Source organism: Dermacentor silvarum, chromosome 5 (genome assembly GCF_013339745.2).
Source record: "Dermacentor silvarum isolate Dsil-2018 chromosome 5, BIME_Dsil_1.4, whole genome shotgun sequence".
Taxonomy (NCBI): Eukaryota; Metazoa; Arthropoda; class Arachnida; order Ixodida; family Ixodidae; genus Dermacentor; species Dermacentor silvarum.
Window position 1 is genome coordinate 78,156,435 of NC_051158.1, and position 69,238 is coordinate 78,225,672.

The 69,238-nt window shown below is 45.4% G+C and overlaps 1 protein-coding gene and 1 non-coding gene across 2 annotated transcripts; both read left to right on the forward strand.

Annotated features, from left to right (window-relative positions):
• The first annotated feature begins 7,112 nt into the window (after nt 1-7,112).
• On the forward strand, nt 7,113-49,551 carry LOC119453511 (putative phospholipase B-like 2). The gene is made up of 12 exons (XM_037715556.2): nt 7,113-7,364; nt 22,607-22,797; nt 25,853-26,099; nt 28,671-28,774; nt 29,552-29,769; nt 32,525-32,616; nt 36,301-36,458; nt 39,104-39,196; nt 42,489-42,560; nt 44,631-44,783; nt 46,482-46,641; nt 48,332-49,551. The coding sequence occupies exons 2-12, from the start codon at nt 22,607-22,609 to the stop codon at nt 48,518-48,520; spliced, it is 1,677 nt and encodes a 558-aa protein (XP_037571484.1). The 5' UTR covers nt 7,113-7,364; the 3' UTR covers nt 48,521-49,551.
• Nucleotides 49,552-50,531: 980 nt separating this feature from the next.
• Nucleotides 50,532-50,603, forward strand: Trnat-cgu (transfer RNA threonine (anticodon CGU)). Its single transcript has one exon. It is a non-coding gene; the product is annotated as a tRNA-Thr (tRNA).
• The last annotated feature ends 18,635 nt before the right edge of the window (nt 50,604-69,238 follow it).

Sequence of the window (69,238 nt, forward strand, 5' to 3'; positions counted from 1 at the left end):
CGATTAGCATTCGAGCATTGGAGCGAGACAGTCGTGTTGTTGAAGACGTCTTTGCGTCTTTATTTAGAATTTTCAGGGATCATACCGACATTTCTATTGCTTCGGCTATACCAGACATACACTATCTCTGTTATCGGACGACTTTGATGTGACACTCACTTGCCAGGATCAGCCATGAGGACGATGGTATAACGACGACAACGTGATGACGACGACATGAGGACGATGGGATGACGACTTTGTGAAGGACGACCATAGCGTGACGGTGACTGTATCACGACGATGGAGTGGTGACGGGGACGACTGAACGACCATGACAGCATCACAACCACGTGCACATACATAGTGACCCATGCTACTAGACAAGTTGAGTCACTGGGTCGGCGTAAGAGGCCAGATAGGTAGATACACTTAAAGTTCCTGAAGTGGGAAAAGAATACCAATCGCAATAAAACGTGTTACGTAAAACTGGAGCGACATATGAATGGACGCAGTGCCCTTGCGCTGGATGTAAACTTGATCCTTGTAAGAAACAAACGTCGAGCAAACATAAAATTCGAGCAAAGTCAAGAAGTTATCAAGATATATACCTACAGCTGTCTCAAAAGCTAGAGCACCAACTTGCTCAATGCATGCCTTAACAAATTGAAACAGTTCTGTATGTGTCAGAGAATAAAACAAATCTTCAACATCAATTAATTGAGAAGGCAGAAGTGCCGTGTTCAAGTTTTGCAAAAACTGGGTTGCATCTGTTGAGTTCTTATCAGCGAAAGGGTCATCCGCCTCCATTACATGAAGATGACTTCGTAAGAAAGGGCCAACGTTTTGCTGCTGGGAGTCAGACTAACGATGCACATGAAAGGCATGTCTGGCTTGCGCGTCTATACACGAAAAAACAATGACAATGAGGCATGCTTATAGACATTGACGGCTTTGAATGACCTGGCGAGTTGAAGTTCTTTACACAGTGAGATAGCCTTGGCCTTTACCTTACTGACCTGGGTCTCGGCTGGGACGACGTTCTTAGGTATTGCTTGCTCAGATTTTTCACTGAACGCCTGGGAGGGCAAAGGATAAAGTCACATTTCTTGCCCGCCAGCAGAAGGTTAGTTTGTTTGAACTATGTGATGGCGCCACGGGCTTCTTTCCTTTACTGTCAAAATTTTGGATGAGGGAATGTGGGGCGCAATCGAATCATTCACGCTGTTTTTGTCCTTGCTTTATGTATGGCGGTTCTTGAGCAATACCTTATTCTTTTGTTTTCTGCAGCGTGACAAAAGGACTTCAACAGCGGTCCGTGTTTCAGCTCGAAGCCCATGTACTACTACCGCAAAGACAGCAAGAAGTGCGAGATGCTCGTCTATACGGAGGATGCGGCGGCAACGACAACCGCTTCGACACGCAGAAGGCCTGCGAAGAGAAGTGCGCCCGCGGGTGAGGGACTGCGAGACTGTGCGCAAAAAAGATGGTGACGACAGAACTGTATAGTGAACGACGAAGGTCGTGTCCACTTTACACTGGTTTCGGTATTTCTTAACGGAGCTCCGGAAGATTTCCCTTACACCATTTTTGGGGCAGTCTCTACAAATTATTTAGATTACACACTCTGTGCACAGAATGTGGAATGTGTACTTTTTGTCGCAGTTCATCTATAAACTTCGTGCAACGAACCCAGTTGGGGCTCACTCGATCAATACAGTTAAACTTAAATAGGCTGGTAACGACTTTTGTCTGTGAAGAATCTCTTCTTATTTTCTAGAAATAAAGGTACGAGAGCGCAAATAAATCTGTGTGTATGCCGCAGATACTGTATCGTTGCGTCCAGGAAGCCAGACGTGCTGCGTCGAGGCAGTGGGGAAAACAACAACGGTTTAGTGAACACTCGTACATATATAGGATTTCAAAGGGGGCGTGGTCTTTCTGCCGATAACAGATAATTAATCCTATTACATGACGCTTGCGGTTTGACATGCGATGCGCTTGCGCGGTACACGTGTAGCGCTCGGCGCCCAACATACGATACAGATACATTTTATAGATTTTCAAAATTACCGTGTTGTATGTCGCTACTAAGCCTCAAGTCCACCAGCTCTGGTGAATTCCAGAGTGGGCCTGGTATATGTGCTATAAGCTAAAAACTTTGTGTACAATGGCGCTAACTACAATTTTAATTGGTAACTGAGACCCATTTGTAACAGTGATCAGCTTGTTCAGTCAGTAATGGTAATAAATGAACCGTCATCAACTGCAGTTATACGAAGGTAGTGAATTGTGTGACACTAGGCATCAACTACAACGACCTTCTTTTTAAGAGCGATGCTCCTGAAGACGGGTCAGCAGGCTCGCTAGAATGAGCGACTCTTGTCCAGGTACAATGGTCACTTCCGGATCAGGATGACAGGATCGGCTGGCCGACGTTCACTGCTGCTGGAGCAGCCAGGACAGCCAACCCACAGAAGGATGGGCATTGAATCTGTTTTGTGCTTCAATACATAAAACAACGTTTTATTAAGAAAGTAACAGGAACGCCAATGCATTTCTCCACAAAGTTCGGGAATTAATATCTTGAACCTGTCGTCATCCTGAGAATTCCTTCCAAGTGGATCCGCCTTGCGAACTCCAAGGCTAGAATTTGTAAATTGCAATATGGACCATAAGGTAAATAGTTAATAGCTTAATTAGTGATCTTTTGTTAATTAGTAGATTATGTATTTCAATTTTCTGTGCAAGTAATGTCCGCCTCTTCGAGTAGACCAGCCCATGAACTAGATTTGGGCTATCGGTCACAGGCAACATTTAAAAAAATTTCAGGGCGTTCGTTGAAATGCCGTGTATATACGATTCCTTCAACTTTTCAATATAAGCATGCGCCGTAAGGTTTCTGACGAAGAAGTTCAACAATGTAATTGGTTCATTTAGCGAAGGAATCACTTTAGTTTTTCTTGCAAATGTGGCGTCCTCCTCGGCAGGTAATTTTTTTTGCATGGTGACGTGATTGGAGTAAATTTCGTAGGCTTAAAAAATGTCGCAAGGGGATTCGGCGCTGTTGTGAACACACAGAATAGCTCAAAGCAATTTCCTGGGATCTACCTGCTTTTCCAGTAAAATAATGAAATAAAAAGTCCCGCTTATACGGTCACGCCGCACGGAGCTTCAGAAAGTGAAAATCACGTGAAGCTTTAGTAGTGTTTATTTTCACGTTTACACGATTACTCTTTAACTAAACATGCTGGCTGCACTGCGTAAACGCTCTCGGCAGTTATGAAATTGAAACAACGCCAGAGTTCCTCTTTGCGCTGCTGAGCACGAGATCGCGGGATCTAATCCCGGCCGCGGCGGCCGCATTTCGATGGAGGCGAAATGCAAAAACGCCCGTGTGCTTGCGTTGTAGTGCACGTTAAAGAGCCCCAGGTGGTCAAAATTAATCCGGAGCCCTCCACTACGGCGTGCCTCATAATCAGAACGGGTTTTGGCACGTAAAACCCCAGAAAGAAGAAAGAAGAAGTTCCTCTTTAATATGAACGGACTTCCTAAATAAACACCTTCATCCTAGCGAGGTTTTGCTGAACGGACGGGCAATTGCCTATGCGCCGAATTTGAGCAGTGCCGGCACAGAAAGTTGCAAAAGTTCAGTGGCTATGGCGTTTTGCTGCTGTGTTCGACGTCGTGAGTTGAATTGCCGGCCGTGGTAGCGGTATTTAAAAATGATTGTTTGATTGATTTAAAATGATTGATTTCAAAATGTGTAAAAAAGATGTTAATGATCTAGGCACACGTTAAAGCACCCCAGACATTTCAAATTAATCCTCAGCTCTGCAGCATGGTGTTCCTTATAGGCCACTGTGCATTTTCGCGACGTTAAAGCCCAAAGTTTAAGACTTGCAAAATTAAAGCAAAGCAAGTATGCTAAACTCGAGGAATTTTAACAGACACACTGACAGATGAATATATAAAACCACATATAGACATCAATGCGACGTTACAGCGCTAGCCAAGTAGTTGGAATGGAGGACGAAAAAGTCAAAGGCTGGTGTTGGGAAGCTAGAGATTCGGTTCCAGTGTACAGCGAAGAAGCTCTTGGTCCTTGCGCTGAGCATGTGCAGGGCAGAAGACCACTCGGCTCTCCTCCCAGCCTTCTCTCTTTCTTCCTCCTCCTCCTGAGGAAGCACACATGAGGTAAGCGGGACTCGACCACAACCCATATGCACAAGTTGCCGAGTCTACACGCTTAAAAACGTTTGCATCCTTTGGAGCTTATCCCTGTCCCACAACAATAAGCGTAATCTGCCTTGCTTGCGTTTCCTTTCTTGAAAACTCTGCGCTTGCTACTTTCCTGTCGAGAATGCAATGTCACGCTGATAACGCGCATGCCGTTCGATCGTGACCTGGAAGTACCGCGGGCGCTCAGGGGCGGAATCTTATAACGGTTCCGAATGCGAACCGGTTCGCTTCGCCGCTTACGTCACTAAATAGGCCACTCCCAAGCCGGAGGTGGAAGACGGGGAGGACGCGACCAATAAAGCAAGAGGGTGCCGCCTCTGAAGTGTACGTCATCATATGACGAGTTAATCGAGGAATTGCGGAATATTTCTTCTTGTTCAATAAGTATGAACTATCATTTAAATATTGTCCTGAAAGTTTTCAAGTATGGTCGCGTGTTGACATATTCCTTTATTGTACATTAGGCAATATAATATTACTATTTCTGGAGCTGTTCGTCGTCAGGTGGTAATCCACACGTTAAAGATTGTAACCACTCGAATCAAAGGAAATTGCCACATAACCAGCAGTTGTGGGGAAATTTCGAAAGTTGCTTCTTTATTCTATGATGTCGTCGCACAGCCATCGGATGGTTTCCTATGACAGACGATAATGACGCCGAAACTCCTCATCTGTCAGCTCTGAAAACGCGTCTAGCACTTCCAGTCGTTGACGGGTCCGGGAGAGCAACCCGAGGCAAAGAATGAGGGGCGCCGCCATGTTTTAATGTGTATGTAGTCGTACCTTAGCAATAACACGCGCGCGCGCACACCGCCAGCGAGTCTCCGAGGCGGCACGCCCGCGCGCGTCGGCCACGGACGCAAGCAAGCAGCCAAGTCACAGCAACGGAACCCAAACCGGACTGCCTCTTCGCCTGGTTCCACGCATGGCCGATGACGGGTTCGCTTTGAAAATGATTGACAGATGCGTGACGTTTTCAAAATTTGCGGTACCGCCCCGCTGTCTCTGACAGCCGCTGACGCAACCAGAATTCCGACCAATCACGTGAGGGCAAGCGAACCGGTTCGCTTTCGGATCCGTAATGAGATTCCGCCCCAGCTTCAAAGAAAGGAAATGTGGGCAAGGTAGATGATGATTATCGTTTTGGGACAAGATAAGCCCCAAAGGATTCATACTTTTCTTAGCCTGTAATGGTAGAGCACGGGTTAGGGTTTTTCGCCAATGTCTATAGCTGCAGTGGCTTTGAAGGATGACGATCTTGGGGTACGCTTTATGAAACGGGGAATTTCCCGAAGGAAAATAAATACGGCTTAGGTGGGAGCATTCTTTCATGGAAACCGCCTCGGTAGTTGAGGGGCTATGGCGTTGCAATGCTGAGCGCGAGGTCATGGGTTCATTTCCGGCCGCGGAATGCAAGAACGCTAGCATATCGGTGCAATTTAAAGGACCACAAGTGGCTAAAATCAGTCCGGGGTTCTCTACTTCGTCGTGCTTCATAATAAAACAGTTAATTTGGCACACAAGGCCCCAGAATCTAATTTAATAACTTCGTCGTGGACTAGTTGGATAACGAAGGAGAAATGCTACGCACGGGTCAAGGGATTCAACCGGAATCAACACAATAGACACATGGTGAAATATCTAAAATTGTGACAAGATAGGGTTGAGAAAGACACTTAGAGTGCGTGTAATTGGAGCAAGCTTTTAAACGATCCTTCCACCTGTAGAGAACGCTAACACATCTGGGCCTGCATTAACAACGTTTCTCAACTGTTTCCTCAATGGCCACCGTTCAGGCTTTCGCGACACAAAACAGCCACACAGTCGCCGCAGTGACGACTAATGGCGGACGGCAGTTACGTAAACGACGATGTGCAGTTCCGAGATGTCTTCTAAACATCACGCCCCATTCCACTGCTGTGAAAGTGGATTACCAGCGAAGCAGTTTAGCACCCGACATATAGGTGAAACAGAATTTAGATCAAAGGTATGAGCGAGTTTTATTTCTTTCGAGCGGCAATCCTGAAGAAAGACACACGCACACACTTTTATTTTTATCGGTGGTTTTGATCGGCGGCATAGATTCGTGTGCAAGACTATCGCCACCTCGGGGAGCCGGAGGAAACTAGACACGCGCGACGGGACCGCCACGCCGGGAGAGTGGAAGGAAACTAGGCACTCAAGCACTGGGAACGACGACAAAGAGAAGGCAGTGCGAGCGTACATATGGCCGACGCGGGTCGAACAGCGGCATATCTTTGAGAAATCTGTCTTATCTACCTGAGAGTCTATTGATCTTGAAAATGGTGGCTATTGATAAATAATGGGATGAAAATGCATATCCAAGTGATGAAACGTATAAGCTTTTGCAGAGAATGAAGCGATTTTGCATCAAATTCGGGAGCTTAGTTGTTGCACACGTAGATATGTTGGCGGACACGAAAAAATGCCTAGAACGATAGCCGCAGACAGCTTCGCTGTAAACAAGAATGCTATTAATGACATCTTGAAACAGCAGCTTTCGTATATTTGGATCGTTCGTTATATATTCCATCCGGCTTCTAAGACAGACCGACAGCGCTTGCGGAAAATAAAGAAATCCACACGCTCTAATTGGTCCAGACGTCCGTTCTATCCGCTCATTTCCGTACCCCGTTCATCTGTCCGAACGACTTAAGCTTCGCACGCTGCAAACACAGGAACAGCTGCTCGCCGCTTGGCGACAACCCTTATCCATCGGTCATCTTTAGAGAGCGCCGCCGGACTTGATAACTGCTTTCGGGTATACATAAGTAGAGGCTATAGACAATGAAAGAAAGCTTATCACGACAGAAGAGCCCTATCGGAGCTTCGCTTAGCGTCCGCGAATGGTTTGGGGAGCGCGCACCTGAGTCGACGGCGCGGAGGACAGGGGATTCCAGCGGCCCATTTCGTCGAATATATTCGTGTCGTGATAACACGGCGAGGAGCAGTCTTCGGTGTCACGTATCAGGGTTCGGATGGACGGCGGCTGCTGCGACTGCTGACTGAGGAGAACGCGAGCCCGTGAGTCGTCGTGGGGTCGACGGGCCTATCGGAACCACCGGAGCGTGGAGTTCGCGCCCGACTTCAACCAGAAACGGAGCTCCCATCTCGGCACGCAGGTATAGTCTCGTGCTTGACTGTTATTATTCCCTTAAGTTACGAATTATGATGGGCCGTCAATGAACGCGTGAAAGCTGCGTAAATGTATTGCCGAGGCGCTGCGGACTTAAAGAGAATTAGTTCGGTATGACGATGCTTTGCGTATTTTCTGAAGAGAGTCTCTAATTTCACAGTAATTAAACATGGGATTATTGAACATTAAGACATATTGCGTTTTATTTTACAAGAAGAATTCAATGCCTAGAAATCAAGCGCAGGAGCAAATTAACTATTGGTGGCGGGCATAACCAGAAAGGAGGAAAAAAAAAAGATTGTGCAGAACCAACAGGCGTTTCGGAATATATGTGAACCGGAGCTTTTGTGAAGCGGGTAAGCAATGCTACAGATTGGCTCATTTCATACCTGCGCCTTCGGCGTAATGGAAACTATCGTGTGCGCATGTGGTCGAGCGCACCCGCGCTACGCAATGTGGCACACATGGTGGTCATCTCAACCTAGTTGACGTTGACACATTAGGTGTATGCGTGCGATTGTATGGTTAGACCATCGGGCTGCTGAGCGGCGGGACCAAGGTTCAATTTTTCAAAGTGTGATCTATTCGGCAAGACTGCAGCACCCAGTAGCCAATACCAGAAAGGTCCGGGAGGGTCACATACACACGCACAATAGAAAATCACCTAAAACTTATAATTTCCCCAATAGTGATAAAGCAGGACACACCGAACATCCCGGCAATCGTGGTAACGCCTCGAGGTTGTAGCAAAGTGTTCGTGTGTATGGCACTACTAAGCGCATTGAAATGAAATGAGGCCACATTACGTACGCAAATAATGTTCTTCATACCATATACCATACATTAAGTACGCAGGGGATTCAATTTACTCGAAGCTCAATGTCCGTTTTTTTTTCTTCCGTGGCACTGTACTGCGTAACAACGGCAAAAACTAGTAGCGTATGCGAATGTTTGTACAGCATGATTAAAGTGGTTATTAGCACTTCGTCGGGGGCTTCAACTTAACGGTGCCTTCGCGCCCCTGGTGGTGAAGCTTTCGCTACCTCACCACGTCGTGCCTGCTCATGCTTAGTCGTGAATTTTCCGCCATTCGCTTACAAGATGCGTTGCCTAAAATGTAGAATCTCCTGTAGTATGTTCTAGAGAAAATCGCGGGCGGAACAGGCACTGAAAGAAAGCGACTACACGAGCGATTACTTATACAACAGGGGCGACGCTCGCTAAGCTGCGCTGTTCGTCGGCAATTTCTTAGCCAAAGGGTTCTTACACTAAGATAAGGTTGCAACCCAAGTGGCAGCGCATTTAACTTACGCCGTCACATGAGAGCGAGGACGAAGCAATGCTTGGTTTAAACGATACGAAATGAAAGAAGCGCGGTCAACTGACGGCGTGATCGCACGTTCTGTATATGTAGTTGAGGCTATATTCTTACTGCAGATCACTACGCACGCCTATTCGACAGCTTCCATTACCGGGCGTCTGATACAGCGCCGATAAGCGCAACCACGCTCGCTCGTTCATCACGCCACCGTTAAAAGAATGGCAGTAAAAGTGTCACGCATTCGCCAAATTTTTCCGCGAGAGACAGGCCTCCATATTTGGCGCAGAAACAGACGCTCAGTCGGAGCAATTGCCAGCCAGGTCTTCCAGGCTAACCCTGCCTGCATTACAAAGCGACAATGTTTTAATGCGACAGCATTATCTGACCCATTACGTGACAATGCGGCGTTGTAGTCGGTGGCGTGACCAAATGATGGTACCAAAGATGGCCGACAGTCGAAGAGTAAAAACACGTCAAAAAGTACTCGGATTGACATCAAATTTCTCAGCGAGGTTCCTGGAAACGAAGTAAATTAATGTCTTTCAAAAGAAAACTAGGTAAATTTTGGTCTCGGCGGGAATGGGTCCTGGACCACCCACCGCGGTGGCTCAGTTAGCTAAGGCGTTGCGCTGCTGAGCACGGGGTCGCGGGATCGAATCCCGGCCGCGGCGGCCGCATTTCGATCGAGGTGAAATGCAAGAACGCCCATGTGCTTGCGTTGTAGTGGACTTTAAACAACCCCAGGTGGTCAAAATTAATTCGGAGCCCTCTACTACGGCGTACCTCAGAATCGGAAGTGTTTCTGGCACGTAAAATCCCGGAAAGAACAGGTGCAAGTTTCGCTGCCTATCACACTTTGACGTCGTATCAGTGCTCATCGCTTCTTCTTGCCTTCTCCTCAGCTGAGAAAAGACGATGATGCCTCGTACAAAGTCAAGAGTTCATTTTGCAGGAGTAGTACGGTCGCATTTCGACAGAGGCGAAAGGCGGAAAGGCGCGTAGGCACCAATTTTGGCAACCGGTAAACCTGTGCTCTTTACTTGTCTTTTGTCACGCTGTTTCTCTATTTTTCTAATAAGTCATGGGTTGCGGACGTCATTCCCTGGAGTCCCTAACCACGCTGTATGTCATAACCCAAGTGGCACCTCCTAGAAGTCAAGGATAATCACTCAACATCACCACAATGATCAGAGCCAACGTTTCTATAAATTTACCAGCCTCATAAGAACACACGTTCAACTGCACGTCAGAATATTGTCCGGCACCGTACACGAAGCACATAATGGTTCAACATTCTAGCTGGTTTCGGATCAAATCGATTCAAGTCGTCGATGTTGTGACACTGATGCACTTTGTGCGGAGCAGTCCCTGGCACATATAGTACGAGGAGAAGGTGGGGGTGATGGTATCAGAGGCGCGATAGACACCATTCTAAGCATGCGAATGCAGCCTCACAGTATGAAGGGAACTGTGGCTCAAAAGCAAGAGTGCGTCAAAATTACAGACGAATTTGGGAATGTTATAAAATGTCATCAGCGTATATTTATATTCACTGCAGGACGAAAGCCTCTCCCAGCGACCTCTAATTATCACTGACCTGCGCTATAGCTGATTCCATGTTATGCCTGCAAATTTGCTAATTTCATTATCCCCGCCTAATTTTCTGCCATCCCCGACAGCGGTTCCTCACCCCTAGCGCCCACTCTGCATTTATACCGAACCACCGATTATCTGTCTTACGAATTACGCCGTCTGCCCAGCTCCAATTTTTCATCTTAATGTCAACTACCGCTATCCCCGTGCTCTCTTATCCACATCGTTCTCTTCCTGCCTCTTAATGTTACGCCTAACATTACTGTTCCGGCCATCACTTATTTGCGTGGCCTATAACTTGTTCTCAAGCTTCTTTGCTAACCTTCAAGCTGCTGCCCATATGTTAGTACTGGTAGAATGCGATGATTTCACCCTTTGCTATTCAACGACAGCAGTGAGCTGCCGGTCATGATTTGGTAATGACGACCGTGTGAGCTCCGGCCCATTTTCATTCTTCTGTACATTTTCTTCTCATGATCAGGATTCCATATGAGTAATTGACCTAGGTGAACTTACTCCTGCACAAACTCTAGACACTGACTACCGATCATGGATTCTTGTTCACTTGACCGGCTAGTCAACATTACCTTTGTCTTGTGCATAATAATCTTCAACCTACTCTTACACTTTCTCGGTTAAGGTCCTTTATGTGCACGGCTGTGGTCTACTGTCGCTTTTCTTTGTTCTGTGGTCTTCCCTCTTGCCTGTCATTGGCTTTGTGCATGCAAAACAAAGACGTAGTGGTACCTTTATGCGCGTTAAGCTGTGCGTTTTTTACTAAAAACGAATTCGCCAGCGATACGCGTCAGTGTGGCTATATATAGAATGTGTAGTGTTTGTGTACTGATGCAAATATTCTTCGGTCCGTTCATGAGGCGTACACATGGTTTACGTATCAATGGTGGTACGTAATTTTTATTCTGTATTTCTTTTTTTGCATGTAATCGTATTGACGTCCCGCTTGATATCGTAGACAGGATTGCCATCCGTCGTACGCATACGTTGGCTCATAGCGTAGGCCACAGGATGAGCGAAACCGTCGGTACAGACACTACGCCGGTTTGACTTGGTACTTAATTGAAACTAAGAGCAATTTACTAGAAGGTTGAGGCTAACAGGACGACAGGCGGCATCGAATTGTAAAATAACCACACATTTAGATAATTAGACACGCTTAGGCGATTTTTCGTTGTTTAATCTCGCATGGAGCATTATAGCCTCGAAAGCATCGCGGTAAATAATAATCCTGCACCCCTATGAGCGAGAGAAAGCTCGAACTAGAAAAACTGAAGTGCTCAATACACATGATTGACAAACTTGATGGTTGTCAGGGACGGACAGCGCGTTTTTTTATTGCGATAGTAAATATATGGACACTCCAAGCGGATTTCTGCCGTCGCCCGTATTAAGTCCAAGGGCGATAACATCGTCGCCGTGCGCTGCATGCTGTATGTGCGCGTGAAAGCACGCGAGGGACGCGCGCTTTCACGGAAAGCGAACGCACGGCGGAGTGCAAACGCGATATCTTCCCTTGCACGAAAGGCCATGGGGGGATGGGAGGAATGAGGGGGGGGGGGGGGCGACGTTGTGCTGCGGCACCAATTGCGCATCTTGCGACCGGGCGCAAACGGGAACTGGACTCTCGCAGGCGAAAGGAGGAAAGCGGGAAGGCAGCGCGGGAGGGAGGGGGTGCGGCTTCTGCTCTGCGAGCAACTGCGTACTTGTACGCTCGTGGCGGCGGGCGTTCGCGCGCACTGTATCTTGAAAGCGATCTCCACACGGCTCTTACCTTTGTATGCGCTGTGCTTTCGCTGCTCAGTTTCCGTTGAAGCGATAGACCGCACGAACCTTCGCTCGCTGCTGCTGCCGTGCATGCTCACGCCAGCGTTTTGACAGCGATTGTGTGCGGTCATCGAGTGTGATCTATTCATGTTTGCTTGCGCGCGAGGACACCATGCTTCTTAATTCAGTTAGTAAGCGAATGTGTGGAAGTTTATATACCCGATAAGACTACTATCCTTACTCCGTATAGCTCTCTACTAATTTGCTTTTGCAATCGATGCTTCGCGTTTCAGGCGAAACTGCGACTTTTTTTTTTTTTTTGCTATCAACCAATTGAGGGTCATGATGACTATGAAAAGTCAGGATATTGTGCGCATAAACAAACGCAACCTATCGGACATTAGGCAGAAGTCCGCAGCACAGCATTAATGTTACTGCCTTCCACAGCAGCGCACGCTCAATACAATTATGCACTGAAACAGCTCAATGCACTCTGAGATGACAAATCAGAGTGCGCCACAAAGATATAAGCACACGCCACCCTCGGCGATCAGTTGTGGCCACTGGCCAATCGGCTGCAACAACGCGTTACAACGCTTCCCCGCGTGAGCTCGAGCGGCGGAGATACAGTTATGTTTGTAAGACTGCTACATCCATATCGTAGAAATTCTTTTTACGTCGGCCGCTGCGACGGCTTTTTAGGTTTGTGAATCGAGTTACGCTTACTATTGGCGCCAGTACTGAAGTTAGAACCTATGCTATGCCATTACATGCATGCCTTTTTTTTTCGACTACAGGGATCGTCTTTGCAGCGTTGGCAATCTCAATGTGTGCCGATCTTACGAACAGTTTTAGCTTTCTGAGTAAGCTCCTTTCGTAAGATATTTCATACGCCAACATTTTTTTGCGTAATTTCGCTTAGTGAATTCCGCCTCGGGCGTTTTACTACCGGTGCCATCAGTGTAAAGAAGTGCTCGAAAACATTATGCACTTGTTTTCCCGGTCTCCTGGAAGAACTAAATCATGCACCAAGTAAAAATTTGGAGACAATAAAATAAATGTTAGAAGTAATGTGAGGGCAAAAGCTGAATTATGTGATTTAAATATGGGCTAAATGAAGCACTTCTACAGAAATACTTGTTTTCCACCTGTTTAGAGGCGTTATATGAAACGCGCAGAAAGTTTCCATAGTGTCGAGGCAGTACCAAACGCAGACATGCACAAAACAAATGGACAGCAGGCTGAACGTAGTAAAGGTGACTGCACTATAGCACATATCGAATTGTAAATCAACTTTATTACCCTCTTCCAATTCGATATGTGCTACTGTTCTCACCTTCAGTTTGGTGTGCCCTCTATGCGGTTGTGACATGGGTGCCATGCATGACTTCGTTATGTGTAAGTAACATGTTCTGGGTAATATAAGAGTTTGATTGGAAGTTATCCCTCGTGCTTGCGTTCTCTTTTGGGCCCGGTGCTCGTTCTCGCTGAAGAAGCTTGGTCACGTGCCACGGTAAGCCTAATGGTTATGGCGTGGCGCTGCAGAGCTTGAGGACCCGGGTTCGATGTCGACCTCGGTGACCGCCTTCCGATGTAGGAGGAATTTAAAAACGCTCGTGAACCGCGCATTGAGTGCACGTTAAAGAACACCAAGGGGTCACAATTGATCTGTCGCCACTCCTACTACATCGTGCCTAATAATAAAATTGGGATGCTGGCAACAGAAAAAGCTTTTTTTAACACGAAAGTGTTTTATGCCGGGGTCCACCAAGACTTCACTGACGTATTTCCGTCACGGATATGACGTTCTTACAATGTACACGAACATAATACAAAGAAAGAAACCAGAAGAAAAAGTTCCACAAACATGCAAAATTTGGAAATCGAACCCACGACCTCTCGGTCCGCGACGATAGATCGCCGAGCGTTTAACCCATTGCGCCACAAACGCATTTGCAGAGAGCTACACAGACGCGCCTTATATATCTAACACTCCTCCGTGTACCCGCGCTCTTGCTCGGAGCGGTGCCGCCGCCTACGAGCAGAAAAGAGAAGTACTGCATTATGACACTAACGCGCACCGACAGTGAACGCTTCGGTGGTCTCAGCACTACGACGCCTCGATGCCAGCATTCGAAGGGACGCTGGCATCAAGAAGCACTACCAACGCCACCTAGGTGGCGTTCACCGTACTCAGCACAGCGGAGCGTGGCCTCCGCAATTAGCTCTGAAAATGTTTCTGAAGTTGATCGCGGAGGCTGCAATTACGACGCGCTGTACGCGCTGATTTGACTCGGTGACGATTCAGTTACGTGCTTTGTCTTGCGCGTTGTATTAGTGTGTCAGTTACGTGCTTCGTCTTTCGCGTTGTGCTAGCGTGTGCAGCGTAGTGCAGCTTCCATATGCACGACGGTTGCTCATGGTCATCGACGTTGGTAGTCGTGATGGAGGAGACGTGCCACCAGGCGTCAGCGTGGGTGCATCAACGCCTAAGGGCGCTTTAACCACAAAACACCAATAGACATTATATATCAATGTGCAATAAACATTACACTACTTCTGTGAAGACACGTTTCACTTTCGTGTTCTATACCGATTCCTATATAAGAGGGATCAACCACATTTTTTTATTTAGATATTTGGTCATGAAATGCCAATTACCATGGTTAAAAATGAAGCTTAATAGCGGCTGTTACGAGCAATTATTAAAGTCCCTCTTATTGTAATAAGACCCGCTTTTACGTTTGAAATGGTTGCTATAAGAGAACTAGCAGTCCAAGAGGAAATGAAGTCGCGAAGAAATGTAGCGTGAGCGCAATGTAAAGCAAGCCGGAGACGAAGTAGGAAAAGACGGGGACTCGGAGAATAAATTGCAAAAGTCGCGGTAATTGGATCACGGCACGCGATTCACGGAGGCACTGAGCTTATCGCCGCATAATAATAAATATTTATTGAGTAATATAACTTTGCCGCAAGGTACCACTAACGGCTAGTTGCAGGGCAATTTCACGTGCATTCGCGGGCTTCTTTCATGCTCGGAAAAATACTTTTATATAGCACGTATTGAACAACAGAAAGCTGTTTCGGGAGTTTTTCATCTTGCTCTACAGTTTTGTCATTGACACTTTTCATCTAATCCGCCTTTTTCATTTTCCTGTGCTGCCCTCTGCCGCACGCCGCCGGAAACGTTTTGGAAGGGTGCCGGGGCTTTCGCCGGTTGATTTGTGAACCTGCGCCCTTGTTGAGTGCGCATCGGTAGCGCATTTCGTGGATCGCGAATAATAAATAATTCTGCGGGTCAACGTGTCGTTCATGGAAGCCATGTAGCACTCACCAACTATATATATATATATATATATATATATATATATATATATATATAGGGTGAGCAGGAGTGATAGCGCTGTTTTGTTTATAGTGTGGCCTATAAAGGCACTCAAACTTCTTATTTATGCAAAATATCTAATGAATGTGCAAAGAGAATTGAAAGAAAAGCGAGGTGCAAGTGCAGGAGTCAGCGACAACAAACTCCAAAGCAGCCGCGATGGCAGAAGGAACTCAGTGTGCCTTTATAGGCCACACTATAAACAAAACAGCGCTATCACTCCTGCTCACCCTATATATATATATATATATATATATATATATATAAACAAAACAGCGCTATCACTCCTGCTCACCCTATATATATATATATATATATATATATATATATATATATATATATATATATATATATATATCACCCGCAATGGCCCCCGCAACGACTACGTTAAAGCACATCAACTTAAGGTATCCCAGGACGGAGACTTCCACAGTCGTCATCGGTGATTCGCAGTCGAAGTATTTGTACCAGTGCTTCAATCCCAGTTCACAAGGAACACCGGCTTTCGTTTCGCAAGTAGGCGCCCGCATTGAAGATGTCACTTCACTGCTCAATTTTGTGCCGGACACGGCAAACACCCTCATGCTTCTGGTTGGTACCAATGACGTGGTATCATCTAACAGAGCAGCAGCATTCGAGAGGTACCGATCTCTGCTCCATCTGGTTATGAGGACCATGCCGAATATCTCTAGAATTTATGCTACGCTCATCCTTCCCCGCTGTACTAACCGTCGCAGTGGCAACCGCAACCTTTCCTTCGTCCGACGCTGCAACCGGGAGGCCACTTATTTCAATCGACTGCTACGCGGATTCTGCAGTCACTCAAGAAAAGTATTCTTCGTGGACCACGGCTTTCAATACCTGCCCCCAAGCCGTATACTGGCTGCCGACGGCCTTCATCCGAGTTTCGAAGGTGTAGCGCTCATGGCTAGCCATATTCGTGAACTTTGCTGCAAGCACCCCGACAACGACATGTCACTGTGGCGCGAATTCGCGTCGTGCAACCCCTCGCATGGTGCCACCCAGACTTCTCCTAGAACGTCCTACTCTCAACCTCCGCCAGACGCCTCGCATGGCTCTCCTGTCTCATACCATCACAACCTTCGTGAAGAAAGTACACAGACAACTCCGTCTGTGGGCCGCCGCTACCCTTCCCGCAAGAACTCGGCTCGAGACAACGCCGCAAACTGACTGTCAGTCCCCGGTAACTCTGTTCTACATATCCCTTCTCGAACGTTCTTAAAAGTTAGAAAAATTGCTGAGAAAGGCATCCGTTCTGAGTTGCATATCACCACATTGTCGTCGTACTTGAACGCTTCTGTAGTCCCAAGGGGCTTACAGCTAAGACTGAAACCGGCCACCTCCGAACTTTCCTCTTTAAACAAAGCAAAGTGGCAATTGATATTAAAAAACGCCTCGCTAGAGTTATTGCGTGTAGTTGTTGATCACTACAAATCATGTATGGTACGTCTTCAGAGCGAAGAAAGGCGCCTCACTACGCAGCTGGAGGCGCATGAATCGGAATATTTAGCAGCCTACAAACATAGCAAGAAGAACAATTTATGCGCGCTCAAACGCAATAAGTTTATCCGCGATGGTGTAGCCCCTTCTGAATGTATTGCTAATACAAATAATGTTCCCGTTGAATCATCTCTTATAAACAAGCCCACTGAACCGTGCAACAATGTTGTAAACCTTTCCGCGGTTACTCTTTCTGGTGCTCATATGACTGCCTTATCGAAGGGTCTTACTTTTTGCCCAACCTCAGGCGGATTCAGTGAATTTCAGCTTTTAAAGGACCTAGACCACTTTGCTCGAAACATGCGCCTTAAGGAGTACTTTCATAACCGTGAAAGTCCTAACGAGACTAGACCACCTATGCCCACATACAAGCACTGGACACCACCGCCGCAACGCGATAAGTGTCTAGATATGTACATCAGTGCTGTGCAACGTGATATCCTCGAGGCGTACAAGACCCGTGTTCCCTACCGACCGAATCTGACGAAGGAAGAAAAATCAGCGCTAGAACAATTAGGCAATAACCATGACATTGTTATTAAACCTGCAGACAAGGGAGGAGCAATCGTTCTCCTTAATAAGGAGGATTATGTCGAAGAAGCTAACAGACAACTCTCGAATGCCAGTTTCTACAAAGCACTTCCGAACGACCCAACCGATAATTTTAAGGCCATTTTGAAAGATACACTTATGGCACTACTGAAAGAGAATAAGCTAGATGAAAAAACCGTTCGGCTTCTGGTACCGCTCAGTCCTGTGGCGGGTAGATTTTACTTGCTCCCAAAGATTCACAAACAAGGTAACCCAGGCCGCCCGATTATTTCCGGCACAAACACTACAACTGAGAACTTGTCACGTTACATAGACTCTCTTATCAACGAGATTCCCGGATCATTTCCCTCATTTGTAAAGGATACGAACTATTTTCTTCAAGGTATATTAAATCTTGTCATTCCGCAAAATGCATTCCTTGTAACGCTCGACGTCGCCTCTCTTTATACCAACATACCGCATGCCGATGGAATTGCAGCAGTCCTTAAGACTTATGAAGATTCTCGTTTCGAGAAACCTGTTGATAAAGAAACCCTGGGATCGTTGTTAAAGCTAGTTCTTGAGCTCAATAACTTTGAATTTAATAGTTGTCATTATGTTCAGATCAGTGGTACGTCAATGGGAACTCGAATAGGCCCAAATTATGCTAATATCTTCATGGGTGTTCTGGAAAATGATTTCTTGTCCAAAACTAACCTACATCCTTTCTTTTATAAGCGTTTTATTGACGATATCTTCTTTATTTGGACACATGGGGAAGCTGGCTTGTTAAAGTTCATAGAAGAGTTTAACCACTTTCACCCTTCAATCAAATTTTCGCACAATTACTCCTCATCTTCGGTCAATTTTCTTGACGTCACAGTCACGCTATCGCAAGGTAAACTTCTGACAAAACTTTACCGCAAACCTACTGATAGAAACCAGCTTCTACACTTCCAGAGCAGCCATGTACGACATTGCAAAACCGGTATCCCCTACAGTCAGGCTCACCGCTTCAAGCGATTGTGTTCTGATCGCAAAGATTTTATTTCTAATTGCGAACAACTTAAAAGTGCTCTCGTTAAACGGCAGTATCCATCAAACTTAATTGACGACGCCATATGCCGAGCAGACCAATTAAGTAGAGCCGATGTTCTTAGCGGTAATCGATTACCCGAAAGACGTACCAATACCAATCTTGTGCTAACATTCTCGGCATCAGCGCCAAAAGTTTCTTCTATATTGAAACGCCACCACAATATCCTTGCCCAAAGTGAACATCTTTCCGATATATTTCCCGAACCGCCTCGCGTCGTGTACCGACGGGGTAAAAACCTCCGCGATATGTTAACCTCCTCAAAATTAAATGAGCAGAATAAAACATCTGGCTGCGCCCCATGCAACAAAGCACGTTGCAAGGTGTGTAGGCATATGCAAACCACCCAGAAAGCGATTAGCACATTTTCAGACTTTACCCTAAAAATTCGCGGATCCTTTAATTGCGACACCTCCAATGTAATATATATTCTTGAGTGCACTGTTTGCAGAAAACAGTATATTGGCCAAACAGAAACCTCGTTCCGAATACGCTTTAATAACCACAGATCGCATGCTAACACGCTTCCTAACCTACCATTATCAAAACATGTTCGCCTACCAGGGCATTCTTTCGAAAACCTCAGGGTTACTATACTTGAATCAGGCTTTCATTCCCATCACGATCGCGAAGTCCGCGAGTCTTACCTGATCTATAAATTTAACACCGTGTCATCTGGCATTAACGAAAGTACAGGCACACTAACTAGTGTTCCTACTAAGCATCCTTGACTTTAGCCGTGACTCCCGATGTCTGCCATTAAACGTAGCTTTCTTTAAAAACTACATTTTTTTCTCCTTATCATCATCATTTCATCATCATCATTCAGCCTGCTCAACTATGGCGGTTACTGAGCAGTGCGTATCACCTGCATTGTACTGCCGCATGGCGCTTTAGTACCCCCACAGGTTGTTGGTTAGTAAACTAACGATTAGTTCCTTTACTGTATGCCACGTGTGAGCCACATTTCCATGTTTGTTATTGATATCGAGTGGCTTGCGTTGCAATGATCCCTGTGTTGTGTGCCACGTGGGCTGTATGCCACCTCTGCTGAGATTACATGATTAGTTACGGCCGGAACATGTCTGCATATAGTGTAATTGCGAATTGTATCTCTATCTTTCGTTACGTGCGATTTGACTATGCTGTGGCGAGTACTAAGAGAATGCCAAATCACTTACCGTATGATCAGCTTCGCCGCTGTTATCGCGAATTTTACGTTGCATTGTCATTATCATTATTGTGCACAACACAATCTTATGTATAGCGTGTATATAAGGAAACGCGATCGCATGTACTTGTTGCTTTGACGAAGGCTGGTCCACCAGCCGAAACGTTGCAAAATACACTGTGCTAATACAACGTACGTCGTCTTCTCTTTTCTTCAATATATATATATATATATATATATATATATATATATATATATATATATATATATATATATATATATATATATATATATATATAGGGTGAGCAGGAGTGATAGCGCTGTTTTGTTTATAGTGTGGCCTATAAAGGCACACTGAGTTCCTTCTGCCATCGCGGCTGCTTTGGAGTTTGTCGCGGACTCCTGCACTTGCACCTCGCTTTTCTTTCAATTCTCTATGCACATTCATTAGATATTTTGCATAAATAAGAAGTTTTCGAGCGCGCAGCCTTCCGCGTCGGATTTAGCAAAGCGCTGCGCTTGTTTACATCGACATCTACAGCCACAGATCGTTGTTAGCGTGAAAAAATTGGGGAAAAGGTGCATCGCTGATATGAAAAACAAATGTCAAAACGTCGAATCAAACACACATATCTGCGCATATGAGCCGCGTTATTCCACCGTGAGACTAGTCAGTATGAGCGCCTGAGCTAACCAACAGCGGCTGTGATCCAGTTACAAATATCGGGCTGTTAATTTATTACTGATTCTCACTTTTATTTAACTTCATCATACTTAGTTGTCGCGTGTCATAAAGCATTATTAGAGAAAATTGTGCTCACATAAGCGCTCATTTAAAGGCCGTGTTGTTCTCCCGCAAAAACGCGGATGCCATCGCTGACACCGTTGGTATATAACTGAGCGAAGCGGCTGTTTATGCTGCTGTACCGAATGTACCGTCTCTTGTTTCGCGTTTGACGCAGAGATGAACAGTACATCTCAGGAATTAAGAAATGCGTGAGCATACCAACACGTACAGACCGACCCATCTACGTTGCGAATACAAGCGGCAGCCTACGGGAACGGTGACGTACAGATGTTGGCACAGCCGTTGGGCACAGCGGTGTGTCATCGCTTGCAGCTTATTGTGTACGCGCCGTGCGAAGCGAAGAGTAGCTTATTTCAAATCGCTAAGGCCAGAACTGAACTATAAAAGCAGTTTCCTTCGTCCTAACTTGCTCACTTTTCAGTACAGGTCCGCCGGTAGCGGGTGCACGAACTCGACGGAGCCAGGCCTAAGCTTCGCTGAAATCAACATTGGCTCAAACTTCATGTGCCCGGCTTGAGAGGGTCGAAGCCTTGCGCATTTCAACCTTTCAACTTCGTTAGGCATGTTTTGACTCACTTTGAGCGCGATTATTTATATATACCAACGAAGTCGTTGCGGCTATCGCGTTATCGGTTCGACGGCCTATCGCGCGGGTTTCGGTCGAACGATGGTATAGGCACAGTGATTTTATCGGTGCCGTCGACAAGAAAGCCCGTCGCAGTACCAAAGCCAGTCTTACGCTACGCACGCTTTCAGTACCGCACTGACGTCGAGCTACCAGTGGAGTTTCAACGCGGTACACGGCACGAGTTGGCAATAGCGCGCGTCCGAGCGATTTTTTTTTTTCGGGGGACGTACGTTTCCCCGAGATGGGGCCGCACGGCCGCGCACGCGACCCTTCCAAAACGTTTCGCGACTAATCCGCCAGGGCAGGGCACATGCGCCGTCGGGCCGTGAAAAAGGCGGATTATGATATTTGAGTTGATTAATTAATTAGGACTAATTATGTAATTAGGCGGAATGCAAAAATTACTCTAAATATCTCCAAGCGACGGCAAACATTATCTTGGTTCTGTAGAGCTACGTCGCCATTTGCATATTTTTAAAGTTTGGCCCAAGCTAAGTGAAATACCCTGTATGGCGTTGTGTTCGTTGATAGAGAAGCGCGCTAATACGGCACCGCGCATTCTTTTAAAGAGATGAACACATGGCGAGACTAGTTGAAGAATCACTTACTTCGCCTTAAGCGACACAACGAACTTGCATATATGAGTTATAGAAGGGAGATATTCTTGTAGGATGACTGGGAATTATAAACCAGAAACTGTCCGCCCCGCGCGTTCGCTCAGAAACTGGTGCCTCGGCACAACAACCATTGCTCTCCCGCACCAAAATCATTCACAACGGCCCTCGCATCCATCTTCTCTCTGCCTCGAGACTCCAATAAGCGCGTTTATTCTTTATATTCGTACATAAACAAATATTCCACCAATTAGAATAGTGAATTCTGGAATCGAATTCGAGTAAAAAAGTACAGACTATTCGAAATGCGTATTCGAGATATTGAATATTCCCGCAGTCCCGCACGACCCAATTAAGGGTCAAAACAGCTGTTCTTTATTGTAAAAGGGATATTCGACATTCGATTCGATGTATTTCTGGAACAATTCGATTAGTGTTCGATTCAGTCTCCAAAATTACTACTCGCGCAGGCCTTGTTTTGAGGAATGGACATCAAGCACGCCTTAGCCGCTTCGGGCGGCTAAGTCGCAAAGCGAATGGCGATAGCTGCGATGGACACCGGCGTCGGCGGGCAACATCGCCAACCGAAACGGCTATTGGAATCGGCTCGTAACAGCTTACGTTGTAAAAGGAAAAAAGACAGCGGACTTGGGCGACCATGCGGAATCACAACCTAATTTCCAGTGAAGCTGTTCCTATCAAGCAGTTGTAATATGCTTAACTGGTAATAGTTCAGACGGAGTTGCATTCAATGAGGCCTGGCGCGCATCTTTTGCAGATGGAGCCGAGTAAGAGGATGCAGCTGACACTAGCAGCGCTCGCGCTCCTAGCCCCGGCGGCCTGGGGTCTGGATGCCTGGGTCAAGTTCAACCCGTTTCCAAAAAGCTTCGAGGTGAAGCTGGGACGCCCCAACTCTAACGACTTTGTTGCAGCTTGGGGTTCGTTCCACAACGCCATCAACGAAACCGGGTATGAAGTGCGGGGTTTACGAATGAACCATACGTGATTGTGCTGCTTACGTGAGCGACCGCTTCAGTCAATCGCTCCCTCCGTCATTGTATAAATGCTGTAATAAATTTAAACGTATCGTGCATGTTTACGTTTAATGACGTATCGTATGCTCAAGTCCACAGACAATGAATGATGAGGTCGTATTTTGTTGTAAAATATCAACACACGTTTATGGCCTCATTCGAAACGAAGTTGTTTGAAGCAAACGGATTCTTGAAACCACTGTTATTCATCTTGAAAAAAAAAAAAGCCCTTACAGATCAAGATGCGTATGAACGCAGAACAAAGTATGCGCTAGCTATGTGGCCTTCACTGCAGACAGCACATAACCTATGAAATACCCGTAGGCATGTGTTATCACACATATTAGCTTACCCCGAAATCTCAGTTCTTGCTTTTTCATCAGACATACCACGTGAAATGCTGAAGTGCAGTGCTGATCAAACAATGATACGATTTCAGCGATTTCTGTACCTAGATATTTCGTCCATATTACTTTTGCTTTCGGGATAATGCCCGATAATATTTAAGTAATTGGAAGAGGCAGTAAAGAAATGGTGTTCAGAAGTGAACACTATTATTTAATAGGAAATAAGATTCACGATGATCAAACTACCATGCAACTCTAATTAAAACTTGTCTATTTTGCTGCGTTAGTACAAGAAACATGCATTTGTGTAATGAGAACAGCTTTGGCTGTTTGCCAGGTGTTGCAATAGAAGCCTATTGAGGGTTTGAAAAGCCTGAGTCATGTATAATCTCCAATAGGTGCTGAATATTATTATTATTGAAACACTACTGTGATAATTCACCTTAACCATTTTGCTAGAACACTGCAAAGCAGTTTTAATGTTTTCATAGGCAGACCGCAACATTTTAATTTATAATGGCTCATGCTTGACTAGTTTTTATTTTCACCGTCTGCTACGCTGGCTTGAAGTTCTATGCACGAATGTTCTGGAGCTAGCAGATATGTTTTTGCTAGAGCTGTCGGCTCGCAGAGCTACAATAGAGTTGAACCGTGGCAGACTGTGTAGAATAGTTCATGAATTTAAAGCACCGTGGATAAGAATTAAACAAGTTAGAAAGATTTGATTATGTGTATGCACCCATGCTTCAAAAACAGAAGTTGCACCTGAGGACTCTTCGGCGCAGGTTGAATACTAAGAAACTTTCTATAACCATAAGTTCACTGAAAAAATACCTAAAAAATTAACCATTGCCTTTACAGCTATGACACTCAGTAGAAATTGCACACGAAGAACTCAAACTACACGTGTGGTTTACTTCAGTTGTTCAAGCTTGTAAAATTGCTGTATGGCTAACACCGGAATTGCGTCCGCGGCGGGTGCTCAGACCCACTAAAGAGACGCCAGACTCAAATCTGATTGATTTGATAATAAAGTTTACATTCGTCTTCTATATCATCTGTGAAATTCAATTAATTGAACTTCTGCATATGCTTTTGTTGTCTCTGTCTGTCTGTCTGTCTGTCTGTCTGTCTGTCTGTCTGTCTGTCTGTCTGTCTGTCTGTCTGTCTGTCTGTCTGTCTGTCTGTCTGTCTGTCTGTCTGTCGTCTGTCTGTCTGTCTGTCTGTCTGTCTGTCTGTCTGTCTGTCTGTCTGTCTGTCTGTCTGTCTGTCTGTCTGTCTGTCTGTGTCTGTCTGTCTGTCTGTCTGTCTGTCTGTCTGTCTGTCTGTCTGTCTGTCTGTCTGTCTGTCTGTCTGTCTGTCTGTCTGTCTGTCTGTCTGTCTGTCTGTCTGTCTGTCTGTCTGTCTGTCTGTCGTCTGTCTGTCTGTCTGTCTGTCTGTCTGTCTGTCTGTCTGTCTGTCTGTCTGGTCTGTCTGTCTGTCTGTCTGTCTGTCTGTCTGTCTGTCTGTTTCTGTCTGTCTGTCTGTCTGGTCTGTCTGTCTGTCTGTCTGTCTGTCTGTCTGTCTGTCGTCTGTCTGTCTGTCTGTCTGTCTGTCTGTCTGTCTGTCTGTCTGTCTGTCTGTCTGTCTGTCTGTCTGTCTGTCTGTCTGTCTGTCTGTCTGTCTGTCTGTCTGTCTGTCTGTCTGTCTGTCTGTCTGTCTGTCTGTCTGTCTGTCTGTCGTCTGTCTGTCTGTCTGTCTGTCGTCTGTCTGTCTGTCTGTCTGTCTGTCTGTCTGTCTGTCATGTCTGTCTGTCTGTCTGTCTGTCTGTCTGTCTGTCTGTCTGTCTGTCTGTCTGTCTGTCTGTCTGTCGGTCTGTCTGTCTGTCTGTCTGTCTGTCTGTCTGTCTGTCTGTCTGTCTGTCTGTCTGTCTGTCTGTCTGTCTGTCTGTCTGTCTGTCTGTCTGTCTGTCTGTCTGTCTGTCTGTCTGTCTGTCTGTCTGTCTGTCTGTCTGTCTGTCTGTCTGTCTGTCTGTCTGTATGTCTGTCTGTCTGTCTGTCTGTCTGTCTGTCTGTCTGTCTGTCTGTGTCTGTCTGTCTGTCTGTCTGTCTGTCTGTCTGTCTGTCTGTCTGTCTGTCTGTCTGTCTGTCTGTCTGTCTGTCTGTCTGTCTGTCTGTCTGTCTGTCTGTCTGTCTGTCTGTCTGTCTGTCTGTCTGTCTGTCTGTCTGTCTGTCTGTCTGTCGTCTGTCTGTCTGTCTGTCTGTCTGTCTGTCTGTCTGTCTGTCTGTCTGTCTGTCTGTCTGTCTGTCTGTCTGTCTGTCTGTCTGTCTGTCTGTCTGTCTGTCTGTCTGTCTGTCTGTCTGTCTGTCTGTCTGTCTGTCTGTCTGTCTGTCTGTCTGTCTGTCTGTCTGTCTGTCTGTCTGTCTGTCTGTCTGTCTGTCTGTCTGTCGTCTGTCTGTCTGTCTGTCTGTCTGCCTGTCTGTCTGTCTGTCTGTCTGTCTGTCTGTCTGTCTGTCTGTCTGTCTGTCTGTCTGTCTGTCTGTTGCACATTGGAAGTTACCGATCGGGTGGCGGCCATACAGGATGAAAGTTGGCCCTCTCCCGAACTACCTTTGTCGTGCCTTGTTCTATTTCTCAAGAGCCTTTCTCGTTGTGACCCCACAGGTTCAGTTTTCTGGACATCTATACCAACATGGAGCTGCCGGATGAGTACCAGGCGTATGCAGCTGGATTCTTGGAGGGTTACCTCACGCGAGACCTCATTCGCATGCACTTCAACAACATGTGGGCCGACTACTGCGACAACGAGAAGCCCTACTGCAAGAGGCTATATAGCTTCCTCCACGATAACTTGGAGTGGATGTATAAAAACGTGGCTAAGTACAGCATGGACAGCGCGTACTGGCATCAGGTGAGTGTCTGCATCTATTGTGTTTTTCGCGTTTCCTTTAGACTTCGAGACAATCACCCCTTTGACGGAGGGTACAATCCTCGGACACTAATTCAGACCGAGCTCAACGCGGAAGGCTTTAAACGCGCTGCTCCTTCGCTTGCGGATATGTGGACTGCATTACTCACTATAATCCTCGTATTCTCTTGCAATCCTTGACTCGAAGCTGTTCCTCCACCCCATTGAGTTCAGCACAGCACGAACCCCTCGCCTGAAGAAGACACTACGCTTCTCGAGAATCGCCGAAAACTGTCATCGAAGCACTTCTGCCGAGGGGTGGCGCTGCCATCCGCTTTCGAATGCTGTGCTGTGCAGGGTGATATGGGCTGTACAAAATTTTGAAGTAAGGGGGCCTCAGAGTAAAATAGATTTTGAAGAACGACTGAGGAAAATGGAAGAAAGTAGATGGCGTGCAAGAGGGGGGTGTTCAGGTATTTGTACAGGCAAAACATTGACTCGCAGTGGAGGAAAAGAACTAGGAAGCTTACCAGTAAATATGCGACCGGTATGGCCAGCAACACGGCATCAAAGAACGTCAAACACAAAGTGAGGGAGGCTGAGACAAGGTTATGGGTGGCGGCAATGGAAAAGAAGCCTGCTTTGACTAACTACCTCAAAAGAAAAAAGGAAATTAGGAAAGAAAGAATTTATGAAAACTCAAAGGGAAGCTCCTTACTTTTCGAAGCGAGATCAGGATGCCTTGGAACGCACAGTTATAAAGCGAAGTACACCAAGGACGAAGCCGCATGTGCTTGCTGTGGTAAAGCTAGTGAAACGGTGGAACTTGTTTTATTGGAAAGTGAAGAAATTTACCCAGCTGCAAGTTTAGGCTCCTCTGACCTCTTTGAAGTCCTTGGGTTCAGGGATAGCACGTGCAAAGTAAACATGTCCACTGTAGAGATTAGTAAGAGGCGGTTGGAGGTTTGGTGGTAGAAAAGTAGGCAGACCACAAACAACGGAGACGTACAGAAACTGAGTTCCCAGTAATGGTTCAAAAAGGTGATGCCTGGAATTCTTTGTATTTGTGTGTTTCTCAAAAATAAAGGTAGGACATTAGGCAAAATAATAAGAGCTTGGTGGCGCAACCCACCACCCCGTTTCAAAGGGGAGGCTCATAGCACACATCCATCCATCGAATGCAGTTGAGATGAGCAGGAGACGTTTAGAGCATTGGTTGAAAAAAACATCGGGGAAGAGATTGATACGACCGGATCTGTTAGTCATAGGTCGTGGTACAAGGTAGTATTGAAGGAAAAAAATTAGATATATACAAACATGCTAGATAAAGACATGTGTAACATACCTGATTCAATCAAGCAGGCTAGGTGATTATTTTTCACGGCCCCGTTTCTAAGGGGATGTCATTAAATCATCATGGAATTGCATGAGCTAATTTGTTTTTGTTCATGCAGTATGCGTAGTCCCAATACCTTTGCTTTTTCAAACGTACTATTTTTTTCGATGACTCCATAAGCTGCTCAAGAACTTATACGAGGTGAGAAATCGACCAGCTGACGAGTACAAGGCATTGCTTTGAAAAACACAAGAACTTGTAAATAAAGAATGAAAAAAAAAGCCACCGTAATCTTTTGACAGATGGAGAGTGCTCTTGAGCCGCAGGAGAAAACCACACAGAGAGATGCAAGAGATAAGAACTGCTCACCGCATGTTTACAGCTGATCCGATCGCCCTTTATTATGAAACATCTGTTTACCCCCATATTTTCCGATTTTACCAACACGAACACCCTTGCAGTGCTTCTATCTTCAACATGTGTGAGCTCTCGTTAAGACCAAAATGAAAACTTTTCCCGTAGTGTTGCGCCATTCAAGGGCGATCATTGCGCACCTGCGGTAGAGAACAGCAAACAGAAACAATGATCCGCGCATCTGTTTTGGCGTCCCCTCGCAACATGGTTGCGCTAGAAAGACGACTCAAAGATGAAGGCAGGCGCTAACCGAGTGCACTGGGAAATATTTGTAGCATGCATGCGCACTAACGAAGGGAAGGAGCTACAAGTTAGACTGTGAAATCGATCGGCACTTTGTAAACGGTGAATGCATAGTGAATTCTTTGTTTATTCACTGATAATGTTCTTGTGGGTAAAAACGCCAAACGCCGGTAGCGATCGGGCATAACGCGCCTGCTGCATTTTGGACGCTGTCGTACCTCTTGGCGACGACTTGTTTAGATTAACGGGAACCAATCTCGACGGCCCTGCGTTCGCATACTGCAGGCGTGGGAAGCGATCGCAGGCATCGGAACCACATCTTGGCCGCGGTGGTTTGAAGAACTCTTATTGCAATCGGCTTGAAAAGACAGCAGTAGACAAAAACGCAACACACGTAGGAGTGGAGCATTTATGTCGTGCAGTATCGTTCCTTGAGTTGTGTTCTTGTGCACTGCCTCCCTTTAGAATATGACCATATACCAGCTAGCGCAATTGTCATCTTTACGGCACCATCTATCGAAACACTGCATAACTTCAAGGGCCAAGTCGAAGCGTTTTGTTCAGTCTTCTCCTCTTTTCAGGTACATCTGGTACTTCGGCAGATGCAAGGCATAGAGGACGCTCAAACAGAGGAACTCAAGCAATATTTTTCCAGCGAGCCTGACTTGAACGTCACCAAGACGCTGTGAGTCTCGAAGCACTCGGCGTGTTTCAGGGCGCTCGAATAGCACGTTGAGCGGCCGCATACGCCTGTAGTTGAACTTCGCAAGGTGACGGGTAATTTCAAGAGGGCAAAACACTCACTCACTCACTCACTCACTCACTCACTCACTCACTCACTTCACTCACTCACTCACTCACTCACTCCTTTACTTACTCACTCACTCACTCACTTTTACTTACTCACTCACTCACTCACTCACTTTTACTTACTTACTCACTCACTCACTTTTACTTACTCACTCACTCACTCACTTTTACTTACTCACTCACTCACTCACTTTTACTTACTCTGCCATGTATTTTCCTAATGTGCACGTGACGAAAGAAACATGTTTTTTAATATCTCGCTACTAACTCAGCAGGTCGTTATTCAGGTGGTGATTGAGGACATAGTAAAATTTACAAATTGTGGGCATTACTTAAACACGCGGCATGAGGAGCTACTGATTGCCTTCTGTAGTCTTTATGTGATATTTACAAATAATAAATGCTCTGTTAAAGTATGCATTGATACTCAAAGCTATAGTTTATCCACACAGCTTTCCTTGCTGCTTATTTTAGCGTTCAGCCAGCAATAACAATTTACCGTATTCGGGCTTCTATTCTTCACTTTGGTATCGCAAAAACTTTATCGGCAAAATGCGTGGTAATAACGATATGTACAAAGTCCTGCCCTATGTTAAAATACACCAGTTTGTCCCTGCCCTCATCTAACCCACGGCTCCGACTCCTCCAACAGGTTGCTGAACATTCACGGTGACGTGCAAGATCTGGAGCGGGTCTTGAAGCGGCGCGAGATCGGCAGGGTCACAGGTGAGGGGTCGTGCTCTGCGCTAATTAAGCTTCTGCCGGGACGCAAGGACCTGTACATCGCGCACAACACGTGGACCAAGTACTCCAGCATGCTAAGGATCCTCAAGAAGTACAGGTTGCCCTACCGCCAGAAACCTGATTCAGGTGAGTATAGGGGACCACAGTCATAATTGTAATTCATAATTATTAACGAACCATTAGGACCCATGCACAGGCGTTACAATGCGAGGTGCAACACAAATAGAGATAACGCTTGCCTTATGTTAATCCTGGAATGCTTGTATTGTCGGAGCTGTGGACGTCGTGCTTTCTATATACGGTGCTATATGGAACTATGTACAGCACTATGTATTCACTACTACGCAATGAATGACGCTCAACTACACATTTTACAGTGCGAAGTGTTGGAAGTGGAAGCAGGCAGCTTTTATTCTCTTGTGCTGCCTCTCCCATGCTCCCTACACTCGCCAAGTCGGTGAGCAGCGTAGGCAACTAACGCCTGTCACACGCAAAAGTCATATCGTCACCCTCTACTGCATCTGTCAAGGGCACTGCTCTGCAGTGCATGAACCAATGTCATTGTCCATGAGGAGGAGGAGGATAAAAAAAGAAGAAAGGAAAGGCAGGGAGGTTAACCAGACGCACGTACGGTTTGCTACCCTACACGGGGGAAGGGTTTAAAGGGATGAAAAGAAAGGAGAGAGAGAGGGAAGAAAGTACTCTCAGTATGAACATGAGTGGTTGTCCAACACTTCACAACTAGTCACTGAAGCCAGTCGACTTGATGAACTGTAACAATGCCCGCGTTGCTTTGTAAGCTTGCGACGCGTGGGGCCATGTTCCAAGAATCTGTCTTTGAAAACGGTCTGCGGTTTAATCGGTTTAACACACTCCGAAGAATGTCACGTTCGATGTCATAAAGTTGACAAAAACACAACACGTGTTCAATCGCCTCCTCACAGTTGCACGAGTCGGACACGCCCATGTATTCTTTATGTACTCATGTGAATGAGTACATAAGGAATGCAATTTTCACTGCTCAATTGTGGTGCTTGGTAATGTTCTGTGTTGCTGTTGTTCTGCATAGTTTGATTTCGAAGTTGCCCGCCCTTTGTTTAGTTTCGTTAACACTATCTCGGCTTGGGTATTTACCGGTCTTAGCGACCGCAGTTTACAGAAGTGAATAACATTTTGTGTAACGTTTGCGCTGTTGCGCACGGTGTCACCCAAGGCAGTGTACTCGATCCAGTGGACTTTTTGTTAAAAACAATTTAACAAATAATACATCACCCTGAGTTGAATTTGTTGCCGAATGCCTTATTGACCACACTATAACTACACTTACTGGCCGCTCTACTCCCCAAAATGACTTTGGACTGATCTACAGCTGGCGGAAAACTTGGCAGATGTCCCTTAACCCTTCGAAGAGCAAGGTAATTTATTCTACCCGTAAGTGCCCTAATTCTAAGTTTTCCGATTCGAATAGGAAGACTGTAGTTTCTAATGCTTCACCATACAAATACCTTGGTGTCCACCTTACGTCTGATCTTTCCTGGACTACGTATGTGGTAGCCATTTCTTTTAAAGCATCTGAGTCTCTCGGATAATTACCTAGAAACTTGCGTAACTCGCCTTCTAATGTAACAAAACTAACCTACCTAAACTTTGTTTGTCCGCAACTAGAATTCGCTTTATCCACATGGTCCCCATATCCAGATTACCTTATCCGCATTTTGGAAGCTGTCCAGAATAGAGCAGCCAGATTGACCTCGCCTAAGTGCTACCGTCTTTCCAGCACTGCCCATATAAAACAAGTCCTCATTTCGGTCATTAGAATCTTGCCGCGCGATCGCTCTTCTGTCTTTTTTTCCCGGTCCGTTTACATCAATCGGTGTAACCCTCTGCCGCCTTATCCACCAGAACACACATCACGACGTGTTCTCAATACTCCCAGTTTCATGCGCATACGTGGTAAAAATGAAGCATTTGCACAATGGAGCTAACCTCCGGGCCTCATTGCATCCTTATCGAAACACGAAACATTTCGCAAATACCTGAGTTCGCTCCAAATATAATATAATGATGTCTCGCTGTAGTACAACTGTCTCTAGCCTTTGTATCTTCTGCATTTGTTACCTCTGTATTTTATAACTTTTTTTCCTACTCTGTATAATAATCCGCCCACCTCCATTACTCAATGCCGTTCGAGGTGCCTGTACATTCGGAAGACAGGGATGCCGAGTCAATTACTTCCCGAAAGCAAAAAATTGCAAAAAAGAAGTAGCGACGAAAACAGCCTTAGCGACGTCTACAAACACAATACAAATTTGGACCATTATTATTGCGACCAGTGTTCTAAAGGAAAAATAAAATGGACTGTGTTCTTAAACCTCGTACCACAAGGTATCTCACGTGATCTAAATGTGGTACGCCTTTTGAAACGCTGACCCTTAAGGGACTCCCTAGTTCGTGTCAAACTCGCACGTACACCGGAATTCAGACCCCCCCCCCCCCCCCACCCAATAGTTTCTGCAAGATCAAACTTCATTCAAATGATTTTACATTTGAACGGCATTTATGATCCAAGTGTTTGCCCACTAAACTGCTATTTTCTACTGAAAAATGTGTGTTTACGTGCCTCCATTAGGCTAAAGTATACGAATAGGTCTACCGCACCAGCGCCAACTAGATCTCTTCCGACAACTGGCACGTGTGCCACGTCACATGAGACAGTGTTAAAGTAAAATGGAATGAAACTCGTATTTCTCTCGTTCGCGGTCGCCACGTCGCGCAGCCAGAAGTCGCTCATAAAAACAAAAATGTGCCAGTGTCTCCCATTGGTCAGTTGGCCGAAATATTGTGTAAGTCTGGCACAACAGCATTTTTTTTTAAATTGCAGGAAATATGGTACCGGGCCACACGGCGACGTTCTCATCATATCCCGGCAGGATCTTCTCTGGTGACGATTTCTACCTCCTTTCGTCGGGTCTGGTGAGGCTTCGTCATATTAGTAATATTATGGTTATTACGATCGTGGTGGCTGGAGGCAGGGTTTTGGTAACGGGAGGTTTCTCCAAAAGCACAATACATTTGTACCTCGGAGGGATGCAATCTGCAGGCATGCGTATTTCTATGCACGTATCGTAATGTTCACCCAAGAGCGCGGGGATGACAGGCTTGTCGAGCAAACTGAATTTATAAGGCACGTGGGAATTGATTGAACACGTGTACCTTTAAGTTAGCAATGTCAACTTTGGATTGTAGCTTTTCATTTCAAGATATACATGCGAGGACAGAGAATAAATTTGGTTTTGTCTTGCAATTCCTTCCCCGTATACATTTTTTCATGGGCGTACGAGGAAGAAATTGGTGTGGTTTAGCTTTGGTTAACCCTGGTTGATGGCGAAAGCTTCACTGCCCTGGCTAGGCCCATTGTCGAGCTGTGGCCAAGGTGTGGTTTCGCAATGATATACAGACATGTTTGCAACGAATACAGCATTTATTCATCATCCTTGAAGACACTGCGGTGATTTGTAAAGTAGTGAGACTTGGTTGCAACTCGTAGCCGGGCCCAACTCTACTCGGGCAACGGCGGCAATGTCTCCTTTCGGGGCCCCGTAAAGGCCTAAATATAGTCCGACGTAGCGTGAACGCGCGCACACGTTATGTCACAATGGCGAGAACAACAGCGGCTATAGTTCGAGAAATGGTTCGACGTACTGGCGCCGCCAACGTAACCGGACGCACGGCCAATGCGTTCCGACGCGCCCGGCGTCTACGTAACCGGATGCGCGGCTAATGCGCTCCGACGCGCCCGGCGTCTGATGACGATCGCCCGCGTGCCGATGGACTATAAATGCTCTCGTCTGGTTTGACCTCTATCTCTCAAGGTGAAAACTGTTGAGTCGCCGACGGGTGCCCGAGGTAGCGTAATGAAGTTTTCGCTTCAAAATGAATACCTGGTATAGAAGCGCCTATCCGGATCTCCAAGTCGAATTATTTGTGGCTTTTTGTCAGCGCTTCTGCTATGATGCTATCAGTCCCAATAAATAAACTTTATTGCTTACTCGGAGCATTTCAGGAAACACCGGCATGGAAACTCGCGCGGGTAAAACGCCTTCTCTGTAGACTGTCGAGCAGTTTCTCTATTTTCTTGTCGAACTGCGAAAATATTCACATGAAGTATCCCACGTCACCTATCTCCCCGCAAAGGCACAAAGTGGAGGCGCGGGGGAGCGTTCCGTCCTAAATAACGAGGCTCTTAAGCGCAGCCAGTCCGAAACCAACATAACACAGGTTCAGGTTCCCAAGCGCCTAGGTGGTGTATATATAAAGTGTTTATGACGTTGCGCTGTTACGCCCCGAGTGCACGGGATTAAATCCCGCCCACAGCGACCGTATTTCGATCGAGGCGAAATGCAAAAACAACCATGTAGCGTGTATTGGGTGAAAGTTATAGAACCCCAGGTAGGTTAGGTAGTAAAATTTATTGATGTCCGGAAGAATCTTCACCCCGTTCTTATAGAGGCAAGACTGCGGGCCGCTCCCAAGTTGGGACCTGAAGGCCAAGCCTCTGTCTGTGTGTGTGTGTGTGTTGCAACTGCACATGAGTGGTCAATCTGCTTGAATTTAGGTACACGGATAGAGTTCCTCAATGAGAGGTTGAACCTGAGCTGAAATGTACGAATGCACACAATTTGAAGCTTCATACATAAAGTATACATGAACCTGAAACAAAAAACTACGATCTCTATTTATGATGTCCGCCGTAGGGGGGGACTCGGGATTAATTTTCACCACAGAACCCCAGGCGGCGAAAATTAACGAATGAATGCTGCATTTACTGCGTCAGAAAACTCTAGACCCTAACTTACGACTTCGCCTGCCACCTGGACTCTCCCGTCGCAAAACAACATAATTGTGTCTCATGTGGTTGGGCGTCGCATTTACAAATGCCTATTAATTTCTAATAGGTATGGCCAGCAGCGCGGCAGGCAATTTGTGCGGGTGCGATGAGACTCTAGAGCAGCTTCTGAGCGTCTATGACGTACTCTACAAGCTAAACTCAGCCTTTAGATAATAGTGCTCTCGGAGGAAAAGATCCTGGGATTATGGTATTTTGCATGCGAAAGGCCACAAAAGCCCTTCTGCACTTCGTGAAGGATACTGGACTGTACGAACGCTTGTGACAGCCGAGATTCCTCTGCGGCTGACTCTGCGAATGACTGACTATTATTTTTCTTCACTCTCCCTCTTATCTATTCTTCCCTTCTCCCTTTCCCCAAGTGTAGGGTAGCTAACCGTACACGCCCTCGGTTAACCTCCCCAACATTACCTATTCGTTTCTCTCTCTTTCTAAGCGCACATGTTAGCTATGTGTTGCGTGAATTGAATTCTTGTTCTTTGGTGTGTCCCTCAAAGTCTTCATTGATTATACATTTTCGATGCAATAACGTACGTCGGCCACCGTATCATGACTCCAATACTTCCATCAATTTGCAGTGCACATCTCATGCAAAACAGTGGAGATGCTCAATGAGGCATAGTGCCAAATAAGAAAAATATTGGCAAGTGTACTTATTTATCCTTTTATCGGGCACTGCATTTCACTCCATAACAAGCTAAAGTTATCGCTCAGCCCGAGCCGCGCCTGCATGATCTGTAACTTAATCGAATGTTATCGTTGATCTTATATGTTGCGTATGTTCTCGCCGAACATTGTGTAATCGGATTGTATGTGTGACACGAATTGTGTAGTACTTTCCGGGAGGTGCGCGGGCACCAATGATTACACTAGAACTTTCGAAGAGTCATGTATAAAAGCTGACGCGCTTGACCCACAGATCAGATTTTCGACGATTGCCGACTGGGCTTGCCGCTGTCCTTGTGCTTCACTGTTGCTTGTATATATTTTCTGGGCACAGGTTCGCAAAAAATTCCAGAAAATGTTCTCTATCTCTACTTTCCTGTCACTTTACCTCCCTCTCCCCTCTCTCCCCATAGCAAACAGGACCTTCCCCTCTGGTTAACCTCCCTGCCTTTCCCCTTTCTTCTCTATCTCTCTCTACGGACCAGCTTTGTTTTTGTTCTTCAGGAGGCGTACGTTTCGTCACATAATGACGAAAGATCACCACGTGAGAGCAAGACATCACAATGCTTTGGCATTCGCTTCGGCTTGCTCGGTCGTCAAGCTATGCGGCTACTCAATGCCTTGGCCGATGTGACAAACCAATTTCCTGTTCACACCTAACCCTCTTCCGTGTCATAAAATCACGACACATACGCCTCCTGAGAAACAAAAACAAGGTTGGTCTGCAGAAACGCTATCACGTTACATTACTAAGGGTGCGTTTAGGATTGCCAGTATTTTTTCAGTGCTTTAGATATCAAGTAAGTTACGAATATGTTCACAGCGCACACATCCATAAGAACCGGAACAGGCAGTGAAACCGCGCTCTTTCACTCCGTCTGTCCCTTTTTCTAAGGATGTGCACACTGTGAAAATGTTCAAGATGCAATGTTACCAACTCGTCCAATCTTCAAAACTTGCATCCAGGACATTCACATCACTCAAAAACTGAGGGGTCAGAAACGGCATGTCAATTCTCCTTCAGACGTCATCTTGCCGCAAATGCTTGATGACGATACGGGCGAATCTAAAATGTTACTGCGCAGGCCACCATGGAGACTACTATTGGCAACGAAAATGACGTTCTTTATTGGTACGTCACGCCGGAATCTAACCTGGAGTTCATCAGGAATGTAGTGTCCAACCGACTGGCACTCACTGGCTATGAGTGGGCCAAGATATTCTCCAAGTACAACAGTGGCACGTGAGTGGCTGCAATGGCTTCGTCTCTTCTATAGTTTTGAAGTGGGTCATTGTTGGTTGTTAATCAGCTGTTGATGAACGGGAAGGCAGGCTACCTCAGAGGGAGCTACCCCTGAAAAATTTAAGAAATTGAAGCTACCTCATGTATGACAGGCACACATATTCCATAGACATAGCTACTTACTTAACTGACAGCAAAAAAGCCTAAGCGTCAAACAGACAGAAATACTAGTATATAACCACAAGAAGCATCCGATATGCACTCAAGTCAACACAATCTCATGTCCAGCGATAAAGCACTGAGTCGGTTTCATTGAATCTCATGTTGCCTCTGAAGCAGCTCTGGAAAACGATTAAACGCAGATGCCATTGGCAATGACAACCAAATATGTTTATTGAACGTCTTGAGGTGATTGCTGGAACAGTTACTTGGTACAGACAGTTTGAAAGTTTTTGAAGTGGGTGATAGAAGGAAATAAAGTTCGATGCATAGCACACACACATCATTAAGTAAATTAAAAGCCCAATCAGAAATCTGGCACAAGGTGGCTGTGCGCAGAGACGATTGCTCAAGCATAAAAGTTTGATTAAAGGGAAAATTGTCATCCACACCATAGTGGCATGCATCTACAAAGGAAACTAATTCGGCTATTTTAGAAAGTTTTGCAGCTGAAGAAAAAGTCATCCTGGTCTGGAGGATCGAATCAGGGACAAACGCCTTAATGGGCCGGTGTTTTACCATATCAGCTAACCAGGAGTCTAGCGGGTCTCCGAACAAGGCCGAAACACTCGACAACGTTAAACGCAGGAAATTTCCGTAGCAAGTGCCAGCTATATATTCGGGTGGATGATAATTTTTTCCCCTTATGGTTCTTGCTGCACTTAATGGAATTCCACAGAACCGATTGCCGCCAAATTTGATGGCGTAGGTTTTAATTTCCTTCGTCACTGGCGGAATATTACCATTTATTGAGCAGCATGCTTCTTGAGGCCCACAACACCACATTCTGAAAGCCAGATATTTCTCAGTTTCTGGTTTTTCTTTTGTAGCTAACTCTGCCTGACGCTGGTTTTTCACGTCGTTCCTGAATTCGCCGAGAAATTGGGTACTGGTCTAAGCACCAAATCTCTCGTCGGAATTTAGTACTTTAGATGCACTAAGTTTCTTCGAGGTTACCAAATCATAACGGGCAAGGTGTAGAAAGACGCTACCTGTTGGCATGACATTCACGTTAGGGTCGCCGTTTAGCTCTTTCCTGACCGAGCGAAAGAAAAAGCTGCTTTGTCCTGCTTTTGGTTAATTTATTTTATTGCGATAGCAATTATATGGACACTCAAAGCGGATTTCTGCTGTCGCCGTCGCTGTCGCCGTGAGGTTCTGTATAAATTCCAACGGCGATGAAATCGCCGCCGCGCGCCGTATGCTGCATGTGCGAGTGAAAGCGCGCGAGGGACGCGTGCTTTCGGATGGGTGGGACGGGAGGGACGGGAGGGACGGGGAGGCGAGGTTTAGCTGTGGCACCAAATGCGCATTTATATAAAAACGTTGCGAGGCGAGAAAGTGGTACAGACTTCCGACGCTGCCTCTTCCTCTTCACAACCACAATCTCTTTCTCTCTTCGACGAGTGTCCCGTTCTGATCTCGTCGAAAACCTCCGAGCCGCTCCCATAGGCACCGGCAATAGCCACCAACGCCGTTCGTGTTCGGTGCGACCGCGGGCAAAACGCCGATGGCTTCGACAGTTCTGCACGTTGCTGGTGCTGCTGCATGTCCAAGTTTATACAGCTGATAAAACTACTATCCTTGCGCCGTATAGCTCTCTACTAATTTGCTATGGCAATTGATGCTTCGCCTTTCGGGTGAAACTGCGACATTTTTGGGATAAATATGTTTCCAGTATAATGACATACTTAGAAACAAAGGCAAACTACAAGACTTCTTCAGGTTTTGTGGCTTTCGAAACAATATTTCGGTTAGCGAAGTAAAATAATTTCATCAGATTCAAAATTTTCGCAAGCATTGGTGCAGACCAGATAAAAAATTATCTAAATTTCATGCACAGAACAACTAAAAAGGAACCACAACACGCGAAAGGTTTCTTCATTCTGTCAAAGCGAAAGTCCAGGAAAACTAAACTAAAGTTCAGATGCTCAAGCAAATTTCGAGCTATCGAAAATAAACTCAGCCCTTATTGTTTATGTACAATCGCGCAGGGCGGTTTCGTGATGAGGTGAAACATGAGCATATTGGAGTTTCTGGAGAAAACACTTGTTTTGTGTTACGCGCTTTGTCTTCGTAGCACTTTTTACAGCTTCCGGCGATTGTGCATTCTTGCTGATCATGTCTGCTAGAAAAGACGACATGCGGTCGGCTTCGGAAGTGGCTCAAAACCATCACAGCGAAATCAAAACTGTGTTTTGCGAACTGCCTGCGAGATAACTAATTAAGCCGGGAAACATCCGCGAGGAGCTTTAAAATGTTCTCCTGCACCCACCAGTCATGGATAATCGATCCTCTACAATAGACGCGGTTAGGCGTAGATGTCTGTTTTTACCAAGGATTTTTTCAAAACCTCCTTGGTTTTTACCAACCACTATGCTGTTGTGTGACACCAATGCATGAATCTTCTAAACTGCGTTACGCAGATACAACAATCAGTGGATGGTGGTGGACTACAAACAGTTCATTCCTGGGTCGGAGCTGAAAGATGGTCTTCTTTACGTGCTGGAACAACTGCCGTAAGTTTGAATGACGAGTGTGACACAACGTTTCACAACAATTTATTACTGGTGGATGAATCTGATGACCCAATGCATTAACGAATACACGTGTCAATATTTCGTTTGGTAGTGCCGATAACCCAGTTCTTTCAATAGGAAGCTTTAGCTCCGGCCCAACTTCAATGCCGCCTATTCGAATACAGATAAAGCGCCGGATGGTTTTCCAAAAGAACTCCTTATCCAATTTTAATGTAACTTGCAGCATTGGAGAAAGTTTTATTCTAGTGATTGTTGAAAGTAAGATTTGGATTTAGGGCGCATATAATTGTTTTATAAAAATGCACAAAATTGGTAGCTTAGAAATACATTGCAGCGCAATCTTAGAAATGTTTAACTCTGCGCCGAGAATAGAAATTGCAATTATGTGCGTGACTGCAACAATTAAAATAACCAACTGGACCGATGTGGTATATTTTACAGCTTACGTGGATGTGGTACAATATTTACAGGGACTTCACGGTACAGAACCCCAGTGGTCCAAATTTCCGGAGTCCCCCACTACGGCGTGCCTCATAATCAGATCGTGGTTTTGGCACGTAAAACCCCATAATTTAATTTTGTGTTTGCGAAGTCCTACTCACACTTGAGTGGTATAACAGTTACGAACGATAGGTGGGCCTATCTTTAGATGTGCCTATCTTTGTCAAAGGCGGCCTTGTAATTTTCGGCAGGTTAGTTTTAACGGGTTACTATGGCGACGTCACATGAGATCATTGTCGGCCGCGGCTGACTGTAAAGGGAGAGAACGCAAAGAAATGGGCGTTTTCATCTCGCATAGGCGTACTTCACGGGGGGGGGGGGGGGCATGGGAGGCACTTGCCCCCCCCCCCCCCCCCCCTTTGAAAGAGGGCACTTTCGGCTACACAGCTGGAAAGTACAACAAAACTACAGCTGACGCTCAAATAATGCTTCTCTTCACTATGTACACTCTGCTTCGACAGCGAGGATTGCCTTTTGTGCCTCCTCAGGACACGATGTAGCGGTCGACGTGCGGGATTCGCCTATACACGCTCGCATTGTGGAGAAGGTGTGATGCTGGGCAGTTCCCGCCCTAGCAAATGTCAGCTTGCACTACTTGCATCATACCCAGCTCATCATGCTTATATTTCGTGGAAGGGAGAGGGGGGTCCCTGTAAGTGCAATGTGCGACATTTTTTACGTTCCTTGTCCTGTTAAAAGTGTTGCAGGTAATGACTGAGCAGTCGTTTTCTCCCCCCTATTTTCATGCGTCATAGGAGGTACCTACTTGGTTTCAGCGTTGTCACCGGTGAACTAAACAAGACACTTTGCTTATATTTGGTGAAAACAAAGGGCGTGTTATGTGTAATATGTAGGTAAACTTCAAAGACACAGGACTGAATAAGAAATTTGCAGTAAATTACTAATGCTTGCGATCCGGAGCTTTGTGAATGTGTTTTACGAACAAAGGAGTATATATTTCGCTGCCCTGGGAGAACTGTGAACTCCACCGATATCAAATTAAGGAAGATTGAGTCGGGGAGGGGGGGGGAGAGGGAAGTGAGGGAGGAATGACACCATGGTAAACGCTATGGCGAAGTAACATGCATGTTGATGAATGTCTGTCTTTTTAAAAATTCCTAAACTAAACGTGCTCTAAAGCATGACATGCTCACAAGATTTCCAACAGGCCAGTCATATACGGGCAACTTGTGATGCGAAACCATCACATGGCCCATTGAGCGCAAAAACCGGCGTCATCTGTAGCAGCGAAACGGCACCTAATTTCCCATTGGCTGCGACGCCACGTCACGATTTACCTCGACAGAGCAGAGCGGGCGAATCGAACACCTGCTGCCATTAGCGCGCCAGGTGTTGCGTGAGCGGAGAGGGCATTGGCGAGACACCACGTCACCAGCGCACCTCGATGGAGCAGGTACGGTGACGCGACGCAAGACGTCTTCGATATGCATCGAAGTGTGGCTCCGAGCGCGAGCGTCGATTGGCTTCAAAACGCCATGCGTAGCGGCGCCGAGGGGCGGTGATGGGCCCCGAGGAAAGTAGTGAATGTTTAGCACAGAAACGCGAAGTGCAGATGCGTCGATCCGATGCAGTGAGACATCAGCGGATCTGCAAATCTTGAGAACATTACTCCCAGCGCAAAACTCGAAGGACGGTGCCGCTGCGTTCAATTGGATATTAATGCATTCGCATTCCCAATCCCTAAGAAGTACGTAGGTGCCCTGGGATTCTTTAAGGTATGCGACATAATTGCAGGAAACAGAAACCTTTATTGCAACAGTTCGAAAGAAGCAGCGTCACTAGAAATTGGGTTGTAATTCTCCAAGGTCGCATACATCTGCTCCTCTTGTGAATATTACAACTGATTTATGTTGATTGTACTTATTTGTGTATAACCTCGACAATACTATTGCCTAAACCACCGATACATTCATGTTGTGGACTTAAACTAGTACAATTCTTTGGTTAAGTATTAAATTTGTTTGTAGCAAGTGAGCATTTTTACTCGGCGGGGTCAAGGACCACTGTCAGGCACTCATTGTCCTTTGTCCCTGCATGATCTTGAGATGTCCGGGTTAACATACCTGCCTTATTCTGCAATAAATGCAAATTCAAAGTGTTGTTCGGGCCCCCATGGTTCACCACGTGATTAATGAATAGGTCTCTGTCGATGAAATATAAAATTGACTGACAGACGCATCTCGAGGTTCTTTCAAGTATTGTAATAGTAATTCGCAATATATATGAGAGAGAATCAGGTCGTTTGCGGTTTGCCCCCCCCCCCCCCCCCCTCCCACTCAGGAATTAGTTGGTATGCCACTGATCATTCGGTGTTTCTATGCATTGTGTCTAAGACAAGGTAAAGAGCAGGGAAAAGAGAGAGATGATAGGAAGCCTTAAGAGAACTGAACATAAACCATAGGTGCAGAACAAACAACAAAAATCGAAACAAAACAGACACATTTCTGTAAACAGAAATCGGAACTTCAGAGAAATGAACGACACCTACAGTTTCTATTCAGTTCTCTGAAAGAAATTCACCTGCCTTTATTTATAGCCATACTGGTAAGGACATTTAGCATCAAACAGTTCATGGCTGAACGTTCTTCCGAAAGGGTCAGCGCAATGCTCGCAACTAGTTATAAATAATGGCGATTGGGGCATTGCTGAATGTTTGTCAGGCAAACATTCTACGAAGTTTGTTTTCCAATGCACAAGCGTTTGTCCCTCATCGCCTTCTTTTCCTCCTGTTTCTTTTACCGCATGCCAGTAAGTACATCAACATGACGGACGCTACCCAATCGCTGCGTGACCAGACCTACTGGGCGAGCTACAACGTGCCGTGAGTTTACACGTATATTTACATGCGCCAGTTAAGCAGTACAATAAGACTGAAACCTGGTGTAATACGTGTGATGCTTTATGGCAATCATTCTGAACGGTCTTGCATATGTGACGGACAATGGCAAAAAAGACCCCTAGAACTTGTGAGGGATGTGACAACTACCTTATAATGCATTACGTCAGACGTAGCGCCAAACGGCCGAGGCACGCAAGACGACGGCGCCGTAGCAGTGTGTGACCGATGGTTTTGCAGGAATGTAATGCATGTTGTTATCTTTGTTGTTAAATTTTATTGCTTCGTGTTGCACGATGAAATTTCTATTGACCTAGTGCAATAAACCATCAGTTCTAGTAGCGCGGTGTCTTCGTCTTCTCTGTCGTCTTGCGTTTCCCGTTTGCGTAATACATCACGGAATGCAATGCCAGCTGTAGCCGATCAATGTGTTTTTTAAAAACTTGTTACTGCTTCGTTGTCTTTCATGCATGAATTGTTCGGATTGGCATATATCTGTGGAGGTTTTTCTGCAGCCGAACATCACGGCGCGTCGCATGCGTCTCCGGAGCTCTCATAACCAGATTTTCACACAAAACCTGCTAGAGAAAACTCTGGAGATAAAGTCTGCGGGAGCTACAAAGAGGTTGGTTAAGTCAGAACGGAGAATGGTGGTTAATACATGGATTTGCCTAAACTGCGTCCTTCTGGTTTCGAGTGGCTTCGTGACTTTCCAAATAAATGACTTCGCCACAAATTATTGCGTTATAAGTACAAGAATTCGCAGTAATTGGGCATATGCGTGTAGACTAATTGTCTTGATCTGTTTAGAAAACTACATGAATGCTTCGAAATTAAAAAAAAAAGATGGAGACAAATAAAGCCACAGGAACGTGTGAAGCGATAAACACGAATATCAGACAAATTCAAGTGCTGACCACGCTCATGTGCGAGCAGAACAAGTTTCCGTATAGTTTCCGTGAAGACGTCTAAAGTTTACATATAGTTTCCTCGAACGGGCTTTAAGTTTCCGTATAGATGCCGCGACTCCACAGTTTGCGTGAATGCGCCTCAAGTTTCCGTATAGTTGCAATCACAATGAATAAACACGTACAATATAGGTACACAAGACATTGCACAAACGCCAGCGCTTTCGTTCTCGTCTTGCTTGTGTCTGTGTTCTTCTCGTGTGTCTTAAACGTGATGAATTGTTACCAGCTTGCTCAAGCTTCTGTCATCTTAGGTTTTTATCGAGAGATTGCCACTGTGGGTCATCATGACCAGACGCGCTCCTTCGTCGCTTAATGTGTTAGTCACGAGTTGACACCAAAAAGACGCGTCTAGACATAACTTTTCACCAACTAGCCCCTGTCGGAAAACTGCAGCACTCTTACCATTGAATGGGTATTTTAGGAGGAAGACATAGCCAACATGTTACTGGGCTGCCCCTATATGCGCGGCAAAGGCAACAGCTACGCTACATACTTAGGGCTCCGGGCAGTCACCCATTGTCGCTTTGACAAAACTTAGACCATGGATAGTTGGTGGCATAGAAAGAACAGCTTTCACTGCGGCGAAATGCTTTATTTTTATTTGAACGGACGTGTGGTCGCCCTTTTTAAACTTTTAGTGTTTGCGTTGGTTAACCTGTCCTTTCTTAGTATTTTATTTTTTTCAATTCATTTTAAAGCAAATTTATATCTTCAATTTAAGTGAAATGGAGTAGGCGGAGACGCACTGCTTCCAACGCCTCTTGTTTGGCCTCATCCTATGTATTTAACCCTGACTACCTACGACTGCAAACAGTCATTTCGAGCAGATTTACACGCTTCCACACAAGTGCTTATTTCTTACCTAAGCGTAAAACGCATAAAGCGCAAGGTTCGCGCTGGAATCTGTAGTCCACTTCGTTCGCATTAACTCCGCCAATCTTCCTCTAAGAGTCTGCGTCGATGCGATATGGTCGTTTACCTTCATGTCCACCCACTTCAGCAGGCCTCTCGAGCAAAGTTCAGTTTGCCTGTATCTGTGCTTTATCCGCGATTGCACGTACCGAAACTATCCCATTCCACGCAGCGCCTTCGATTTCATCTACAACGAAAGTGGATGGTGGAAACTGGTGGATAAGTACGGCGACTGGTTCACCTACGACAAAACACCGCGGGCACTCATGTTCTTGCGTGATCACAACAGGGTGCAAGACATGGACTCCATGATCAAACTGATGAGGTAAGCGGTCTTTCTACAGTGATACGCAGACGGGCGGCATAGCATTATATTCTTGGTGGGTTAAACTGCTTTGCGCATCCGCTTTTAGGGGGTAATGGAACACATGATCTTATAACGCATGTTGGCACAAAAAAGTTCAAACGAGAGTCAATAATTGTTCAGCAGTGGTGAATCGGGTGCGCAGAATCCTGGATCTAATGTTCCGTCACATCACAAATAGTGAGGACAAGATTGAAAGTGAAGTTCATGAAGCTTTTTATATCAGGGCGTAGGTTATAGACGAGCGTCAGCGTCTCTTTTTCTGCTAGATTAAAGAATCTCTTTTTAGGAGGTCATGTACATCACCTTTTCTTGCACGTTTGCCGAAGTTCTGGTTGTTCATGGTCGGTTAACTGCAGTTTCTTTCTGGTGTTGGTGCACTGTTTGATCTCCCGTGAGGAATGTGGTTTCAAGCGATTCTCTTTCTAGGAATAAAATTAGTTGATAGTGGCACTCATCCTTCAAATGGTTGTTTCTTTTCCTGCTTTTGTGTGTGCCATACTTCTTGTTCAAAGTTACCTTCGTCAGCTCATGACCTTGAAGCGACTTGGCTTCTCGACTGCGTTCGCGAATAGTCCACACGAAGAAGAGGCACGAGGGGGAGCCGTTGGCGCATGTAGAAAATGCAATTTATCAATTCAACCTTTCAAACAACATGAACGGCACGGCTTTGCAAGTAAAACCCATGAAAGTATCTTTACAAGCTTAACGAGAGTGACGATCAGCCCCTGCAGTGGACGATTAACCTTCGCTCCGGTGGATCGCATAGCACATGTACGTGCCACGACTGACCCGAGGGAGACTCCCCGTGACCGGAATTGCCGTCGTCTTATCAAAGCCCTGGATGCGCATGCTCAAAAGTGCGCAGAGGACCACGTGACAAATTTGCCCCAGTCACAGCTGTAGCGTCAGGCAGCTGTGGCAGCGTATCGATAATTCTGGTAATCAATCGACGGGATCTCGGCAATCACCACAACCTTCAGATACAAGTCCCTGTGTCGAAACGTTGGTGCCAGGCTGACGCTTCCCTTCCCTTATTATTGCTAAGTTCATCACTTCTCAATTATTTTGGTGGCACCTTTGCCTTGTTCTGACAAAAGCAATTCAGGAATTCAAGATAACTGATCTCCTAAATAAAATACGACAGTGCAGTAACAAGAAGCTCATTGATTCTAGCAAGCAATTTCGAGGTGCATTTTAGAACCAGAAATAGTCTGTTGGCGATGACTTTACTACCTTACTGTAGGCCTTGAAACGCACCATTGGTGCGACGGCGGTTGTGGAAAAAAGCATTATGAAAGCAGGTCTGCAGCCGTTGTATCGCAGTGCAAGCGTGCTTTACACACCTTATGTAAATTTGCCGCAAAGTACGTGATTTATTCTTTCTTTCAATGCGCTTTGCCCATGGGCCTTCAGGGATATTCGTTTTTTCGCTGGATAAATTGTGAGAGAAGTCGGGAGAAAAACAAGGTGCAACCCTGCAGCTAACCATTTAGCTTTGTACGATACATCGCATGGCCAGAAACTCCATGAAACAGGAAGCTGGAGACCTTTATACGGTTACGCCAGTAGCCGTATGTGAAAGATGTGGCCATACGGGAATCTAAGCTCCCGGCTTTAACCTGTCAGTGGGTATGCACTTTTTTTCTCTACCTCCAGGTACAACGACTACAAGAACGACCCGCTGGCGCACTGCAACTGCACACCCCCGTTCAGTGCCGAGAACGCCATCTCGGCCCGTAGCGATCTGAACCCGGCCGACGGCGTCTACCCATTCCCGTCGCTGGGACACAGGGCGCATGGCGGAACTGACATGAAGGTGGACGGTGTTCTTTCACTTCTTTCTTACGGCTATGAACGGGCTTATTAGCTGCATTCCTTACAGGGCGTAGACACACCCCCTAATGCATCGGTGCCAGTGGTCCAGTCCGATGGAACAACGTTACCAATTACTTTATGCCAGTTGTTGATAGATCATGGAGAACTTTTCGCTCTGTTCCTTCCGCATGACGTACAATCAGAGAGTTGACGTTATCCTAACCAAGCCCCATAAACTCTGACCAGCAACTGCGAAAGTGGTGCCTTCTAAAGGGCCCCACAGTTTTGGCGTCACTGTGAAGGCAATAATTTCTATGAGCTCGTTTAGCTTTCAAGGTGTGCCGGCGTCCATCTGTAGGCCGCGCCATAAAACAAGCTAGCTCGCATAATTGCCGCGCTTGCTTCGTGTATTAAGGTAGCCATTTTTGATGATTTGACCAAAAAGTTTCACGAAGGATAATTAAATTTCGATCGTGCACTGACTGCCGAAATATTGATGACTAATCGCGTAACCTTGTCTCTCAAGCACTGAGGTGGTGCCTATAACAGATGAATGATTCGACCGAGAATGTGGACATGTCATCTCCCTAAAACCACTGCTATCTAGGGACTACAAGAATGATGGCTTAGCCAGGGCACAGTGCTGGAGTCATATGACATCAAGCGGGTCGGAACAAGTTTGGACCACAAGAAGCCAACTCGCGGGCGCTTGCACAATCGACCAGCTTTCGCCGCAAGGATATATTTACTGCTTTCGTGCACCGATTTCGCGCAACGCTAGCAGACAGATGTATGAAAATAAATCGCAACGGAGCTTATTGTTTCAAATTTGTTCTCCTAAAGGTTAGCTAGTCTCAGTGCAGAACTCGACTTCAACGCAAACTTAGTTATCAGCTTAGACTAATAAATGGGCAGCTGCGTGCCGCTACTCAGCGCAGTGAAAGAAAAGCGGAGTAGAGCGCGGAAGTAATACAGCTACCACGCGATAATGCGAGGAATCCTGGAATGGAGAGAATAGACTACTAGTTAGATCAATAGCTGTCGATGTCGCGTCGTCTTTCTTTCTTGGAGCCTGGTTACACGGCACTGCATCAGCCGCACATTGAAGGAAATGTCATCTGCGGGCTGGCAGTTAAGCCTGGGAGTCAAGCTCGCAAAGCGCCACGCCCACATTGGTGTACCTAGCTGCAGCATCGCCTCCGAAATTGCCACCGTGGCGCGTTGTAACGCTAGCGCGTTGCTCCGAAGGGCGGTGTACGTTTGAGAGGTGCCGTTCTCAACTTCATACCACCGCGATGAGGTTTCCAAACGTGACTGAACAGAAAGGGGCTCAAGCCTCAGCACCTTTTCGCCAGGTTTTAGCGCTGTTTCTTGAAAGTGAGGAATCGGGCACAATCCAAGGCACGATAGAAAAACAATACAAGGCACAATCAAACAGTTTTCTATCGTGCCTCGGATTGTTGCCAATGCGCCATGAAAAAAAAAAACGACGCTAAAACCTGGCGAAGATGCGCTGCGGCCATAGTCTCCTTTTATAATAACACCGAGTGCTATAAAAGACTGTTTGCTGTCTAATATGTTGAGTTTTTTTTAAGACATAGGGAAAAAGAGTTGTTTTCATTCAACTGACAATTGTCTCAATTACATGCGTCTCTCGCTCTCTCTCTAATTTTCCGGACTGCCCTCTTCAGCTCGCCAACTACACCCTAATGTCAAAGCTCGAGTTCGTGGCTGTGAGTGGGCCAACCTGGGAACAGCAGCCTCCTTTCCGCTGGAGCACATCCGGGTTCATGGACCGCCACGAGGGCCACCCGGACGTCTGGGCATTCGAGCCGTTTGTTCACCACTGGCTCTTGATGAAACCGGACGAATTCAAATAAGGAAAAAAAAATATCCGCTGCTCAGTAACGGCATTCGTTTTGACACATTTATTTTCTTTTGGTAGAACGAGCGGCTCTACTATGTTAGCCGCCATAGCTGCACAATGGGGGCACCACACAACGATTAGTTTATTATAATCAAGTCTTTTTCCTATAGACTCAATTTGCATTCATTTGGCTGAGCAAGTAGCGAAGAAATTAAAGGGACAAGCTCCGAAAGCTTATTAGGTCGTGTCCGTGCTTGCTTAAGATAGCAATGTTACTGTTTTGTCTATGAGCTGTTAACTTGCCCCGACCAGGTACAAATGTCAGAATTTTGCGCCCGAACAACAGCACCGTAGTAATGTCAGATTGTTGTGATGTCACAGATTTCAAAGCATTTTTCTGTTCCTTTTCATATATTATTCTCAAAGCTTATTAGGTTACGCCTTTGTGTGCTATAGATAGTAACGTAATTTTCTTTTTTGATGACCTGTTTACGACACCCATGCATACGTTGTACAAATCTCATGATGACACAAAGGGACCGCGTAGAGCTTGAAGGGACTTGAAACCAGATTTTTGTTTTTGCATCCCTAACAAGATAGCGCTTACAGTGAAGACTGCAGATTCTCTTCTGAAAGTGTAACTCACCAACTCAATTTAACCTTAGCAAACGACTGCTAGTGTCAGCATCTTAGTTTGATGCGTCGAATGGCAGTACTGCCAACTCTTCCAAGTGTTCAAAACATGCGAAGATTAGGAAATTGTTGCCAGCCATTATTGTCAACGGTCGAAAGAGAGAGCTGTGGTATATATATATATATATATATATATATATATATATATATATATAATGTCCGTCGGTAGGATTGAACGATGCTTGTTCATAACTATATGGCAAAGTGACGCCTTGCTTCCTTGCGAGTTTTCATTTTTTTTCTCAGTTTTCATTATATATGTTCTTCTATGGTTGTGCGCGCATTCTATCTTGGCTTGTCTGATTATTTTCACTGTGACTACATGTTCTGCTACCAGCAATAAAATGAAGATGTTGTCAGTAAGGCTCTATTTGTGTGTCCTTACTGTTTCCTGCGCTTTCACAGCGTGGAACTTGATTTTATAATATACGTGACAGTGTTGCAGCAAATACAAATCCTATAAAAAATTAAAGGATAGGGCGCAGTGCTTGCAAAGTATTTCGGAGAGTACTTCCAAGACTACTTTCAAAGGTAAGTATTTCCACAAAGTAAGTACAAAACATTCTTATAGGCGTCTACAATAAACAGCCCCCAATTTTTTGTTAGTCTATTAAGCAGACTACTAAATTCATCGGACTTTTGAAGTTGGCGGTAGTCGGGCCTGTAATATAATACCAATGTCACAAGGTCACTTTCAATCGCTGTCGGACCTGATCCGCATTAAGCTCGATTCGGATCGAATGCTGCTACACGGCCACTTTTTATCGGGGCCTTGCTCGGCCCGGATGCAGACAATCACGATCTCTGGATCGGAATGAAGCCTGGAAGGCTGACTTCCATGTAATTCTGATAGTTGCAGACGTTCAGCAGCTTATCCACAATAGCTAACGAAATATATGTCATAAAAAGACAACAAACAGTGACACATAGGACAACATAGGTTTGTTTTTTTTCACCCGTCTTCATTTTCATCAATTTATCATTTCTTTATATCAAGTAGTAAGTACAAGTAACTTCCCCTATGTTGTCCTTGGTGTCCTTGTTCGTTGGATTCTTATGATTGATAAAAATAGGGCCCCTCGGTTCCCTTTCTTCTAGTTCATTACATAACGAGGGCTCGAATCCGGCAACATTGATGCCTTCAGGTAGCTTATGTGGGTTTATTGACCAGTTGCCTTCCCCCCAAAAGATCACGTACTCGTGACGCCTGCGATAGAAAGGATGTTATACATCCACCGCCTAGGTTAGTGAGTGGTGGCGCTGGCTAACACTCCCAGGGTTAATTCTAGTTGTAAGACATAAATACCCCTGAAAGTAGATGGGAAAACGGAGCCGCGGTAGCTCAATGGTGAGAGCATCGCACGCGTAATGCGAAGACGTGGGTTCGTTCCCCACCCGCGGCCAGTTGTTGTTTCATCCATTTTCATTAATGTATCATTTATTTAATGCAATTAGTACAAGAAATTTCCCCTTGTTGACCTTGGCGTCACTGGTTGTTGGCTTCTTATGATACGATTATTAAAAATTGGGCCCCTCGGTTCCCTTTCTTCTAGTTCATATATATATATATATATATAATATATATATATATCTATATATATATTTACGTATTCAGCGTGAGGGGAAAAGGCCATTTCGGTTACGATCTATACCGAAGTGATCAATCGGGTAATCTCGCCACAAGCCGGCCCTGGATCTTCGCCGCGGGCGTCACATCGGTTCCGCTGTTATGGCTACTGGCGCTGCCTACGACGCTAACGCTGCCTCCACCGCTCAGACACCGGCGGAAGTGGTACTAACCCAGCTACGTCACCCGGGAATCTTCACTGGCACTGGCAAGGTCGACGTCGAAGACTGGCTGACGTCGTATGAGCACGTCGGTAAGCACAACAAGTGGAATGCCACACATTTGCTGGCCAACCTGATCTTTTACTTGGGAGGAACCGCGAAGGTATGGTTCGAGACGCATGAAACCGAAATTACAAGCTGGGACTCCTGTAAGGAAAAGCTACGCGATCTTTTCGGAAGGCCTGTGGGACGTCAAATGGAGGCCAAGCAAGAGCTAGCGTCTCGTGTCCAGACACCAACCGAATCGTACGTCGCGTATATTCAAGACGTTCTGGCTCTCTGCCGTAAAGCGGACGCGGACATGCTAGATGCCCATAGGGTTGGACACATCTTGAAGGGCATCGCAGACGATGCGTTCAACCTCCTGCTTTACAGGAACTGCTCAACGGTTGAATCCATCATAAAGGAATGCCGGTATTTTGAGCCAGCGAAGAGCAAACGCATCGTACAACGGTTCGACCGCCTTCCCAATACGGCTGCCACTTCCTCCTGCAACGACCCTCCGGCATCACATCCTTCTGCCACGATACGTCGGGCCATACCGAGTTCTTCGCCAAGTCACCAGTCTCACATATGAGATCTCACCTGTGAATTCAAAGTGTTCTACCACCCCAGGAACTGATATCGTGCACGTTTCGCGACTAAAGCCCTATAACTCGCACGCTGATTCGACATAAGAATTTTACGTTAGAATTTTTTACCGTATATCAGACAAATCGGAGAAGTGCTTGGGACCCACTAACGATACCCGGTGTGTTGAGGTTCACCCGAAGTCGATCCGAATCGTTGAACCGTGTAAAAGCAATCAATGTCGATTATGATCAATAAATGCAATCTGAATCCGGCACTATTGCGGTTAAAAGTGGCCATGCGATAACGGTATAATCTATGACGATCTGTAAATTCTTGCTGTTGCTCTAAAACTATTTAACTTAAAGGAAGATTCGAACTTTTCGACTCATGATGACGACACAGTAGTTATTTCTTGTGCAACGGAGCCTTTTACGTGGTTCTTCTACTGCTCCTTCATCGTTTCAGGATTATCTGTTAGTGGTTCACATTGTGCATTCAGTGTACCGGTCAATGTATATTGCATTTTGCCTTCGGAAAGGCTAAGTACGGCATGAGGTGAGCGCGTTGTGTGGCATCTCCAAGCCGTCAAGAGGCCATTTGAAGAGAGTACAAGATTTTGCGTTCGAAGTTGTGACGTGAGGTTAGGTTGTGCTGGGAATTTCTCCTTGTCTATTGCTACGCCCGCACACCTGCTGATATCGCTGATGCGAAGATGAAATCTCTGAAGCGCAATTCACTCATAGCCCGGCTGACCAAGTTTTGGTAGAGGTATTACCTAAGAGCTACAGGAATTCTGAGAATTGTCTGTCCACTAATGCATAAGCATTGTTTGGCTCAGCTGTGACTTTACTTTTGCCTAATTTTGCTTACTTGCTTTTCCTAGCTTACGCGCGTCAAGCCATGGCTTTTCCGGTGGCAAAGAATGCTTAAGCTTTAGTACGTAATGGTCAGATTTTCTCGCCGCTTTCTTAGATTTCTCGGCCACTTGAAAGCGATCGATCGTAGCAATTGAGCTGGAACGCCGGGCACGAGCGCTCCTCTGTATACGGAGCATTGGGCGAAAGGCATACCAGCTGCCGCAGTAGCGCGTGAGATGTTGCGTGAGGGGAGAATGCTGGCAGCGGTGCCATGTTGTTGCTGTTGTTGGTTGTTGTTTATTTATACTGTCAACCCAATTAAGGGCCTTTACAGGAGTAAAAAAAAAACCAAGAAAAGATACAAAATTCTGCTACACCTCGAGCGAAAAAAAATTACAAGGCAGTATAATGGCAGTATCTATGAAAAGTGACATGCACTGAACAAGGACAAAATAACTTGTTTTATGCGCACCAGAAACAAAAATACATGCTAAGACGCATTCACACCAGAGAAGATAACGTTATCTAAACCAGCAGTAAAAGCACTGACGGAGGAAGATGTGACAACTGAACTTGGTAATTAATTCCATTCCTTAATCACCAAGGGAAAAAAGCTATACTTGAATGTATCATTTCGTGTAACTGGCGGCTGTATGTTTAAGCTGTGCCTGTGTCTGAAGAGTTGATCCGGTGAAATTACACAGTATTCAGATAAATTTATTTGACCTAGTTATGAATAATTGAAAACAAAAATTTTAATAGGTCAAACTTAGTCCTTATTTCTAACGCGGAAAGGTTTCCGCGACTGCACGGTTCCGTAGAAGAGTGCACGTGCTGATATTTATTAAATATAAATCTAGAAGCCAGTCGTTGAACTCTGTCCAATTTATGACGGTTAGTAGCAGTGTGTGGGTCCCAAACTATCCTAGCATATTCAATGATTGGCCGTATTAGTATCTTATACGCGAGGCTTCTCACTTCAGGAGTTGCGCTATACAATCTTCGCCTGAGGCCTCAAATAACGTTATTTGCCCTTCTACAAACTTCATTGATGTGAATGTTCCACCTCAAGTCTAAGGTAAATATTAATCCTAAATATTTATATTCTGTTACTACTTATTAGTTAATGAGGACCGATGCTGTATTTATACCTCAGGGGCGTCTTTTTTCTTGTTATAGTCATACAAACTGATTTTACTGGGTTCAGTAACATTTGCCATTCATTACGGCATTGTCTAATTTTATTTAAATTGTTGTTGAAGTCTAACTGGTCATTTAAAGATTCAATCCTTTTATATATTACGCAGTCGTCTGCAAATAATCTCAGCGGGACGGTTATTTCAGTAGGCAAATCATTAATAAAGATAAAAAGTAAAAGAGGCCCCAAAACACTGCCTTGAGGTACTCCAGACAAAAGTGTTTTGGACGTGGATGTATATTTATTTATTTCGACATACTGCTCACGAGAGTGGAGGTATGACAAACCACTTAGTAATGCTTGGATTTCTAAATATTTCATGCATTTTCAGCAAGAGTTCAGGATGCGAGACTTTATCAAACACTTTAGCGAAGTCTAAAAATATTTGGTCAATCTGTCCTCGGCTATTTATCGTTAGTGAAAGATCGTGGACTGTCTGAACGAGCTGAGTTGTTGTAGACATCCCTTTGCAAAAACCATGTTGCACTGGTGATAATAAATTGTTAGTTCCCAAATAATTTGAGAGATGTTTCTGATTATACCTTCAAGTAGTTTGGAGCAGGTGCTCGTAAGAGTGATGGGCCGGTAGTTACCTACGTCTGATGTGCTCCCACCTTTGTGGACAGGAATTATTTTAGCTTGTTTCCAGGCTATAGGAACTGTTCCCTTGGTAGGCGATGATTGAAAGATTATGGTGAGATATTTAGCGACCCACTGAGTATTCTATATAGGAACTCATTCGGGATGCTGTTGGGGCCAGGGGATTTCTTAGTGTTTATGCGCAGAAGGTTCAGCACACCTTCCTTGTTGATCAGGTCAGACGCTGGAGGGCGATTGGAAGTGTCAGTAAAGGATGGAAGTGTAGCATCATCTTTGGTGAAAACGCAGGAAAAAAGGAATTGAAATGTTCTATACGTTCCTGGGTATTTCTTTCATCATCAGCTTTATGTTGTTTATTTGTAGGGTTTACATATCTCCAAAATTGACTAGGTGCTTCCTGAAGGAAGTTTTTCAGTGTTACAATAAAGAATCTCTGTGTGCTTTCCTTGACAAGACGATTCAAGTTAAGCTTCACTTGGATCTCGTGAACAAGCTTTCCTTTTCTTTTCATCCTCCGTTTGGACATGAAATATTTTCCTTGTAATCCAGGGGTTCTATCTTTTGCACTTCTTAAAGCTCTTAGGAATAAATCGCGTAATACAATGCATCGTAATCTTGGAAAAAAAGTCCCAAAGATCGTCAGTGCCACCATTTGATTCATAAATAGGCATGAAGTTATCAAACGATCCGTCAAGGTAGTCTAAAATACTAATAACATCAGCAGCTTGAAAGTTTAGATAATGGATGCTTGATTCCTGGTGCAAGGGGCATGAAGACATAATTAAGGACAGAATAATCATTTTATGGTCGGATAAACCTTCTTCAACAAGACAATCATTCACTTACGTTGTCAAAGCACTGGAAATTAAAATAAGGTTAAGTACAGAAGAGCTTGTTGCACACACCCTAGTAAATTCCTTAACTATCTGAGTTAAATTGTGTGAAAATAATAAATCCAAAAATACCTCAGAAGAAGTGACATCTGTGTCTCCGGCCACATATGAAGCCCAATAAATAGCTGGAAGATTAAAATCACCTAGTAACAGTATGCTGTCTTGCTCTTTCATGTACATTTCAATAAATTGTCTAAGTTACAAGATATGTGTTCTACAGGAGAGTTCGGAGCCTTGTATACCCCTCCGACGAATACAGTTCGATTGTTCAATTTTGTTCTAATCCACACTGCCTCAATATCACCTGGTACTTCTAAAGGAAAAAAAAAAACGATTTCCCGCTTGACGAGAAGAGCCACGCCTCCGCCTCTTCCATCTCGATCCCTCCTAACCAACGTGTAACCAGGTGGCGCGATTTCACAATCAGGTATATTTTATGTAACCAAGTTTGCGAAATTACGGCAATATCAGGTTCATGATCAGTAACTAGAGCTTCAAGTGCGTGTGTTTTGTTTAATACACTTCTCGCGTTTACGTTAATTATTTGGAAGCCTACATGTTGACCCTGCATATGTCAATTATCTCTGGTTTCTGAATGACTTCCCAGCTTGCACCTTTCTTCACGCTCTTCATTCCAGCTGTACAGCGTGTTGTCTACCCTCAACTTATCAAAAACGAGCTTTACCTTTTTTCCTGCCTTCCTTTCATCACTTGCCGAGTCCCATAGCTTTTTCTTATTCCCTGTACTCTTTTAGAGAAATCCTCGCTGATACTATAATCAGTATCCTTCAGTTCTGAGCAATTCTGCAGAACTTTTATCTATATAGTCTGCCACCCTCAAGATGACAGGACGAGTTCTACTAGAAAGTTTCTTACCTAATCTATGAATTATATCAATAGAATTTACATTCACTTTCAGAGTAGCCTTAAAGATATCGTCTTTTACTTGTCTTACAAGTGTTTCTTCCTTTTCATTTTCATCTTCTGGCTGATACTCCAATGATAAGGTTATTTCGTCGTGAACGATTATCTAAGTCATCCACCTGTTTGACCAGACTAGACGTTTCGAGACTGCGGCCAGGCACAGTTACATCAAGAGTTGCAAGCCTGTTCTGAGTCTCGTCTAAGCTTTCGACGTCAGTTTCAATAACAAGAAGCCGGTTCTGCATCTATAGGAATGTTGTTTCAAACGAGTCTTACTTTTCTTGAACCGCAGTAAGTTTAAAGAAAATTTATTTCTGATTCTGAAGCAATTCCCTGCACAAATCTTCTGTTATTGGCCCTGGATTCATCTCCACATCCCGAGAGAGACCCAACAACAGGCCCGCAATGGAAAAATAGTCACATATAGAGTCAAAGACAACTCGGGGACACGGCAGCACTATAAGATCAAGAACATTACTATGGAAGCCAATTTTTGTCACCAACCTGCATGAGCAGAGGCATGTCAGGCGACATTGTCACGGCGGTGCTGCCGTGCCCACTGAATCCGGTAGGCGACGTACTACATGCATCTATGGTATGCAGATGATCCTTTGTGGGCATGCATCGTGACGGCATCGTGCCCCTGGATGGAAAGTGGAAAAGGCCATCCACGTGTCGATGCTCCAGGGTGCTGGTGCCCTCAGTGAACTGGCCGGAAAGCACCGCCCACACAGAAGTGTCGCGGTAGGCCGGTATCGTAGCAAAGTTTGGGACGTCCAGTGTTCGAAAGATTTTGCTGCACCCACAGTGATGAAGCTTAGGCACGCGCAGAAAACCTGCATCAACAGAGGCACGTCAGGCGACATTGTCACGGTTGTGCTGCCGTGTACCCTTGCTGTCGCCTCTCACAAGCCTGTGCAATGCGCGCGTTCCTTGTCCGCACAAGCTATTGCGTGCGTTTTAACTGTGCCTTGGTAAGGCCCAATGAAAACGCGCCAAGCTCCTCAATGCGCTCGCTTGCCCGCAAGAAGTTCCTAACTTGAAGGACGCTCATGAGCATTCAAGTGGACATTGTGCCACCCCAAAATCTAAAATTGCCCCACACTCAATGTTAAGTAGGTCCGTCCCTAAATTTCAAGTTGGACCAACCCCGCATTTCATTTGTGCCAACCTCCAAATTCAAGTTGGCCCACCACAAAATTGAAGTTGGCCCACACCCAAATTTTAGTTGGGCTACCTCCAAATTTCAAAGTTAACCCCCCAAAGTTTCAGTTGGCACACTCCTGCTATAAGTTTCCCCATGCATTTTCTATGGAACCCTATGTATCTGTATAGGTATTCTCTTTCTAATTTCTTTTCCCTTTAAATTGTTGCTTATCGCTTATGAAGCTACCAATAATTTAAATTTTCGCTATTTGACCCATCCACAAATTTCAGTTGGCCCACCCCAAATTTCAAGTTGACCTACCCACCAATTTCAAGTTGACCCACCTCCAAGTTTCAATTGGCCCACCTCGAAATTTCAAGTGGACCCACCCCAATATTTCACTTGGCACACCCCTACTATAAGTTTCCCCACGCATTTTCTATGGAGCCCTACGTATCTCTACGGGTATTCTCTAAGTTATTTTTGGTTTGAATTGCTGCTTATCGCTTATAAAGCTACCAATAATCTACATTTACACTATTATACGACTAAATGCCTTTGAAAATTACGCATTTTGTGCACATACAAGGCATTGCACTTTTCGGGTGACGGGGCTGAGGTACTCGGCGAAAAATGCTTACGCAATAATACGACTTCGAGTGCTCCCTGTGACAAGAGAATGCAGACTCACGCTAGAGTAATTGTCCTCGAGGACAGTGCACTGGCTCCGGAGGGTGTATTATGGTCCTAGAAAACGGACCGATTTACAAGCCATCAACCTGTGCTTGTTTCCCATGCGCCGTTGGCGATGAATCAACGAATTGCCAAGATTGCCCCTCGAGAGGACCACGACAGGCTCCCCTGGAATGTGTCACCGCTCTCACAAAACATTCCTGCACGAAGCTCGGAAGCCTGATTGATCGGACAAGGTCAGTCGTGTCATATATTCAAATGAACAGTCTGGTGCTTCTACAGAGCAACAAAGAAGGACAGTTTGTGCTGCTTTCTTCTTGTGCATACAGCAAGAAGGCACGTGATTCGGCAGAGAGAAATTTAGTTGCTTCAAGGAAATAGCGTCAAATGTAGTGAGCCAGGCTGTCGCGTTGTATAATAAACTTGAACTGACGAGACTAGCTAAGGCAATTACATTACTGCCTGTAAGTGGGATACGTTATGTGTGTTCTTCTCGGCAAGCCGCATAATCAAGATATTCCTTTGAGAACGATTGCCAACGAGAAAGATGCTTGACAGCAGCATGTAAGCCAGTTTTGTTTGAAAGAAGAAGAATTATACTTTATTGAAAGGCCCGGCAGTTTGGTTTTGGTGGCCTCAGGTGGCGGCTCGAAGTCCTTGGACTCGGGTGGCACTTCGGCTTGCCGGACGGCCCAGAGCTGGTCTTCCAGCTCCGAACTTTTCAGGGCCGACGTAAACGTAGAAGGTCCCCGGTGGCCCCTGCAGCCAGGACGACGGCGGGAAGGAGGGAAAATAATTTTACTTCATGTCGAAGGCCCTTTTGCTACCAGAAGCTCACGGGATGTAATTTTCCTGCTGCAATGCAACGTTCTGATTGCAAGTGCTTTTTAAGTAGATGTGGAAGAGTTGTTTTATTCCGTGCCTCTGCAAGTTTTACTTGCAAAGCGAAGGGATATGTATTGCTTCCTTTGTCGCCCCTATGCTCTGCAATATTCTCTTGTTTTCTATTGACCGCATATTAGTGCCCGTGTTTGACGCAAACTTTTTTCTCTACGGTTCTAGGTATGTTGCTCATTTTTTAAATTGTTTTACAGAAGAACCGCGATTAACTTTTATCAGTTCTATCAAGCATATTTTATCCACTTCTGGTCAATATGGGATGGGTATGCTCTTTAAGCAATAAATTCCTTCCCATAGGTCACTCCAGTTTTTATATATTTATTATTTTTCAAAGAAGGCCATGTATGTTAGTCATAGAGCCCACGGTCGCAGAAAGCTCTCATGCCTTGCAATTCCGCAGACTCAAAACTCGTCAAGAGAGGAACCGCCACCCTCTGCCTAGAGTCTGCCTTTCCGAAATCATGTGCCCATTCCATGCAGGCCAGTTTTGATAAACCATCGGCGAAGCTCCTTGCAGCTTGAATCCGCGCTCCTTCCCGGAGACAGTCTCGGAGACTCTCCTGAAGACGGGGAAGGGCACGAGACGTAAAGGGAACATGTCAGCCCAAAAAGAGAGCAGACACGAATTAGAACCATATAAGATGTCCCGCAATGTCCAGAAGGTGGCTGGTAAGTGTGGGGTACCAGTGGTATTTACGACGCTTCTAAAAAGCGCTGGTTTGTGCCCGCGTTTTATGCGGAAACAGAAAGCGCGGAAGCGAGAAAAATCACGACAGGTCCCATGTAAAATGTGGAACTGACCTGGTTTACCTGATAATGCAGTCATGTGAGAATGCCTATACAGGCTGTACGGTGCGTCAACGACCGAGCGTGAGATCACGAACTTTCAGTTAAGGATAGGCGCAGTGCGCAAATACCCGCCGATTGCTTAGCCTGAAAGTGTGAACCAAAGTTTCACAAAATGAAGATATTGGTCTGAAGCAAACAAACTACTGCACGAGAACTTTTGGAGGCTTTTCATATAAGAAAAATAGGCACTGAATGCGTCAGCGACACGTCTCTTATCTGTTTATTTGGAAGCGAGATTCAATATTTCGATTGTTCTTTTTGCCGTGATGAGCCACAAGGCATGTACGTTGTTTGCTGCTCGGCCGAGGAAGCAAAATAAATCAGTTGTGAGTGTAGCGCTCGTGGTGTGTGGTTTCCTGTTCCTTGTCGTGATGCTAATTGAGCTACAATGGTTTCGTCAAACACAGTAATAGCGACTAAATATGTTATAGGTGGCGTGTGTTTACTGAAACATATAAAATGCATTGCTACCGAGACCAGCAGAGACCACGAATACTGTAGAAAACCGAGTCCTCACACATACACACATGATGTGTGCTAAATGAATACAAACACGTAAACGTTCTTCATAACTGATAATTTGTTTGATTCTATTTACATGTTAATACATTGATGGTATCCCTATGGTGTATCTAGAAAAATTCACATGAATACTAGTATGCGCACACTAAAGATAAAAGACGATGTTTATTACTATATACTGACGTTTTTTCACAGCATGTGAAATCAGTAGGCACTTCATATGGTCTTTCATGCACTTAATACGGCCACACTTCGTTCGCGTACGCACGCACTCGCACAGACACTCGCTGTTTCTTGTGTCTATCGCTTGCAACTATGATGCAAGTAGAGTGGTGGAAGAGTCACTGAACATTTCGCACATATAAACCATTTTACAGGACACCTGTGATGGCTACATTACTCTAGGAACGCGTATCGGCGTTCTTTTGGTACGGGGCTGCCGTGTGCTCTTGCTGGTATGATAACATTTGAACTTTCACGGGGAACGCATTCGTTACATCTACGTTTAGTTGTTCACGGAGAAACTTCCAGATTATTTAGAAAATTTTCTGCAATGTTGGGCAGGCACATGGAAACCAGGAGTGCATGACACGACGCGTTTCACTCACACGTTTGCGCGTGTGCTGCGACACAAACGTAGCCCTAGACAACTTCTCTGGTTGCTACATGTTCTTGCTAGGAGGTTGTCCAAGTGTCTCTTCGACAGACTAAAATTACTAAAGCACTAACACTAGCGATAAAGAGTGCTACTGCAAACGCACATTAACCTTCCGCGTTACCAAAATTTGTTGTATAAAATGTCGCTTTATTCGAAGTTTCTTGTAGTCCCTACCGCAGCACAGTAAATATCTCCACGTTTGCACGAACGGTTCTATTTTCGCCAAAACTTGAGCTGGAGCCGTGGTAATTCCCATGAAATCCATCATCATCCAATTCAAGACGACTAGCATTACATAATCGAAGGGCTGCCGAACTCGCAGCTATCCGTGCTGCTCTGGAGTTTATTGGTCACGAATCATCAAAGTCATGGATCATCTTTTGTCCCTCTAAGACAGATCTCCAGTGTCTGCTGTCCCTTTCCAACCACGGGCCTAACGAGCAGCTAGTCACAGACATCCGACTACTCCACCATCACGTAATCGAAAAGGGGTAAAACAAAATCTTTTAGTGGATACCGGGTCCCTGCGGAATTTCTGGTAACGACAGTGCGCATGACGCTACCCGATCGGCCTATGATGGAAGCCACTGTGTACCAATACGACTTTCTAAAACAGATGCAGAAGGGTTCGCTGGCTCGCGCGCGAGCTTACACTGACACTGTGGAACACAAGTGAATTTATGAACGCATGTTTCCACAAACTGGATCTAGGTCTGCAACTCCATCTTTAACCACAGATACCACAAGTGGAAGCAACACTTGTGTGCCGTCTATAACTCGGCGTGTCATTTACGAGCGCCTTTGCGCATTGGAATGGCCGAGGGTCCTTCCTGTGACAACTACGGTTGCGATGAGACAATATCTAGCAACTTCTCTCTGATTGTACCTGTTGCAGCGAGGGAATAAAACTGCTGGAACCATCTCGAAGAAACCATCTCGAGACCCTCGACGGAGGATAGAGTTCTAGGACACTGGCACCGACGGGTTTTGCCACTTAAGGACTTAAATGTGCCGCTGAGATTGATAAGAAATTGCAAAATTTGAGACCGACTTTACAAGTTGTAGCCCGTTGCATCGTGTATTGTGTGCATTAAAATTTTTTCTTTAGTCCTTCTACCGCCCTTTATTCCTTTTCCCCACAACAGGGTAGCCAGTCGGTATTTACTAGCTGACTTCCCTGTCTTTCACTCTCTTTTTTTCACTCTCTCTCTTGGACCGGAATATTCAAAGTCCCGTGGAGCTGGGACTTCGCTTAATACGAATTGCAGAGTGGGAAATCAACACGAGTTTGACAGAGTGCAGCGTGCGTTGTGACCCTTCGGGTACAGGCGTTGTGACCCTCGGTCATCCACCGGGACTCGCAATGACCACAGGGAAGTAATCAGCCTCGTGTCAGCGATTCCTTGGGACTAAACACATCACGTGACGCATATCGACCGACGAGACATCTGCCCACGGGCCTCAGTAGAGATCTACTATTTTATCGCAAATGCGAAGTCCACCTTTGTTTCATTATGCGTTATAAGAACTTCCGCGCTGTTCGTCTCCCGCGTTACCGTCGGCACCTTCGGATGGTCACTGCGGTCTTCCGAATCCGAGCTGACTGATCCCGGAGCAGGCTGCTCTTCGGAGGAGTTAGAGGAAAAGAAGCAAAAGCTCAGAGGAACTCCCAGTAACGCGATCAGCGCAGCCGGCGGCGGCGACGGAAAACGATGGCATATTCAAGGAAATGAAGTCAAGGCCTGCGGGTCGCGTGAACGGCGCTACGGCGCAATAGCGGAAACAGTGAAAACCATGGAAACGGGTGGAATGACTGTGACCGAAAACCGACCATATTACTCGGGTGCTCCGACGGCAATACTGGAGACGTGTCTCAGTGCTGTGCTATGGAGTTGGGTGATCGAGAAGCACCATCCGAATGTAGTCGGAGCGCAACCTTTTGAGCATTCCAATCGGATCGGCCTTTTGGGAGCATTTAGAACACTCAAAAGCGACCATCCGAAGATGGCACGTGACTATTTCAGAGCATCTCTGTTTATAACAAAATAGTGCATGTATGTGTTATAGCCATTATTTGTTATATCTTTTCGCCTAAGATCATCGTTACACCAAATTAGGGGTCTGAACGTTCGATATATTCAGCACTATTGTGGTTTTAGAAATTGCTCGAAAAGGGGCATCGACGAACGACTGCGAGGTAATGGGGCCCAACCGCCACGTGAAAAGCCAGCCCTAAATCTACTTTCATACATTGGGATATCTTATACGCCGTGAACTAGATCTGCGCTGATACTCGAAACACTCCGTGACACGCTAAGAACGCCGTTTTCGATGAACATATATCTACCTAAAAGACAATGTATTTCCTAGGATCTGGATATCTCGAAAATGGTACTATGGTCTCAAGATTTCTGCTGAATAGACGTGACGTTATTGACAACCGGCACCACATGCACAGTGCCATCAAGTAGCTAGCTGATAACGTAATCAGTGAAACTTTGTTAATTAACTCTTCGAGTAATGCGATTCTTCGTGTAAATAGGTATTTTCTAACTCTTCAAATCATTCGCCTGAAGCGATGGAGTTGCACTATCTGCCACTGGCACTTTTTAACGATTCCGATCGATTCCCTTCATCGTCACAGGTTCTTCAACCTATGAGATAGCTGACGCTGCCTAATTACAACAAATATTGAAAAGAAAACAACGGGGCTATGTCAGTTGCAGCAGTGGCGAAAGAGCGGGCGCTCAAAACTTCTAGGCGCCTTTTAGGCAATATGCAACACGTTGCTGCGTTGTCTAGGGCTAAAGATGCTGAATGCTACAGTGAAATGGCGGCGTGTCACACAGATGCCGTTACAACTGACACCAACAGTGGCGTAGCCAGAAATTTTGTTCGGGGGGGGGGGGGGGGGCTCAGGTTGCAGCGCGGCCTCCTCCTTATAGAATTTGTCGAGGGATCAAATACATGACCAATAACTGCATTGCCAATGCCATTGTATATTAGATGGTGTAAATGAATTATTCAACGCTACGCACTGTCAAGTGAAATATGTATTTTCTCATAAAAGAATATATTCGTATGTCCCAAAAATTGTGGCAGAAATAACTGATACCAATGCCGCCGCGTTTTTCTTTGTCCATTTAATAAGGAAAGAAACTATCACTAAATATCACACGAACTTTAGAACTATATCAGTTCGAAACCAGCAACGCAGTGCATGCAGTTGATATGAAAAAACGTAAAGGCCATGAAATTAATAAGTTGAGGACAAATATTTTGATGAATCTTTGTCATTCAAGAACCCTGTTTACATTTTTGCAGATATGCAACGGCCAGGAAAAGACCTCAATGACACTGTCCTTAGTTGCAATGGATTGCGCAGGAGCAGCAGTTACCGGTCGTGTATTGTGAGTAATTGAACCCAGATTGTAGTCGCAACAGTGAGTACATATAAAAGCAGGAGTTCTGCAAATATACATCAGAAATGCGAAGATAGAATGGAATATACAAATGCCAGATACAGCTCGCTAAAGGGCAAAAAAGAGTCGCTGGAAACAAAGTTCACTGCTTGTATACACAAAACCTCGCAGTAAGATATTTAAAATACGTATGAGTCTCCAATAAATCTACGTATTTAAGCAAACGTCAGTGTATATAATGCGTCAAATACGACAAATAAACATGTTGCTCCGTCACAGATAGTAAACTTTGCGCACAGAAAGACAGATCTAGGCAAGAACATAACTATGATCGCAGAAATCGTGATATGTACTTGGGCCATGCAGCGGTCGCGACAGTGCCATGTGGGTAGAATAATAGAAGAATAATGCATAAATCAGTACGAAAATGTGCAATTTAACTGCCTGCACAACGCCAACAATTATTCTGCACCCAAAATTAAAGGAGGGTATTGCTGCCTTTCCAAAAAAGAAATAAAAGCAGGTAGCTAAAACGGAAAGAAAAGGACAAACGAAAGCCACAGATGATGCGGCAAGTTAAACTACCCAATATCCGAGTGTGTTTTTGGCAAACGACGCGTGGGCCGGGCTATCAATGAGCCAGGTCGGTCAAAATTAGTTGTTGATGTCCTCGTAATTTTCGTATCCGCATGTTAATTTTGATCATGATGCTAACTGCTAGAATAAACAGCTAAAATTTCTGCGGTTTTAAAAGCTAACGAACAGTCAAACGTTTTCATAATTACGAGCTTACGGACCTGGAGGAACAGATCTTTTTACTTGCTTTGATTTTTGCTGCTTCGCTATCTAAAGGACAAACTTCTCTCGGCGGGGAAGTTGAGCGAAGTGGTCAATGACTTCGGACACGTTGATACCGACGTCTCTGTGGGTTTATCGAAGCGCCAGCCTAACCATGCGTTCCACAGACATTGTAGAGCGCAAGTAGTTTTTTTTAGTAAACTCTTGTTAAAAATATTTTCTCTGCGCTGGCAGTGGTCACTGGAAGGGTGACTAGAATCTGCAGCAGTTTCTACACATTTATATAGAACTGCAGTCGCAATGAGAGAGAGCATCTATTCCGGTGCTAAAACCTAAAACACTCCCTTGATGACGTTGGCATCCTTGTTTAGGTACCTTGCAGAAACAGTAGGCTGTTCGATTCCAGCGATGTCCGTCGTTTCGTCAGGAAGTATGGAGAAGCAGCCTGCTTTTGCAACTAGGCTTTCTTTGATGATTTCACCACAAATTCCTATAATTTGGTTTTGTGCATCTGGGCTTAAATACGTGGCATTACTGGGGCAACTTTCCAATGGTTCTTCAGATATGTATCTCCACAATCAGCTGGCATGCGAAGAGGCGCTCTGAAACTACCTGTATTTTCAGCGGGGGCTATGCTTAAATTCATAGGGCCACGGTCCCTGTGGCCATCGGAGAGCCAGACCTTGTCGCCTGCAAAATGAATTTCCTCAATAATAGGCCGTTAACTTTCTTCTGTTTTCTCAAATATTATAACTTTGCCTGCCCTGGTCCAGCTGATCGATCACATTGGGCCCGCTTCCTGAAATTGTTTGGAGAAAATTATCAGCTACCAGCTCACAGTCACGGTGATATTTAGTATTTTCGTGTGTGTGGAAGATTGCGAGCGCGTGATTTCATTTCTCGAACGGCTTGGACACGAGGGCTCTAGTGCACGCATATTGGTCCAAGTTTATAACAGCATTAGCCCCATAAAGCTCCAGAATTGAAAATCTAAAGCACGCCTTTGGAAATGTCGGTGCACCTTTCGCGTCAAAAGTTTATGAGAACTTTATAGCCATAAAATTTCGTAATTCAAATCCATGCGCCCCGTAGATTCCGCGGCCGCTGCGAGATGCCGTAACGCGCCCGATCGATATCGAACAGCCCTTGAAAGTTTGTGCTCGGATGGGGCTCCTTGCGTTACGTGACCAGGTGCAAGGGCGTTGCCACGAAATCCAGCCCGAGTTCGCAATGTTCGTGCGGAAATGTATTTTCGAGCGTGAAAAAGACATTGTAGACAGAATCCAGAATGATTCCCGGCGTCGGTGGTAGTTTTGGTCGGCGGTGCATGCCGGCACGAAAAAATTTCGGGGGGGGGGGAGGGGCTGAAGCCCCATCAGACTCCCCCCCCCTGGCTAAGCCCCTGGACACCAAAGAACTTCACGTGTGCAGCAAGGTGTCGAAGCTTCCATGTGCTCTTAGGTTCGCCAACTCTCGAATGGACGAGACCGGGACGGGGCAGGGGTATAAGGAGGGGGAGGGAGGCAGCTGGCGATGACCGGCCGTGTCAGGGCCAGACGCCGCCAGTCATTTATGCAAAAAAATCGATCAATTTTTTTTAGTTCGACCGTGTTGCGATTTACAAGAATGACGCAGCAGTTGCTTGGCTAAAACAGCTACCGATATACTGATTGAGGTACTGTGAACAATTAGAGCCTACAACAGACCCAGAACCCGGAAAAAACAATACGCCCTTTAAGCTCACGGCTATGCGACATAAGACAAAAGAAGAAGAAAACATGCATTTTTGGCGAAACCTACTGTCCGGACATCATAAAAAGAAAATCTGGTCTATTTATCGTTATCCAGGAGAAAAACAAGGAATAGTCGGGACATTTGGCCATTTCGACTGGGTCCAGTCGAGACTCGGAGCAATATTGAAAAGTTTGGACTGTCCCGCTAAATTCTGGATGGTTGGCAACACTATGTACGCACACTGCCTTCAGACGGCTTCAGGGTGTGCTGCATGTACAGCAGTACCTTCGCAAGCTTATCACAGTCCGTATAAACATCGAAGTAATATCTTCAGAGAAGTCACAGGGCCCCTGTGCTCTTACAAAGCGTATACCAATGCAACCTGAACAGCTGAATCGGACCGTTTGTTTATTGTTGGCTCCAAATGACTGCGTGCCAGATGGCGCGAGAGAAAGCTCAACTTCCGTGCGACCATGTTTGTACACATAGTGAACTACCAGGTGTGCATACACTCCTGCGAAAACACTGGTCTGTCTCTATATCTGCGTGCCTGACACCAAATTGTGAACCTATATAGCACGCTCGCGTTATCGCGACGCCAACTCAAACCGTGGGAGCTGAGCCAGACCTTGGCAGACACAACGGGGCAGGTCGACGACCCTTCGGCTCCTTGATTGTTTGACGTGAGCGCTGTACGGGAAGATTTTTGAGCAAATAAACGTACTTCACGACTGGTATCCCCTAGAATTTTCTCTGAAAATTACTAGAACGAACCGTTGGCGCCAATGTCTACCAGAGCTGTAAGAATAGTGGTTCAGTCAGCATGGGAACTATGGGCGACACATGAATTTCCCCAAGCTTCATATTTATGGTTTCCAACGAATTTTTGACCTTGCGAATTGAACATTTTTAGAAAAGAATTTCTCTGCATTTGCGTTTTATCCTCAATGCTCCCTTCTCATGTGGCTTCAACCTCGGTAATCTCAACATGGATTTATACGCGTATGTTGCGGTTGACTGGTTGATAAATCCAGCAAAACCGCTTAGTGGTCTGCCACTTGGTTCACATGAGATTTTACCGTTAATCTGTCTCTTGAGACGCCGTCGGCTAGGTGCCTTCAGGCGGGTTGTCAGTTTATTCACTCTTATTAGATAAATTGTCTGCTCGGCTGAGTCGGATGACAAGAGTTGTTCGTCAGACGCCATTGGCGTCTTTATTTACTTATTTCGTACAGCGAAGCTGTGTATGGCTAGGGTTCCGAGCATCGTTCGGGTCCGTCAACAAATCTGCGTGTGTGAAAACTCAGCTCCCGGATTTGATTGCCAATCGCTTCATTCTGTGCAAAAGCGTATACGTCTCATCACTTGGATATGCACTTTCAGTAGATTAGTTATCAATAGGCACAATTTTAACACGATAGTGTTTAGGGCCCCGTGTCGCAGAAAATCCGGCGTCGGCAACCGGCGTGCGATGTGGGTGGTGACCGCGCAGGCCCTCCACGTGGTGCAAGGTTTTGGTGACCAAAAATAGAATTTTTTAACTTTATTATTGGCAAAATAATGATAGTGGTTTGATCAGTCGGAATCAGATTTACCGGAGCCAATATGCGCACCTGCATCAAATGTTATGTACAGGAAGCGTGTGGTACAAAAGCGTGCACAAACTACTTACACTGTACAGGCGCAGTGGTAGACTCGCAAGGTGAAACCCGGGTCCTTCAATAGTTTTTTCTTTGCTAAGGAAACTCTCGCGTGACACTATGGGAACTTCTCATATAGCGCCCGCAGCGGTCGCGCCACGGCGCTGGCGCAGATATACATCGGAGATGACTCCGGACATACGCCATATACTGGGTGTTCAAAATTAAGCTTTATGGAATTTTTGAAAGTCGCCTGTCGCAGGTAGCATAATTTTTATCGTTGATCTAGGTTATTTGAAGAGGCGTACGTTAGTAGCACATGAAATCGAAACACATATTCAACTATAACAAAAATACACTAATTAACTCTTAGAAAATTACTTTATGACACATATTGCAATTTACGAATTGTAGCCGGTGAGTTTGCAAGACGCATCCACTTGAAATGAATTTCCAGGATGACACCAGTTGCGAGGTATTATTCCCAAAGTGCGGGACGAAATACATGGGCGTTTCAGTGCCTTTTGTGCGTCAATGTATAAAACAGCATTTTGGGAAAAAAGTAAGTGGAACAACAGTGCATTTTTACGGCGAGTTTGATGGCGCATATCTCCAAACTGGTGTCATTCTGAAAATTCATTCCGTGTGGAGACGCCCAACAAGCTCACCGGCAATTACAACATGTGTCGTAAAGTAATTAACTAAGAAGTTAATTAGTGATTTTTTAAAATTCGTTGAATCATCATCATCATCAGCCCATATTAAAGTGCACTGCAGGACGA

What these genes read in the sequence shown, in the direction of transcription:
- LOC119453511 (XM_037715556.2), top strand. Translation starts at nt 22,607, where the DNA reads ATGGAGCCGAGTAAGAGGATGCAGCTGACACTAGCAGCGCTCGCGCTC. An exon ending in TACGTGCTGGAACAACTGCC is followed by an intron (nt 39,197 to 42,488) that starts GTAAGTTTGAAT and finishes ACCGCATGCCAG; the next exon opens with TAAGTACATCAACATGACGG. An exon ending in TGGGCGAGCTACAACGTGCC is followed by an intron (nt 42,561 to 44,630) that starts GTGAGTTTACAC and finishes CATTCCACGCAG; the next exon opens with CGCCTTCGATTTCATCTACA.